The 72,089-nt window shown below is 39.0% G+C and overlaps 3 protein-coding genes across 4 annotated transcripts; all 3 read right to left on the bottom strand.

The window, feature by feature from the left end:
- Positions 1-738: 738 nt before the first annotated feature.
- LOC126195953 (uncharacterized protein K02A2.6-like) lies at positions 739-35,106 on the bottom strand. 2 transcript variants are annotated; one of them, XM_049934528.1, is made up of 2 exons: positions 33,210-35,106; positions 739-873 (listed from the first exon to the last, which is right to left on the bottom strand). In XM_049934528.1, exon 1 carries the CDS (start codon positions 35,094-35,096, stop codon positions 33,327-33,329), a length of 1,770 nt encoding a protein of 589 aa, XP_049790485.1. In that variant the 5' UTR covers positions 35,097-35,106; the 3' UTR covers positions 739-873; positions 33,210-33,326. The 2 variants fall into 2 exon arrangements, 1 of the variants encoding a protein (XP_049790485.1); XR_007538630.1 differs by lacking the exon at positions 33,210-35,106 and adding an exon at positions 31,532-31,656 and having other exon boundaries at positions 757-873.
- A 9,443-nt stretch (positions 35,107-44,549) lies between these two features.
- LOC126220932 (pyridoxal phosphate phosphatase PHOSPHO2-like) lies at positions 44,550-46,232 on the bottom strand. Its single transcript, XM_049942174.1, has 2 exons — positions 45,463-46,232; positions 44,550-44,689 (listed from the first exon to the last, which is right to left on the bottom strand). The coding sequence occupies exons 1-2, from the start codon at positions 45,920-45,922 to the stop codon at positions 44,550-44,552; spliced, it is 600 nt and encodes a 199-aa protein (XP_049798131.1). The 5' UTR covers positions 45,923-46,232.
- A 24,747-nt stretch (positions 46,233-70,979) lies between these two features.
- On the bottom strand, positions 70,980-71,573 carry LOC126221098 (stromelysin-1-like). Its single transcript, XM_049942175.1, has 2 exons — positions 71,288-71,573; positions 70,980-71,203 (listed from the first exon to the last, which is right to left on the bottom strand). Exons 1-2 carry the CDS (start codon positions 71,571-71,573, stop codon positions 70,980-70,982), a joined length of 510 nt encoding a protein of 169 aa, XP_049798132.1.
- Positions 71,574-72,089: the final 516 nt, after the last annotated feature.

Below are 72,089 nucleotides of genomic sequence, written 5' to 3' on the forward strand. Positions count from 1 at the left end.
AGAATTTAAAATGCTTGACTTCAGTATTTATTTGATCATCTTCTGACAATAAAATATTTCTTCTACAAGAGGTCTCTATCAGAACTGTGTATCCTAATTCTCTTGGAATATCAGATTGTAAAACTTCTGCATTGTTGTCAGTGCCAGTTATCTGCTAGATTGCACCAAATGTCCAAGGTAGGGTTGTTTCACATAGCCTCCTAAATGTTTTTCACTATAAGTTCTGTTCAGTGTTATTGCACATTGATTACATACCAATTTGGACAAAGTATATGTGTAAGTCATATAGTTCCATATTATAAATAAAATGCAGTCTGTTATATTTTTATTGTACAGCTTTCAAAGTTTTAATTGATACCAAGGGTATCAGAATACTGAATACATTTACATGTTCAAACATAATATGACATTGTTTACAATATCTCACATGAAGCAGCATTTAAAATTAAGTTTTAAACAGTGCAAGCTGCATTCAGAGGCATACACCTTTAAAACAAAGCTATGGATGGCATGCTTTTGTTTTCACAGGAAATAAATTATCCAAATAGAAGTGACATAATACCTATCTCAACTACTATAATCAGAATTGAGATAATTTGACAAGTGCTTCATAATTTCTTCTCCGTTTTTCCAGGTATGGACTGATGCATTTATTTCTTGGCCACCACCACACAAGACTTCTGCAAGAGCATACCCACATCGGGGGAAAGCGATGTCCGAGTGACCAAGTCTGAGACATGGACACAAATCATTCTTACCATCACCAACATAAACTACTCGATGAAATTTAACCCCTGATTTTTCTCTTTCCTTCAGGTATTCTTCCAAAATATGGCCCTTACAAAGATTTTTTGTGCTCAGTTCACACCAATCCTGAAAAATTAAATCAATACTGAGTTATTTTGTTTTGTTTACCTCTAAAATTAAGTAACTATATTGACAGAGTGAGAAAATGATAAATAACTAAACACAATATGAAGAAAGTACTGGAAAATAAACACACAGACTGTGATCTAGTCCACCAATGAGATAATATGCAGGATGCAAGCATGAGGTGAACTAATCAATCACTTGTCTTTCAATATTATATGAATTCCTCAAGAAATAATAAAAAAAAAGTAAAACTGTTGTCACTTGATTGCGATAGATTCTTGACAAAAATTCATTGGCAGCCAGTTATCATGTGCTAAAGTGATACACCATACTGTCAATATTGCACTAAAATTATGCCATTTCTCTTTGGATGCGAGCTGGAAATTGCAGTAAAATTATGTTGTTGTTGTTGTTGTTGTTGTTGTGGTCTTCAGTCCTGAGACTGGTTTGATGCAGCTCTCCATGCTACTCTATCCTGTGCAAGCTTCTTCATCTCCCAGTACCTACTGCAACCTACATCCTTCTGAATCTGCTTAGTGTATTCATCTCTTGGTCTCCCTCTACGATTTTTACCCTCCACAATGCCCTCCAATACTAAATTGGTGATCCCTTGATGCCTCAGAACATGTCCTACCAACCGATCCCTTCTTCTGGTCAAGTTGTGCCACAAACTTCTCTTGTCCCCAATCCTATTCAATACTTCCTCATTAGTTATGTGATCTACCCATCTAATCTTCAGCATTCTTCTGTAGCACCACATTTCGAAAGCTTCTATTCTCTTCTTGTCCAAACTATTTACCGTACATGTTTCACTTCCATACATGGCTACACTCCATACAAATACTTTCAGAAATGACTTCCTGACACTTAAATCTATACTCGATGTTAACAAATTTCTCTTCTTCAGAAATGCTTTCCTTGCCATTGCCAATCTACATTTTATATCCTCTCTACTTCGACCATCATCAGTTATTTTGCTCCCCAAATAGCAAAACTCCTTTATGTTATGTTATCTCTCTTCAAATGCGGGCTGGTATGCACATAAAATGGATGACAGCTTGTTTTTTTATTGCTCTCCCCATAATAACTAAAAACCAGTGTCGAGTGCTGAATTGTTGTCAGCTGTGCTACTGACAACTCAGAGAAGGGACACAGCTGTCTGTTTTCGACTGTGCATGCTATGATGTGATGTCATCACTTCCGGCACTATGAATGCTATGTTAACCACAGCGCCAAGTCAGTATTTCTTTGAAAGGGTGTGTAATGTGTTGCACATATGTAGAGTATGAGACATACTTTAGGAGCACCCGACATAATTGTGCCATGGCTGAGTGGTCATGTGCATTGACTGGAAATTTGCTGGCTCGGTTTGATTCCAACAAGGCCCCCTTTTTTTTATTTTATTTTATGCCTCACAATATTAAATGATTGATTATATAATTTAAACAGTTCAGTTTATATACATAAAGTTAATATTTTCAATTTAGTTATGGTTACTACCCTTGTAAGTCAAAAAGCCACATTGTAGCACATTGATAAAATTTTGCACGAGCCACCACTGGTACAATTTTTAATCTGATGTTAGTGTCACAGTCACATTTGGTGAGCTGTATATGCTGATGGATGCAGAACTCACAAAATTTACAATGAGCCACAGAACTCACAAAATTTACAATGAGCCACATGCCATCAAGCAAATCAAGAATATACAACACACTCCCCCCCATGAACCATGGACCTTGCCGTTGGTGGGGAGGCTTGCGTGCCTCAGCGATACAGATAGCCGTACCGTAGGTGCAACCACAACTGAGGGGTATCTGTTGAGAGGCCAGACAAACGGGTGGTTCCTGAAGAGGGGCAGCAGCCTTTTCAGTAGTTGCAAGGGCAACAGTCTGGATAATTGACTGATCTGGCCTTGTAACAATAACCAAAACGGCCTTGCTGTGCTTGTACTGCGAACGGCTGAAAGCAAGGGGAAACTACAGCCGTAATTTTTCCCGAGGGCATGCAGCTTTACTGTATGATTAAATGATGATGGCGTCCTCTTGGGTAAAATATTCCGCAGGTAAAATAGTCCCCCATTCGGATCTCCGGGCGGGGACTACAAAAGAGGATGTCGTTATCAGGAGAAAGAAAACTGGCGTTCTACGGATCGGAGCGTGGAATGTCAGATCCCTTAATCGGGCAGGTAGGTTAGAAAATTTAAAAAGGGAAATGGATAGGTTAAAGTTAGATATAGTGGGAATTAGTGAAGTTCGGTGGCAGGAGGAACAAGACTTCTGGTCAGGTGACTACAGGGTTATAAACACAAAATCAAATAGGGGTAATGCAGGAGTAGGTTTAATAATGAATAGGAAAATAGGAATGCGGGTAAGCTACTACAAGCAGCATAGTGAACGCATTATTGTGGCCAAGATAGATACGAAGCCCACACCTACTACAGTAGTACAAGTTTATATGCCAACTAGCACTGCAGATGACGAAGAAATTGAAGAAATGTATGATGAAATAAAAGAAATTATTCAGACAGTGAAGGGAGACGAAAATTTAATAGTCATGAGTGACTGGAATTCGAGTGTAGGAAAAGGGAGAGAAGGAAACGTAGTAGGTGAATATGGATTGGGGCTAAGAAATGAAAGAGAAAGCCGCCTGTTAGAATTTTGCACAGAGCACAACATAATCATAGCTAACACTTGGTTTAAGAACCATGAAAGAAGGCTGTATACATGGAAGAACCCTGGAGATACTAAAAGTTATCAGATAGATTATATAATGGTAAGACAGAGATTTAGGAACCAGGTTTTAAATTGTAAGACATTTCCAGGGGCAGATGTGGACTCTGACCACAATCTATTGGTTATGACCTGTAGATTAAAACTGAAGAAACTGCAAAAAGGTGGGAATTTAAGGAGATGGGACCTGGATAAACTGAAAGAACCTGAGGTTGTACAGAGTTTCAGGGAGAGCATAAAGGAACAATTGACAGGAATGGGAGAAAGAAATACAGTAGAAGAAGAATGGGTAGCTTTGAGGGATGAAGTAGTGAAGGCAGCAGAGGATCAAGTAGGTTAAAAGTCGAGGACTAGTAGAAATCCTTGGGTAACAAAAGAAATATTGAATTTAATTGATGAAAGGAGAAAATATAAAAATGCAGTAAATGAAGCAGGCAAAAAGGAATACAAACGTCTCAAAAATGAGATCGACAGGAAGTGCAAAATGGCTAAGCAGGGATGGCTAGCGGACAAATGTAAGGATGTAGAGGCTTATCTCACTAGGGGTAAGATAGATACTGCCTACAGGAAAATTAAAGAGACCTTTGGAGATAAGAGAACGACTTGTATGAATATCAAGAGCTCAGATGGAAACCCAGTTCTAAGCAAAGAAGGGAAAGCAGAAAGGTGGAAGGAATATATAGAGGGTCTATACAAGGGCAATGTACTTGAGGAAAATATTATGGAAATGGAAGAGGATGTAGATGAAGATGAAATGGGAGATACAATACTGCGTGAAGAGTTTGACAGAGCTCTGAAAGACATGAGTCGAAACAAGGCCCCGGGAGTAGACAACATTCCATTGGAACTACTGACGGCCTTGGGAGAGCCAGTCCTGACAAAACTCTACCATCTGGTGAGCAAGATGTATGAGACAGGCGAAATACCCACAGACTTCAAGAAGAATATAATAATTCCAATCCCAAAGAAAGCAGGTGTTGAGAGATGTGAAAATTACCGAACAATCAGTTTAATAAGCCACAGCTGCAAAATACTAACACGAATTCTTTACAGACGAATGGAAAAACTAGTAGAAGCCGACCTCGGGGAAGATCAGTTTGGATTCCGTAGAAACACTGGAACACGTGAGGCAATACTAACCTTACGACTTATCTTAGAAGAAAGAATAAGGAAAGGCAAACCTACATTTCTAGCATTTGTAGACTTAGAGAAAGCTTTTGACAATGTTGACTGGAATACTCTCTTTCAAGCTCTAAAGGTGGCAGGGGTAAAATACAGGGAGCGGCAGGCTATTTACAATTTGTACAGAAACCAGATGGCAGTTATAAGAGTCGAGGGACATGAAAGGGAAGCTGTGGTTGGGAAGGGAGTAAGACAGGGTTGTAGCCTCTCCCCGATGTTATTCAATCTGTATATTGAGCAAGCAGTAAAGGAAACAAAAGAAAAATTCGGAGTAGGTATTAAAATCCATGGAGAAGAAATAAAAACTTTGAGGTTCGCCGATGACATTGTAATTCTATCAGAGACAGCAAAGGACCTGGAAGAGCAGTTGAACGGAATGGATGGTGTCTTGAAGGGAGGATATAAGATGAACATCAACAAAAGCAAAACGAGGATAATGGAATGTAGTCGAATTAAGTCGGGTGATGCTGAGGGAATCAGATTAGGAAATGAGACACTTAAAGTAGTAAAGGAGTTTTGCTATTTGGGGAGCAAAATAACTGATGATGGGCGAAGTAGAGAGGATATAAAATGTAGACTGGCAATGAAAGCATTTCTGAAGATGAGAAATTTGTTAACATCGAGTATAGATTTAAGTGTCAGGGAGTCGTTTCTGAAAGTATTTGTATGGAGTGTAGCCATGTATGGAAGTGAAACATGGACGATAACTAGTTTGGACAAGAAGAGAATAGAAGCTTTTGAAATGTGGTGCTACAGAAGAATGCTGAAGATTAGATGGGTAGACCACATAACTAATGAGGAAGTATTGAATAGGATTGGGGAGAAGAGAAGTTTGTGGCAAAACTTGACCAGAAGAAGGGATCGGTTGGTAGGACATGTTCTGAGGCATCTAGGGATGACCAATTTGGTATTGGAGGGCAGCATGGAGGGTAAAAATCGTAGAGGGAGACCAAGAGATGAATACACTAAGCATATTCAGAAGGATGTAGGTTGCAGTAGGTACTGGGAGATGAAGAGGCTTGCACAGGATAGAGTAGCATGGAGAGAGCTGCATCAAACCAGTCTCAGGACTGAAGACCACAACAACAACAACAACAACAACAACAACAGGGGGGGGGGGGGGGTAGAAAACGTTCTGAGGGTAGAGTCTCCTCTCATGGCAAAACAGGAAAGAAAGTAATCCCCCATACCTATTTGAAATGGTGCCCTGATAAATGTTGCACTGTATTCCAGCAACCAAATGTTTTAATGTCCATTGTATGTGGCAATGAAGTAAACATTCTTCTTCTTTTTCTTCTTGGCTTCTAAAGGTCTAGAAGCTCCTGTGCTGATCTCACATGTTGCCTCCAAATGCTTCTACCTTGTGCTGCTTCTTACCAATTATTTACACCCATTCTATTGCATATTGTTTTAATTTCATTTGCCCATGTACCCTGGGTGTCTTACCGAATGACTTCTCCATGAATATTCTTCACATCACTTGATCCTCTTTCATTCTTATGAGGAGAAATGCACATTAAGTTTTCTGGAATTTATTATGCTCATTTTTGTTGCTTTTTGCTTGGATTTGTGTGTTGTGTCTTCTCTTTCAGCTTTGTGATTCTTCATCATAGGATGGACTAAAGATTTTTCCAATAACCTTGTTTTCAAATACTTATAATCGGTGTTCTTCCATTTTAGTTAAACTACATGTTTCTGCTCCATAGTTTAGGACTGGTCTGATGATTTTGTTAGGTAGACTAATTTTAGTTTTCCTTGTCAGTAGCTTGGAAGTTTTTGTATGGAGCAGTAGTTTCACTAGCAATTTACAGTCACATTTTCACTTAATAGTTGTGTCTGATTGTAATTCTTTATCTTTGAACTGTTCACTGAATTCAGATTTACGTTTGCTTATTATTAGATACAAAATTGGTTGCTTGTTCATCTCGACATTTCTGAAATAACATGTATTTCATTTTCTGATCATTAAGTTGGTTAGGGCATGTTTGGATGAGTTGTGACCAGACTAAACTACTTTTATCTGGTGATTGCTCTGGGAGAAGTATCATCAAGACTGGAACACATGAAATATTAGTTTATAATATAAACGAATAAATGATTTACTTAACTTTGACACAGTTATTTGCACCAGTGTTGACAATTTACCACTGCCATTGACTACGAAAGCATCACTTGATGCACTAAGTAACAAACTGTTTTGTTGAGATACAAAGTTCGAAATTTACAACAGTACAAGTTCATCTGAAACTTTAACAATGATCACTGTGCTACATGATGATGTTGACTGCTGTAGCTGAGGTCTCAAACTCAGATGATCTCTTGGATGTGTGACACTATATTGACCTCAGCATAAGGGCACTGCTATGCTGAAGGGGTGGCATGTTTTCTAGAGTTGCAGCAAGCCCTCGCTAATGTCTCTGGTATCGATTCGCATTGCCGACTTTGATATGGCACCACGATCTGAGGACAATACCACAGGACATTTCTTCTAAAAGCTCCACATATATCAGTCTAACTTCTGTTTTACTTTTTCCAATGAGCGCTATATCATCTGCATATGCTAAAACCTAACTTTATTTCTTTTGAGGACCTGAGTAGGTACTAGTTTGAGTTTCATCCCAAATACATTGACGAGAAGAAGGGACAGAACATCTTCCATTCTTAGCCCATTTTTATATTTGGAATGGTCAATTTTATTCCATTTAGCAAAACCCTGCCTACATTATAATCCTTGTGCATTTTACAAAGATTTATAGGTTTAATTGGAAACAACAAGTCCATCACTACAGTGCATAGGTTTTGCCTGTCTACAGCTTTCATAAAAACTGATAAACAAGAATTTTTTTTTGGTTCCCATACTTTTTCATTTATTATTCTGATTGCAAGTACATTGTCAGTAGTGGATCTATTTCTACAAAAGCCAGTTTCATAATCCCAATTATACTTTCTGCATATGGTTTCAAGCGATTTAGCAATAAACAAGATAAAATCTTATGGGCTATAGTAATTAACAGTAATATCCTGCTAAAGCTTCCAAAGTCTTAGAACATTCAAAATTTTTACCAAGCTAGGACACCTTGTATGTGAGTGAATGATAGCTTCACTTCAGAGAGCATCTTGCCTGCAATGATATACACAAAACTTACAGTATCAGACACAATAATGATGATGATGATGATGATGATGATGATGATGATTATGGAAGTATCGCACAGAAATGAGCCTGAAGAAGCTTGTTAAAATAGCTCTGCACTAGCAAGAAATGTAGTAGTTCAATGGAGCCACAGCTTTCCCCACCCAGAAAAATTGACACTTTCATACTCAACGAATTGCAACACCCAGTGTCTGCAATTTTTGGCATTCCTGCAGTGAAGTCGTACTGAAGCACAATCTGTCAAAGACCACAATATGTTACTATTCCTGTATCCCATATGGACATTCTATGAATTAGTTGCAATTTTTCACACAATGTCAAGATTGATATTTATAAATACAATAGCTAAAACAAACCATTTTATCATTTATTGAGGAGGTTGGAAAATGCATTGTAGGTCACACGACACTGCAGTTCTTTCCTGAATGTGGTTCCACCGCCTGTGTAGTATGTCAACAGATACAGATGTCTTTCTAATCTACCAACCAAATGAGGCAGTGCAGTTGTTAAGACACTGACCTCAAATTTGGGTAAACGAAGTTCGCTCTCTGCAATCACTTTGATTTGGGTTTTCTGTGGTTTTCCTAAATCATTTCAGGCAAGTGCCAGGATGATTCCTTCATAAATGCCATTGGCCAACCACCTGTCCCATCCTCATAAACATACTTATTCATTCTGTGTATTATATAATTTGAGCTATTTATTTTCATTTCATTGTGATGGCAAATACTGTAGGTATGTCGTTGTGAAATGATCCCTGGTTGAATAAATAAATAAAATTAAATCAATGAGTGGAAACGGAGGTGTGGCAGCACTGTAAGTGCCAGCTTACACTCATTTCCAAATCTCCAATTCTCTCTTGCAATTGATACTGCTCATGGTTTAGGAGACCAGTCCACACCTAAAACCTATATGCACATATGCTGCTTATAATTATAGTCAGAGAATGTGATTGGGTTTGCCAAAGTGACTATTTCTCAAATTTGTTTCCTATATTCTGGAGTCTCATCTGTACAGATCAACTCCAGCTGAACTGACTAAGTCCTGTAGAATGGAATCGTCTACTAGAGCTTCTCATGCACCTATATTTATGTTTGTACTCCTACAGGAATTTTTGAATTGGTTCAGAAGTGTGTCGATATACTCACTCTGGTTGCTGACAATCCGTGTGAACCTGATTACAATTACAGCTGATGTTCTGAATCACATATGTAATGCATCACTAACTCAAGGTATTTTCCCAGACGGGTTAAAATATGCCACTGTCAGGCCTCTCTACACAAATGGGAAAACCACAGATGTCAATAATTATTTGCCAGTATCCTTGCTTACAGCATTTTCAAAAATCTCCGAGAAAGTAATGTACTCAAGAGTGGTTACCCACCTCAACAGTAATGGGATACTTACAACGAAACCTCCCCATCGCACCCCCCTCAGATTTAGTTATAAGTTGGCACAGTGGATAGTCCTTGAAAAACTGAACACAGATCAATCGAGAAAACAGGAAGAAGTTGTGTGGAACTATGAAAAAAAATAAGCAAAATATACAAACTGAGTAGTCCATGTGCAAGATAAGCAACATCAAGGATAGCGGAGCTCAGGAGCGCCGTGGTCCCGTGGTTAGCGTGAGCAGCTGTGGAGCGAGAGGTCCTTGGTTCAAGTCTTCCCTCAAGTGAACAGTTTACTTTATTTATTTTCGCAAAGTTATGATCTGTCCGTTCGTTCATTGGCATCTCTGTTCATTGTAATAAGTTTAGTGTCTGTGTTTTGCGACCGCACTGCAAAACCGTGCGATTAGTAGACGAAAGGACGTGGTTATCCAATGGGAACCGAAAACATTTGATCGCAAAGTCATAGGTCAACCGATTCCTCCACAGGAAAACATGTCAGATATATTCTATATGACACTGGTGACGGCATGTGCGTCACATGACAGGAATATGTTGTCGACCCACCTAACTTGTACACTTGGCGAATGGGTAAAAAGATTCTTCCACCTTGCCTGATTTAGGTTTTCTTGTAGATGTGATAATCACTCCCAAAAAAGTGATGAAAACATAAGAGTTTGTCTTATAAACTGCAACAAATGAATGCAACAGTTTCAGAGTCGCACAGTTTTCCCTGTGCTCTGTCAAAACATGTTTTTAACGTTTTCAAATTTTTCCATGTGTAGACTGTCAAATCCTGCGTATGTCCAAGCAAATCTGAACATGTCCTGGAATTTTGGAGAGCGAAGTTGATTATGTGTGATTGCCTGAACTTTGATAATTGTCTGAAAATAAAAAATTAAACTTTTCACCTGAGGGAACACTTGAACCAATGACCTCTCATTCCACAGCCGCTCACGCTAACCACGTGACCACGGCGCTCCAGAGCTCACAATCTCTTTGATGTTGCATATCTTCCACACGGACACTCAGTTTGTGTATTTTACTTATTTTTTTCATAGTTCCACACAACTTCTTCCTGTTTTCTCGATTGATCTGTGTTCAGTTTTTCAAGGCCTATCCACTGTGCCAACGTGTAACTAAATCTGAGGGGGGTGCGATGGGGAGGTTTCCTTGTTAGTAAATCACAGTTCGGATTTCAAAAATGCTGTTCCACTGAGACGGCAATATACAATTTCACTGTCCACATAATAGAGTCTTTAAATAGTAAAATGTCACCAATAGGAATTTTCTGTGACTTGTCCAAAGCATTTGATTGTGTGAACCATGACATTATGTTACAGAAATTACAATTCTATGGTATAAAGGGAATAGCATATGAGTGGTTTAAATCATCCCTACAGAACAGGAAGCAAAAAGTTTCCTTATATGGGTCAAGTGATTTAAATAAGTTTGCCATTTCATCTACCTGGGGTGAAATTATATTAGGTGTCCCACAGGGTTCAATCATGGGTCCCCTTCTGTTCTCGACATATGTGAACGACCCCTCCCTTCCTATCTGAAACAGGAAGCTGAACTGACACTGTTTGCTGATGATACAAGCATCATTATTAATTCAGTGAAAGAAAGTCCAATTGAAAATGATACAAATAAGGTCTTTGGAAAAGTCATTAATTGGTTTTCTGCAAATGGGCTTGCTCTAAACTTTGAAAAAACACAGTACATCCAATTTTCTGCTGCAAAAAGTACATTTCGTTCAATAAATATAACACATCAACAGAAGTCAGTAGACAGGGTACAGCATACTAAGTTTTTGGGTGTACATATAGATGAGCATCTTAATTGGAAAATTCATGTTTTGGATCTTCTAAAGCGACTAGGTTCAGCAACTTTTGCAATCAGAATAATTGCCAATTTTGAGGATATAGAAATTAGTAAGCTAACATACTTTGCATACTTTCACTCTCTGATGTCATGCGGAATAATATTTTGGGGGTAACTCAACATTTAGACAAAAAGTATTCACTGCTCAAAAGAAAGTGGTTAGAATAATGTGTGGGGTTCATAGTTGCACATCTTGTAGGTCTTGTAGGCATATTTTTAAAAGATAGGGAATTCTTACAACAGCCTCACAGTACATTTACTCACTAATGAAATTTGTTCTCAGCAACATGGATCAGTTTAAAAACAAAAGTGACATTCATGATTATAAGACTTTGACACAGAAAGGGGTAAAATATGCTGCTATAAAAATTTTCGGCAAATTACCAGATGAAGTAAGGTGTCTGACAGACAGCAGTAATAGCTTCAAAAATAAATTGAAATCATATCTCCTTGACAACTCCTATACCATAGATGAATTCTTGAATAGGAATAAATAAATCTATAAATATAGTATATGCATTTTGTGCCATTTAAGGGAATGGGGTAAATAATATATACATAAAAAATCTTGTTTCATATGTGCATTTCTTGTGCACTTGACACATTCCACATCATAACGGCTACTATATCGTGTGATTGATCAATGGAACACGCAACAACTAACTAACTACCCTGTGACTATTGATGGTGACTTCTGTATGGCTTCCCAGCACCCTCACACAAATGGCAATATTCATTAAATAATCCTACTGTTTTATTTTTATAGATGACCTCAGTTTCTGGTGATGCAATTGCTCCAGCTTTTATGTCATGGCGAGAGAATGTCATATTACAAGAAAGATCTGTCTCTCTGAAATAAGTATAAAAGCTGACAACATCACAGATTGGGAGATTGCTTGCAGGAGTAGGTTGTGTGAGTACTTCATTTTCTGAGCATTCATACTCAAATCAAATCACTCATATGCATTCTTGAAGAAGTTGATGGACTGTTGCAAACTTTAGATGTACAAACTGTTGAAACATTGTCATCTGAAAGTAACATGTCTGCAGCCCAGGTTAACTGAGTTGATCATTTATAAGTCATGTATGGATTGATTAAAAAGTTCTCCATTGAACTGGTATCTAATTCCAAATTGTTGAAGAGGAAGCACACACCCTTGCTTAAGCCCAGTTGTGCTTTGAATATTTCTTGAGCAGCTGGTTTGATGCAGAACTTCGCTAATGTCAGTAACCAAGTTATACAATAGCTTAGAGAAATAATTACTAGACTTGTACACAGATGCGAATTCTTCAGCCATTCAGATAGTTCGTGTTCAATAGCTTGAAGAAATAATTAAAGTCACCAAGGAATGGAATTTTCCCAAAATTTTATAATTGTACACTATATTGATTTGGGAGACAAAGTTGTGCACTAGACAGGGACTGGAATGACCCTGTGACAGGATGAAGCTTTAAGTCGATCTGAAAGGTGTGTTCCAGTAGCATAATTGGGAGCACACTACTCATGGTAGCCAAGTATCTGGGATTGACTCCTGCAAAAAGTTTAAGCATTTTCTTTAAGTTTTATAAATTGATTTTATTCATGTAAAGCTCAGTAACTACACCAAATGATAGCTTAACTGATTCTGATTAGGCTAGTGAAAAACTGAATGTTACCATTTTGCACATAAAAATAACAACACAGTTTCCTATAAATTCTTCTTTGGCATGTTACCTCTATACAAAAGAAATACAGTGTTCACATTACTAAAGAACCTTTTATCATGACATATTAGTACACGACTGTTCTTCAACACTGAACCATGTCCTTATGCTGAAAGGATGCAGAAATTTGGAGACTTAACCCTAGAAATGTACACCAGGGTCACGCTGGCCCCAAAGTGTTTTTTTTTTGTTACTGTGCACACACCAGTGCCACCAATGTAAATTCAGCACTGAGTGATACGTAGAAGAGGATGGATGTTCGAAGTTGTGAGTCATTGTTGTTTAATTAATTTGACAGAAATATTTTTTGAAGGGTCACTATGTCCCTGGAGTACACATTGTGTATCTGTTCTGTCACTGTGTGTAAAGTTCATGTATGTGAAAATGTTTTACTTACGGAAGATGCTGTACAAAATGCATAGTCAGAAGATCACAACCGTGAAAGTGACAAAAGAGACTTTCGTGATGAAACTGATTCTGAAGCTTATGCTCCGGCAGCAGTTTTGGACAATAATGAAACTGATTAGTCTGATGAATCATCAGACACCAATGAAGAACAGTAATTGTTGGAACACATCTGTCCCTAATAGAACGGGCCTGTCAGTTGCCGATAAGAATCAAGTCCATATTCCAAGAGGGTGGAAATAATGAATGAAATGATTTATGAATAACTGATAACATTTAAAAATATTCATGTAATATGTGCATTTCATTCAATGAATACTGTCTTCATCTAATTAAATAGCAAACAAAAGTCCTAAGATCCAGATGACTTCCAAGTTTCCCCACTGAAATGCTTCCTTGACAATTTTTACTTAGTCTCTAATTTTGGATGAATTAATACTGCTAGCGATTGAAAAAGTTCAAGGGGGTGGTGAAATAAAATGAATTTAGTACATGAGAGTCCAATTTCATTTACAAAATTCTATATTCAGACAATTTCTTCAGCAAATAATTGAAGCTCACTGTGACCCTGTTGTACACTTCATGTGACAGTTTCAGGGGTGTACCCTACTAGGGTTAAAGTCCTGAAACATGTGCAAATTTATCATGTTAAAATTTCTGCTCCCTTGATGATGTCTATGAATGAGTAAACAATATTATGGAAAGGGTAGTTTCTACTCACTATATGGTGGAGATGCTGAGTCGCAGATAGGCACAACAAAAATACTGTCAGAAAGTGAGCTTTTGGCCAACAAGGCCTTAAAAAAATAAAATAAAATAAAATAAAATAAAAACACACACACACACACAGTGCGCAACCACAGTCTCTGGCTGCTGAAGCCAGACTTCGAGCAGCAGCGCATGGTGGGAGAGGCAACTGGTTGGGCGAGGGGGGGGGGGGGGGGGGGCTAGGAAGAGTCTGGTGTGGTGAGGACGGAGGGATAGCAGAGTAGGGATGAAGGATGATAAAGTGCTGCTTGTGAGAGCATACAGCAATGAGGAGGAGAGAGGGTAGGGTAGCTGGGTGCAGTCTAGAAGTTGCAGGTAGGGGGGAGCAATAGCGGAAAAGGAGAGAAGTAAAAAGACTGAATGTGGAATAGAGGGCTGTGTAGTGCTGGAATGGGAACGGGCTAGATGGATAAGTACAATGACTAATGAAGTTTGAGGCCAGGAGGGTTACAGGAACATAGGATATTCTGAAGGGCATTAAACTAGTCATGTGATTTACAAGCTATGCTGCAACCACTGTGTTACATTGTATGTGCACATGACAAGTGACAAGCAATCTGTCTGTGTGAATGGGCACTGACAAAGTGTAGCCAAAAAACAGGTGATCCACCCCATTGCTGAGCACACCACCCAACATGATGTTCTTTATTTCAATGACTGCTTCATGACCTATGCCATCTGGATTCTTCCCATGAACACCAGTTTTTCTGAATTGCACAGGTGGGAACTCTCCATCAATATATCCTACGTTCCTGTAATCCTCCTGACCTCAACCTTCATTAGTCATTGTCCATAGCCATCTAGCCCCTTCCAATTCCAGTACTACAAAGCCCTCTATTCCACCAACATTAAATCATTTTACTTCTTTTCTGCTAACCCCCCCTACCCTCTGTCTAATATCCTGGCTGCACCTAGCTGCCTTATCTTCTCTCCACGTCATTGCTGTATGCTCCCACAGGTAGCACTTTACCATCCCCCATTCCTACCCTCCCCTTCCCTTCCCCTCACTCTCCCTGCCCCAGCCTCCTCCTTGCCCCCACCACCCGGTTGCCTCTCCCATCATGTGCTGTTGCTTGCAGTTTGGCTTCAGCAGCCAGAGACTGTCGTCATACGTATTTGAGTTGCATTTGCGTAAGTGTGTGTTTATATATTGTCTATTTTCGACAAAGGCATCATTGGCCGAAAGCTCGTTTTCTGAAAATCTTTTTGTTGTGCCTTTCTGTGACTCAGCATCTCCGCTACATGGCGAGTAGCAACTATCCTTTTTATAGTATTGTTACATTCCATCCTGAATTTTGCATTGTTTGAAAGAGTAGACATGTAGAGTTGTACTGTTATTCTGGTATTCATTAGTGTTAGATTATGTTATTCTGTGAACTCAGGTTTCATTATGTATTCCAGATATTTTCCTTTGATCGATTTGTGTACATTCTGTCTGAGGTATATGCTGGTCTATGTGCAGCGCTGGGTCACAGCACACCTCATCACCAACTGCAGTTCCAAGGAATACACCAGACAAGATTCCTTGAACCCAGATGAACAATGCTGTAGAAAAGGACATTGAACTTTGACATAAATTTTAGGGAGTCTCTTGCTGAATTCTTGGGATAGAGTTCTCTTATGAGAATAACAGAAAAGGCCTCATATGTCATGCAACTGTGTCTGTAAATAATTTAATTTTTAATGACAACTTCTGTCTACTGATTTAAGTAGAATTGGTAGATAATTGTGTTGTGTGGTGTACTATGGTTTTAGAACTGTACAGGAATACTGCACAAGCATTGCAGTCACAGTTTAATGCAATATCACCAATGAATCTGAGTGACTTCCTCCACAACACTTTGACATGATCTATCAATTTATCAACTTGCTGACAATGAACTAGCTGTTTACTACAGACAGGTTGTGGCCAATGTGACTTATTTGTCGAGTTTCTTTTTTTTTTTTTTTTTTTTTTTTTTTTTTTTTTTTTTTTTTTTTTTTTTTTTTATTTCAGTCTTCCCTTACATTGTTATTTGGAATGTGATCTAAGAGCTTCTTCACTTTTATTCTGTGTCCCTCAGTTTTGTCAGTTGTCCACATTTCATAACCATATGGCAAAATTGGAACTGTCATAGTTTCATAATAATTTGTGTTTGCCTTCTTGTGGTACAATTGCTGTTACAAAAATCACTTACAACTTGCTTGCAGCAACAAAAAAAATTGAATTAAATCTTGAATGAATAGCAATTCCTTTAAATGACAGATCGATAATTCACTGGTACTAACGTATATTGTCTTAAGTAAGAAAATTAACATAAGAAATAAAATTAACTGAAATATGTCACTTTTATCAGCCAAGCTACAAATTTCTCACATCTCAACCAGACTATTTCTAAGTCTCCTGAAATAGCTACCCACTGTACTTCATGCAAAACCAGGGACAGAACACAAAAAAGATTCGTGATCAGCTTATCAGGAAAACAAAGAGCAGAAAGCACAAAACAGCAAATTGTTATCATATGTTTCCTGTGTGTTGAAAATTTATGTAAGAAAGGAACTTAACAATGCTATATGCTCTTCCTGTCAACCCTTCAAGTTTCATTGAAGATATGATAAGTTGAAATACTAGAACACACAACAGATTTGCTCTATGTGTTCTCAATATTTTAATTTGTTGAGGGGCAGTAACTTATTATTTCTTAAAATCCTGCAAAGCAACTTTGCAAAAAGAGAGACATTAGTATTTCATAAAGAATAAAGGTAGCCTGTAGCTGACATCATTTTGTACATGCTCACACACTGCTCATGAGAGTAAAGATGGATGTATGCCATGGAATGCCTCCTTAATAGTTGGGTCGCTGGTTGCCTACATGTGACAAACAGTCAGCAGAATTGCTGTTTAATTAGCTGAGGATTGAACGAAAGGTCAAGTCTTCTTCAACTTGCACTGATGAGTCGCAAAAAGGCCACAACTATTCAGACCAAGGTCAGAAATGATGGGTTGGTGTAACATGCATGCTAATGTAATGTGTATTTGGAAATAAACTTGTAGAAAATTCCTCCTCACTGTTTGTGTATTTCTGCTCTATATACAACCAATGCCTATGTCTGGCTAGTAGCTAACATATGGTGTCGTCAGCAAAGAATACCTCATAACACATGGTGTCAGCATGGGGTAAATTTGGGAAATCCTAGTCCTGAACAGGTGCAACAAAGTGTGAACTGTCAAAAATGCCAGAGTACCCGCTGGAGAGAGAACAAAGTAGCAGATTGCTACGCACCACAGCAGCGGCAGCATGAACATCCAACAATGCTGTAATTCAGGTTAGTGTGCTCAAATTTGGCCTTTAATGCAAAAAACAATGATGGATTTATAGGCTTTTCTTTTTTTTTACTTTAGTGATTAATCTTCCCAGGCTAGTCAGAATGAAAGAACTCAGCATACTGCAGTCAAAATGTTGTTAATGAATTGTACAGAGATGTTCTGTGGTTAAAAGAAGATAAAAGTGACCATTACTTCTTAATTACAGGTTGTGTAGCATTATATAACAAAAATTTATTAATTGTTGCTATCTGTACCAGTGTTAAGTGGAAACCCCAGCGAGGATGTGAAAGCATTCTTTCAAAACCTTGAAGATGGTGTTCCCTGATGGGATAACGAGCTGATTCTGATAGGTTAGCAATTGTGAAATTAAGAGTATAGGGCTCTGCACAGGACTTCCTTAAACTCTTAACCCACTTAACACTTATGACCTCAAAAGAGCAGCTGCCAAAAGATTGAAGCATAAGAATTCACCTAGATTCTACAGAGAGCAACTTTATAAAGTCTGCATATTCAGTAGACTGAATCAATTGAGCAGTGCGCAGACAGAAGTGAAGTGTTACTGTTCAGATTTATGAACTGTGTGAAGATGAATCTGAGAATCATGTTCCACTGTTTGACTGATCAGCAAGATGGTTTGTAGAGAGAAGTAAGGCAGTCTGACTGGGAAAGTGTAAGACCTTACAGAAAGCACTGAAGGCAGCTATTGTCATATGGGAGGTCTGTAAAGAAAAATAGATCTTCAGCAGTTGCAGGATACAGGAGCAGGTATCGAGAGAAAGTGAAAGACCAATGTTACTAATAAACAATTTCACAAATTGTTAAACAAGCATAGGTGCATATGGAGCACCACAGTGTTTGCCCTTTGCCTGAGTCAATGATTCCTGTTAGCTCCACCGAAAATTTATTTATTTAAACATCAAGTTCTGTAGGACCACACTGAGGATCAAATCTCCAAGGTCATGGAACATGTCAGTACATGAAATTACAACATAAAAGTAATAACAGATAAAAATAAATGTTCATGAACCCGAAAAAAGTCAGTCCATAAGTTTAAGTGAACACAATCAACAATTGTTGTGTACATAGTTCCGCGTAGTCAGCGCGTACACAACTTTCCCACTAGAGCGCGCCCCCCTAAGCACAACAGCTCAGGCACAGCGCTCATCCGTCTCCGCACTACGAGATGGCGCTGTCTTAGAGGCGGACCAAATTCTGCTTCCACCGATCCACGTATTAATATGTAACGCAGCCAATGAGATCACTGCTAACGTAGAACCTTTTCGCCTCGCAGATCACACTCACGCAGTGATACATGAACGCGCGAGGTATTATAACGAGTGTACAGACCTCTGACTAGTCATTCTGCATTAGTCTGTAGTCAAGTTTCAGTCTGCGCCTAATAAGATTATCATATTCCTGTACATAGCCATGAAGATAAATGTATAGACACTTTGTCAAGTATCGGAGAGATGTGAGAATAAGATTAACGTACCAAGACCAAAGGAACTTCAGATTATCAATTGTAAATAGCATCCAGAATCAACTTAAGTAATTTTATGTTGTTATTATTTTAATAAATGTGTGTGAAAATTAATCAAGTTCTGTTTAAAGTTGGTCACCGTCAATCTGCTACTCTAAGTGTGCAAGTGGCATTTCTATCGTCTGACCTAACGGCAGAAGATAAACATGCCACGATAAGACCACGAGACATATTGCTGACACTCGCCTACTTCGTTAGAGCAACAAGTCAAATAATCTGATCGTGTGTGTACTGAAGGTCTTACAGTACGCACACCACAACAATACGATAAGAATCAAAGATTTTTGAATTCAAGTGGTAGCTTATTGACAATGGATGCAGCAGTATACTGCATACCCTTCTGCACAAGAGTTAAGGAAGTCTGATCCAAATGCAGACTGCTTATTGACATGAAGGGGCAATTGATGGTTAGCTATGGAATCAGGGTGCAAGTAGTCTCAAATAAGGGAACACATTACTACCATGTACTTGGATTTGATTTGTTGTCCACTAATACAGATAATTTAAGCAGATAGGAGTCCAAAGAACAGTCATGATCATTAGACACTGTAAACAGCAAGCATAACAGTGATATTTGTTTGCCGTATGTTGTAAGTGCCAAAACAAAAATGCATGCATTTGTTGGCCTGAATCCAAACAAAATCATGCACTGAAAGAGGATTCATTCACACCCTGGGACTTGTCTGATTGACCATTGGAATCTGCAATGAATGCTTCGACCATAAATATAATAGACTGGCCCTGACATCATTTTTGTGGCTCCAACATCTCTGGGCTGAAGTCACGTGAATGTTGGCAAAACATGGTTGTTTCATGTTGTGCTTATGGCCATACTCAGTGTTTTGTCGGGGGAAATGGCATTACATTTCATGTGTGTTTCTATCATAGTGCAGATGCGTTTATTGAAATCTGCTGAAGTGACTTATGTTTTTTTACACTTGAAATAGAGTATCATGTAAATTAAAGTGCTGAAAGTGATGCCTGTAAAGTCAGACTCATATTACATTTTGGAAAGTATCTGTGATAATTTGGTTACAGAAGTAAGTATAACTGTTTCTCGTTCCTACTCATAGATTCCCTAAGGATGAAAACCGAAGACAGTTTTGGATACAGGCCCTGAAACGGAACAACTTTAAGCCATCTGCACATTGAAGCACTTCGAGGAGAAGTGTTTTGATAGGTTAGTTATTATTTACAATATATATTTATAATTTATGTTTACAGTGTCGGTCAATTTTAATCCTGATGTTTTTATAGGGCTAAGACTGGAGGGAATTGGCTAAGTAGTGATGCTATCCCGACACTTTTTGATTTTCCGGAGCATATGAAATTGAAGAGGTCAAAGCTCCGTAAATCACACACTAGAAGGCGTTCATTAGATGATGCCTCGTCTTCTGAAATCTGTGCTTCCAATGCCTGTAAGTCTGAATGTTGTTAGAATTTGTATGATAACTGCGAGTTAGTAAAATATTGTATTAGAATAGAACTGTAGCTCGTTACGTTTTTTTTTAAACTGATAGTTTAAACTTTTGTAAAAATAGTGGGAACTGAACCTTTGAAGTGCACCTAAAATTCATACTCTAAAATGGACCTGCTCGTAAACTTGACAATTTTGGCACCTATAGTTGACATTAATTCCCATATCCCATTTTCTTTTATAAGTGACTAGAGCTCAAAACACGGTGAATCCAATGTTTAAAGTTTTGACACGAGCCCACTCTTACTGTTTAAAAGAATTTTAACGACATTTTACATTAATTGATAGTTTATAGTAACTTTGTCCCGCTGCCCACCAGAGGGGCGTTCGATGTATTTGTTAGATTTTATAAATGGTACTGTGAACAAATCCAGGTCAAATTTAGTTCTGGCATAATTTTTCACAAATAAAAAAGTAATTTTTGTTGGAAGCGTTTGACAGTCAATTGAGAAATGTGGGGAAAATACAATATAAACATAGGATGGCAGACCGCTGATTTGAAATCCCGCCACGTTTTGCCAACAGTCACGTGGTTTGTGTTGGAGCCACACCAGCCCTATAGCTTCTGCAGAGCAAGGCCAGTCTACTAGTATCTATGGTCAAAGAATGAATGCTTAAATAAATCAACACAAAGTTAATGAGTTGTGGAGGAGAATACAACAGCTAAATTGTCAGTCCTTCCTTCAGCATGAAAATAAAATGATATCCCAGCAGCAGCAGCATCAGGTTGCAGACCTGGACTACATGAGCTACGTAATGTTAAAGAAGGGTCAAGTTATGGAGTCAAAGAAGATCTGGAAAGGGCCACATCCTACCGTAAAAGGTTTGTCACCATTAACTGTGAAGCTTCAGCTGCCTTTTCTTTCAATTGTAGTTCCCACAAGTAAACATTATGAAGTCACAGTCCACACTTGAAGGCCAAGATGTCACCAACCATCAAGCGAACCAGCTCAAGACACCCCTACGATCTTCGCAGATTTGTGTAGTGTTAGTGCAAGGAGAGTGTTTATTTTCAGCTATGTGCCTGGGTGACTTATGTAAATATAGAACTTAAGACTGCAGCCATTACACAGCAAGCACGCAAATGTAAATAAGTTTTATTTCTACAAGTTACCACCAGAGATGCATTTTGTTTAACCTTATTGTTTACAACTAATTACCCACATTTATTGTAACACTAATTGTTGCTACAGCAGGTGCCATTTCAGTAAAGCTGTAGAAATTGTACAAAAGAAAACAGGTGTGTGTGTGTTGTTTGAACTAAGAGCAGGCATGGTAGTTTTATTAAGCTAAACTTATGCTCAGGTACAATTCAAGCAGAATTCAACCGCAAATAATTTCTTTTAGAGAGAAACCTGATCTATTTCTTTTAAGGATAATCTCACAGTTTTGGGAATAGGAACATCTCTTCATAACAACAGGATCACTGTCAAAATGCAGCTAGAGTCTAAATTTGCTAATTGGTCTAAAAGGTTAATTGGTTCTTCAACCTTTTTCCATGCAAAATCTCAGCACAAACATGCCCAGACTGATTTTTCAGATAGTATCCTCTGAACAGTATTTGGTGCCAGCTGGATACCTATCAGATGTCGAGGATAAAATATTAGATCTTGTACAACAGTTTAGTATGAATTCAATTAACCTTTCTAATGAAATACCTATCTTAAGAAATGTGCAAAGAATAATTACACAGTTTTTATTCAGCAGATTGTAAAGCAACCCAAATCACATTTCGACATAATTTGTTGTGAGATGAATGGAGTGTTGTTCCAGGGATTGCATGTTCTGAGAGCTCACAAAGATTTACAGGCTCTGCTGTTGAGGATTACTGATAGTCTGTTAAATTCTAGAACTGACACTCTTGATTTAAGAATTGCTCTAGAAAATAGTTTAAATAACTGATTAAGCACAATGTGCTATTACAAGCAAAACAGTTCTAGCAGATCCTCCTATTACTTGAAGATAACGTAGATGCAACATAAATATCGTGAGATGACATCACTGAACCTTCAGAGTGTGTCCATCCACTCCTGTGGTCTTTGTGATGAGAAATGATGCTAAATGGTATTTCTGCAGCCTTTACTGAAAACTGAACAAACAGTGCTGTGTGTTAATGGTACCCTATACTGCTTGAAAGGAGTACAGTGTTTCTCAACTGTGGATGTGCAGACAAATAAAGGTTGATGTGGCTCACAGGGAAATGAGTGCCTTCATAACACCTAACAGCCTCTATAAGTTCAATGTTATGCTGTTTGGACTGTTTAATGTTCCAGCCACCTTTGAAAGTATGATTCACAAACTGCTTTGACATTGTAAATGGATGATCTTTCTTTGCTATCTGGATGATGATGCTTTTCCAAAGACATCTGGAGAAGATATAATTGGTCGCTGCCCAAAAAAGCAACACCCCTTTGGGTACCTAGTGAATGCTTAGAGTTCATTCTGATCCACAGGAAATAAGAGCAGTCACTGATTTTCTGACTCCTCGATGAATTTTCTATGTCAGAAATTTTCTTGGAATGTGCTTATACTACTGATTATTCACAAAGGACTTCTGTACCAAAGCTCGTCCCTTGCCAGAACTACTGCAGGAAGGCACCAAATTTTCCTGAAATGAGGTGTGGGAAAGATCTTTCCTTGGCCTTATTGAGGTACTTCATCATGTTCAGTCCTAGCATTGTATGATGAGGATGCTGTGTCATAACTTCACTCTGACACCAGCAGAAACAGGATAGCTGCTGGTCTAATTCAAATCCAGAAAGGTGCTATGAAGGTGAAAGCTTGTGCTTCCAGAGTGCTCTTCAAGTCTGACAAGAATTGCTCTACAACTGAAAAAGTGTGCCTTACAGTTGTTTGGATCACAAACAAGTTCCAGCCATTTTTGTTTGGCAAGCCATTCGTCACTGATGGACCACCATTCTCTATGCTGACTGCCTAACCTGAAGGTTCTGTCAGGTCAACTGGAGAGAAAGGCCCTGAACCTTCAGGAATACATCACAGTGGTGCACAAAATTGGAGACAAACACAAGGACGCTGACTGTCTGTCAAGAAAATCTGTGGCGGAATACAGCAGCATGAATAAAATCTCAGTCTTTGCTGCATTAAAGGACATTGCTGTTGAACAGAGAAAAGTTTCAGCATTGCTGAAAACAGTAGAAACCTTGAAGAATTAGGAAGTGACAGAAGGATAATTCCAGTTAACACACAGAACATTGCATAAGAGATACTACAATTCAATGGGGCAAAACTGTTACTCGTCATCCCAGCTCATCTATAACAAGCTATCCAGAAGTATTTCCACAATGCTCTTACATCTGGGATTCGTGAAGACTAGACAGAATCAGATCCAGTTATTACTGGACAGGTCTCTCCATATCTGTCAGACTATGTGATCCACTGTAAGGAAAACCAGCAACAGAAGCACGATTTACCTCCGGGGCATCTGGTACCATTCCGCCTGCTGCAGTGCCATTCCACTGATATAGAATCGACCTACTGTGGAGGTTGTTGAAGTTGTCAAACAGTAATTGATGGGTTATAGTCTGTAATGACTACCTCAGTTGACACTCTCGCCAAAGCTGTGCTGACTGCTGAACCTCCAGAAATTGCTAAGGACAAGCATTGAGCACCCTATGTAGTACACTCTGACTGTAGAAAATTTTTTTTAGTCAGCACTACAATCAGATATAATTTCACGTTGCAACATCACCTGCAGAACAAAAACTGCCTACTACCCACAGACAAATGCCCCCACAAAATTGTTTCAGCAAAGCAAGACACTACAGGCTTCACGCCGCCCTTTCTGTTCCACGGACGCAAGGTTGAAATGACAAAGGATACACTGTTACTGTTCTGTTTCAACTGGATGATACTCAGGACAACTACATGTAATACTTCATCCTAGGAGCAAAGAAGTAAGATAGTTGGCTTGCATACAGTCCCTGTATGCCCAGGAGAAGGTCCAAGAGCACTGTAATGCCAAGCATTGACCAGCGACATACAGCCTGGTGGACTTAGTGTGGATTTTTACACCTGTGCAGAAAATGGGACTATCAGAAAAGTCACTAAATGGATACTCTGGGCAGTATTATATCCGTTTTTACTCACCAGACATCACATACGAAGTAAAGTATTATGACTCTTCCTCTCAAGATGACAAAAGTGCAGAGATGCTGTCCATATCCTCCATATGATTACCTACAACTGTCCTGAGGTGATTGATGATGGCAATTCTTGTTCAAGGAAAGAGAAAGCCCATTTGATGATTGCAAATCTTCAATGGAGGGGCTACATCCAATGCTCATCATAGTGAAGAGGATACGACATAATGAACAGAATGCGAGGATCCACCAGTGCTGCCATGCAGACCATTGACAAGATCTATATCCAGGGTGCTTTAGTAGACTCCAGTGATAACTTCTGAAACAAGGAGTCATTGTTTCTCCAGGAGAGGGAGCAATGCCACAAGCTGTTATGCATGCAGAGGTTAGTGACACTGGCTGGCAGGCTGAGGGTCATCAGTTCAAACTCGACACCACCAACTATTTGTTATTTACTACTTAAGTAGTGTTTGTGTATTCTGGAATATTTGATATCTTTATAAGTAGCAGCACACACTGTCCCAGAGTTCACATCTCTTCTGGCTGTATATTGGTGTTTGTAATAAATGTGCTTTCTGTGCTTAAGAATTGTACTACACTGATGACTGCTTTTGGATTAGAACTTGAGTGTGATTAAGATGTGGCAATAAATATGTTTTAGTCCACAGTAATATCATTATCGCAAAGCAACACTTATTGACATTGTACAACAATACAATTTATCTGCTTGGAAGCAATTACAGTAATGCAAGATTCAAAAATAAAGAAAGGAGGGAACAGGATAGGAAGAAGTAAGGGGGAGATCAGAGGGACAACAGTGATCGTAATTTAATATATAGATGAATCAAATTTAGTGATGGAAGTCATTGAGTGGGGTAAACTTGGGAACAGGGAGTGCGGGACAAGAGGCAGCAAAAATTGAGGCCCTTGGAAATGGGGTATTGAGGAATGAGTTGCAGGGTTCATTTTCTGCTATGTAATTCAGGAAAGATGGAGCTTTCTGGGGTGGAATGCAGCTGTGCTGGTTCTGAATTAGCTATTGAAGTCAAAAACATCAACAGCAAGATGATAATATGCCAGAGGATGACACAAACAATCACTGTGCCTGCAGAACAAGCTTCAATTCTCTATTGCTGATGTGCCACACACCCAGCCAGATGATCTCTCATTCAGCTGATTTATACATGCTGTGTCACATTTTAAGCTTTTTTGATCAGTTGTGGTACTATACTTGCAGGGCACTGGACAAGTCAGAATGGACAGGGCTTTTCTGCTGTGATAAGTTCTCACTCACTATTGCCACTGTACAACTCCTTTAAGTTTTAATGTGTAACAACATTGAATACCAGTCATTATTTCAATGCATGTACTGATATCATTAAGTTGCCAACTCAAAATTGATATCCAAAAGGAATCTACTGGAGAATTGTATCCTTTGGCAGATTGTGTCTAGAATATTGAAATAAGTGTCACTAGTTGAGCCATAAATAACAATTCCACCCTCCATTGCGACAATGTTGAGTTTCATTACGTTGTGAATGCTTTACAAAAATGCAGTATACAAGATTCATCACTTCCCCACATACATCTGATGAGGTCCTTCAATTTTGTCAATATGCACATGAGGGCTTGCATACCTAATATGTTCCAAAAAACCATACATAAAAATGGGATTTTCTGGTGCTCATACCTCAGGTTCCATTGGTGATAAAAAGGTAGGGTCAAGTGTCTTGGATAGCCCTTGGGCTGGGGACCATTTGTATACCCAAAGAAGAATTATCTTACTGTCATTATCCTACAATACAGGGTCAAAATATATTACATATTTCCTCCTGCTTATGCAAATTCAGCAAACTGATTGGTTCTTTTTGCATTTGATATTGTCTAAAGTGGGCTTGATGGGTGGTTCCTTGAAAAAGTTTTTCCCTGGCACTAGCAGACCAAAACTCAGCTGAGGATTTGAAGACAGCTATGCAGCACAGCAAATGGCTGAAACTTTTATAGTACATTCCTAAGATCCAGATCTTCAAACAACCTTGAAAATTTTCTTGATATCTTTATCCGTTTCCAAGATACAGAGGTTCCGGTTCATCCCACTTCTACATGTAAAATCATGTATGAGGTGAAAGCAAAATAATAAATAACCACAGCAAATTTTTCACATTTTGACAGTATGTTTAATCTCGCATTTATCTAGAAGAGATATCTCCACATTTTCAAAAATCTTTCTTTATCCATTATCAAGAAATACCCAAAAAAATCTGTTTTGGGTATCAAAACCCAGCCATGGATTCCGAGGTGGCTACATGCAGTAAATGGCTGTAATTTTTATGATGTACTCCTAAGATGCTGATCTCAAACAACGCTGAAAATTTTCTTCATATCTTTACCCAATTTCCGATATACTGTTTTATGTCCAACACAAGACACACAAGCTCACCTGAATTGACTAATTGTCTATTCGCACAGTTCTGATTATTTGAACAAACAACTTAAGTGTATTTGAAAGGTCTTCCAGATTAAACACCAAACAAACACACAAACACATCTTCCATAATTCTTAGATGGCATAAAAGGCTATTCTTGCTATTGCCTAGAATCATGTCACCTGCTAAACTGTATAATGGAAACAAAAATTAAGCTCTGAAATGCTACTAATCCACTCCTCTTGAATGCTAAGCTCCTTTATGAATACAAGTGATGTCAAGTGAAATTTCCTCACTACAATCCCCGAAATGATGTCCTAGTTCAGACCCGCCTAGCTAGTATGGTCCAGTGGCAGCGGACCTGATGATGATTAGATCCAGGCAGGCGACATCACTCTTTTTGATGCTTCAGCGAGAGAAAAATCCTTGCTTCATGGAGGATTACTTTGTTTTGATTGGTTGCAGAGCGGAGCCACAGAAGCAGAACACAGTGCCGAACTGCGCACACTGACTCCAGCTGCGTGTGACAACTGCAGTTCAGTGTGACTGCTAGAGTCACCCTCTGCTGGCCTCCCCCACCCTGCTGCGGTGTCAGCGTGACTGCTGGAGTCACCCTCTGCTGGCCTCCCTTACCCTGCTGCGGTATGAGTGGAGCTGTGGGCATTTGAATAATGCAGCTACCAGATATCTGGCTGATGGCACTCCACAGTAGGCATGCCATAGCACAGAAGTTCTAAGTTACTGTACTTGTATCTGTAAAATCCGGTGTGAGGCAAAAACATAGTTTATAAAGTGACGTAGCACAGAGACACATGCTGTAAAGTGTCTCCATTATCACCTGGGAACCTTATGTTGTAATACTTAAGCATATGCAAAATATTTTTGCACATAAAATCCGGTATGCAGCGCAAAATTAGTTTTGTGTTATTTCAATTTCCCATAAGTAAAGTGTCTAAATTTTACAGATGAATATATTCCTTTTCATATGAGTTACGTGCCCTGCTGCAGCAGGGGAAAGAAGGTAACCAGCAGAAAAATGCTTCTACAGGAGCACAAAAAAAAGGCGAAAATATACCTGTTTATTTAAAAGACTGTTGACTGAAATGTGGAGTACCGCCTGTCTCATTCCTACCTTCAACACCTTTAAAATTTTTCTGAAAAATTTTTGCTTGCAAACATTCACTTTTTTTTATGCTAAGAGAAAAGAAGACAGAGAGAGTAGCACAGAGACAAAAATGTAATAAATATTGGAAGATAGTAGACAGTCACTGTGTTATAGAAAGAGTGAAGGAGCCAGTGGCAGTGTGAGAGAAAGAGAAGGACACTGTGATATTTGAACATAGTTCACAGTAACGGAACTGTGCTGAGTACGAGGAATAAAGAAAAAGAGAAAGTGGACGTGGTTGAGGGCCAGTGGTAATGAGTCAGAGTATATCACAATGAAGAAGAGAGAGGTAGCGACAGTGAGAAGCGGCAGCAGTAGTAGGAAGGTATGAGATAATTAGCAGTAAAAGGGAGCAAGAGGGAGACACTAACAGTGGGCGGAGACCCTTGTATTATAGAAAATTGAAGGGGACTGTGGCTGTGACACAGAAGACACTAACAGTGATTATGACAATGAGTTGGGCTGAATGAGTAGGTGAGAAAGGGTGACTGGGAGTGGATGGGTATGAATGGCTTACAGCAGTGGACTAGTGGGTGTGAGGGAGTTACAGTTAGGGGAGTTTGTGGGAGTTTGAGATGAGCTGCATTTTAACAAAAAATGTGAATATGTTCGAATGCCAAAATTTTTAGGAAAATTTTTAAAGGTCCTAAGGAAGATAGAATGAGGTATCTGATACCCAACTTTTCCCTCAGCCTTTTAAACAAACAGAAACATATTCACATTTTTTGTGCTCCGATAGGAGCAATTTTCTGCCGGTATATGTATGCTGTTTGGTGCTGAACAATTAAAATCGACACATAACTTTCCTCAGAGAGTAATAAAAAATCAGACTATTTTTACCATCGTTCCAGTCTTTTATGATCAACCACACCAATATGCTGCTGAAGACAATATGAAAAGCAGAAAGAGCAAAATTATCCAACAACGGCAATAATTTGTCTGAGCATCCTGAAGTTTGTGACACTGACTTTGAGGACAGCATTTTCATAAATTAAGCAGCATATCCAATGTTGGGACAGAAACAGAGGTTATATTCCTCAATATAAATTAATGGAAATATTTGTTAGCTTCATCTGTTAAGTTTGTGGATGATGCTGTATATTCAAGTACAGTAGTTGTATATTGTTGTAGGTCAAATTGTGACTATTAAATTAATTATTTTCTCACAGAAAATAGGCCTACACATGCACAGTCTCCTTTAGCTAGATCTAGCTTATCAAAGATGTAGTAAAACTGTTAACTACCACTGGAAGCAACTCTTAAATTCTGGGATTTGAAAACTTATATGAGAGGGCAGTTTGTGTATGTTCTTTAAATGGCTTACACATATAAATAAATATTCGCGCTGTCTCCTCTGTACAGCAGAGATATCGTACGGATGTATGATTATATCTATGCTGACAGAAAATTGAAGAACAAAAATAACAATTATTTTAGGTGCCTCATTTATGTTTTTTCACTGATCCCGATGTCTGTTGGTCTTCTGAGCTGGTGCAAGGAAGATGCATGTAATTAAGTTGTCTCAGTATTTTGTAAAGTAAAAGTTCCAATATGCAGAAGTTGCAAGTTTTCATTCTACTGCCAAGCTACATTCTAATTTCCTTCTCCCAATTTTATGAGGACTTGCATTTTAAAATTCAGCTCTTGGGCAAAGAAGTCAACAGGAAGAGAGAATAGCCGCTGCAGCCATGATGGCATTGCTGTACATCACTGGGGACAAAAGGTAAATTATTAAGACACACACTAAACTAAAAAACAATGAATATGAATTCCGTGTTTTAGAATTGCATCAATGTTCTTAACACATGCATCTATGCCTGCATGTGTTGCTGGCCAGACTATTTTTGGTGTGGCTCAACAATAATTGCTACATATATCTCTCTGCCCTACCAATATAAATTCAACATGCTTTCAGGAGTACTTCCCAAGGTCTATTATTTTTTTCCATTCTCTGTCCAATTGGGCAGAGGATGCTGTTTTAAATCTTGGTCCACTGCACAATTACGATTTTTAGCTGGAACTCCAGAACCAGGGATGGTGGCACTGAGCAAAGAGAGGAGGGAGAGGGATTGGTGAGAGCTGGGATATTGGATATATTTTCTTTTGTTACCTGTTTTAAAAAAACTATGTAAGACGTGTGTGTGTGTGTGTGTGTGTGTGTGTGTGTGTGTGTGTGTGTGTGTGTGTGAGTGTGAGTGAGAGAGAGAGAGAGAGAGAGTGAGAGAGAGAGAGAGAGAGAGAGAGCGGGGATGGGGTAGGCACGGCACACACACGCGCACTGTATGTTAACTCAATATCTTGCTTTTTATGCTATGTACCTCTTGGGGAAACCTACCCTTGTATGTGTGAGAGCAACATTATGACAGACTGGCACAGTCCTTGCTGGATTGCAATATGAGCAATCATTAGTGTGAGGCATACAGACCAGAATTTATTAAAATAATAAGGAATCATTGAGCAACAGTGAATTTTGTCTGGTCTTGGAACTGTCTTTCAAGTCAGACTAGATGGATTCCATCCCTCAGCTCTTGGTACTTTCCCTTCTTGTTGAGGAAGTAGTTTTAACTTTCCAGCTTCCCTGGTTCTACGGATGGCCATTGCTAGAGTTTTAGGACACCATTTCTCAGCTTGACTGCAAGTGCAACCTACTGTGATTCTCACTACTATGAACAGGAACACATGTTTGGAAATTTACCATTTCTGTCCTACAATGGTTTCATTTCAGATGTGTAATATGTCCACATCCGCTGAGGGAAAGAGAAAAGTCTCAGAAGTGCTTGTTTCAGTATGCAGTAGGGTAGACAGGATGACATGTACTATGTCATACGATCACCTGCTGTCAATGTCTGCCTTGCTGCAAGACCCCTGGAGAGGCAGGGGAAGATCTGCTCACAAAAGTTCTGCACTAGAAAATGAAGAGACAATAGATGGTATGGAGACTGTGCGCCAGAACATGCTTCGTAGCTACAACATCTGTAACAATGTTGGTGGTTGCCACATCAAGCCACTGTTGTGATGCATTAGTACTTTTCTGTACGTGCTGTATGCTGGGTTCTTGTTTGTTTTGGAATAAAGTAAATACATAACGTTTAGGTGTAAATACAAAAGAAAGTGGCTAAGTGATAAATGGATGTTTCGTTATATTTTCTTTTGAATTGTTACCTAACCAACCAGAAGTGGATGAGTTAAAACATCTTAATTGAAACCATCATAGAACAGAAATTGTACATTTCCCAACATGGGTTCCTATTCAAAATAATATGAACTCACTCCACCTTACAAGTCCTAGAAGTTTGGAATGGGAATTTCAGCACCCTGTGTACATAATTGAATTTGTATAGAACCCTCAGTGCTTGAGTACTACTCACACCTGACCAACTTCTTTCAACTGTGTCCACTCCGTTACATGGTCATTGCACTACAAACCTCAAAATTCTGTAACTTGCACTGGGTTAAAGACAAATGGTCTGTAACAGAATTTGCAGATTGCTGAGCCAATCATCCAACTGGTGGTGGAAGTAGAAGTACGATCCTGTAACACTTCCAGCCGGCTGAAATGGACAGAGAAGCTTATGATGTCCTGATTGTAACTAGGAGTCTTATGTTGGTTGGTAATCAGAAATGAATTATGATTGTGTTAATGAAATGCACAGTTTGAAAATGCTTTTATTAATATAACTTAGAGTAACAATCACAGTCAATTAACTTAGAATGAAAACACTGCAGCAAAATACACACAGACCAGAATATAAATTTTATTGTATTGCACTGTCCAATAATTCCCAAACTGTTTATATTAACTTCCATACAGTCTCTTGCAAGCTTCAGTGTTTTTAAAAGGAAGCTGCCATGCTATTCAGTATTGCCACAGGTAGGTGGGACCTTCAACTGGCTTCTACCAGCTTCTACGCTGTACTCCGAAAAATCATCTCCCAGTGCTTTTTGGCCTAGAGGAATGAGATAACTGTTTTAAGGAACGTGGTGTGTGGTCTTGGAGATAAACCAACTACATACAGGTGTGGGGCATAAAAAAAATTATATTTTTACATATAACAGTCTCCAAATTTTTCTATCAACTTTTGGAAAATAAAGTAATTTGAAAACTATTACTCTCAGAAAAGGCAACGAATTCTAGGAAATTACAAGCTACATGTAACAGGACAGTTTTCAGCTGGTCACCCATGTGGATGGGCTTACAGACAGACTGCTTGTGGAGAACATTCCAAGCAGGAACAATTGCCCACTCCCAAACTGACAGTGCCTGCTGCCAACAAAAAATCTGACACTGTTTGAGAATCCACAACAGCAAACCACAAGGGGGAAAAAGCAATGTTAAAACTAAAAGAAACACCATTTCCTCATTTATATGCTTGTGTAGCCGTTGTCAACACGCTTTTATTCGCAATAGCTGGTCACACAGAAGCAGAGATCAGCAACAGGCCAGAAATGCTGGCCCATCTCAGGCAAATATGTAGGCCCCACCAATGGACCTTGTCTCCCAGAGTTGCGTAGAGGCAGAGTCCCAAGATGCGTGCTGAAAATCAGCACATTTCTGTGATTTATCCACAGAACAAAGGCTGCGACCTATGTTCTACAGGCCAAAGGTGATGGATTTCAATAACAGCAACTGTGTCTCATTTAAAGTGTGTTGTGAGTTTGGCTTTAATTTTATTATCTTTAATTATTTTAATTGGAAGTTTTAACATGTTTGATTTTATAAATTATCAGCTTTATTGTTGATTTATTATTATTTCTTTCCCTTTAGCTTTAGCTTGTTTTGCTTCTTGTTTACAGTGCAGCATTTTATTGCAGTACATTTTTGGAATTTAAACCTCGTTTGTATCATTGAGAAGAAGTTAGTATAGACAATAATAGGGGGAATATTATGGCAATTTGTACACTACACACTCACATACTTTGCGAAAGAAAAATGGAACAAACTGGGTGAAAAATTGATTAATAAAAGGAAACATTCCAGCCACAAGGGCCTGATTCAGAATCATGGGCACTCCTCTGATAATTGGAAAGTTCAATATGCTAGGAAGCAGATCTTCATTATCCTTTGTAAAGTACAAAACTAGTAATACCTGTATAGTGTACTAACACTGTTCACGTTACGTCGCACTTCACTTAGCGTAGACCGGGACTGCCCTAGGCATGCCCGATGTTCACTGACCGGGCACGGCCCGTGCTGCCGGAGTAGTAGTTGTTGTTTTTGTTGTTACGCCGGCAGAGGTTGCGTCCGAATTCTCGTGTGCCCTCTAGTGGACGGGACTCTACTTGCGGCAACTACCGCCCGTGACGCGCTGTGCCAATGTGCGCCTCCTGCGATCTTTCTAGTGGCTACTACACTCTTCCTCCTTCGGGGGTGAAGCCACTGTGATCCACTGCGTCGGAAGGTGGAGCGTCGGGCAGGAGCGATGACCTCCACATCCATTGGATGGCCGGAGTCGAGGGGATCTGCCAACCCTCGAGCCGGAACCTTCGAATACGGCTGGAAGTGACCCACACGAAGAGGCCCCCGTCGTCCCACAACCGGAGCTCGGGACAGAACGGGTGACAAGCTGTCGAACTCCGGATCCTGTTCCACCTTGGGAGGGGCAAGACCCAGCGGCGGGGACGAAGGGGAAGGGACGACCACAGGTGAACTAGCCCCCTGAGAAACCGGGCCTGCTAGGGGGGCCGGCTCTCGCTGGGGCATCTCGAATGATGGCGATGCCGATGCTGGAGCTACTGGAGGCTGCCAAGGCTGAGAACCATCGCAGTGCGGCAGAGTCACAGCGGGGAGAGGAGGTAACGTCCCCTGTGAAACCAATACAGGTGCCGGCAATGGGGAAGCCGGTGTCCGAGAGGTCGGAGGGTGGGTGCCCGAACGTGGACGTAGCTGATTTTGGTGACAACTTATCACCCGATTCCCCGCCTGCAAGGTATAGAGCCGGCGGCCATTTCGGCGCAAGACCACCGCCGGTATCCAACGAGGATTGCGACCAAACCCACGGGCCCAGACCGACATACCCAGTGGAAAGCCAGGTACTCCGTTTTGTGAAGACTGGCGAGGACCAGGCCGGAGGAGGTGCAGCAGAGTCCTAGGTTGACGCCCATGGAGGAGCTCTGCGGGGCTGCGTTCGCCCATTGGTGTGGTCCGGTATGCCGTCAAGAAAAACGTCAAGGCTTCCTCTGCAGGAAATTCGTGCACATACTTTTTCATCTGCGTCTTAAATGTGCGCACCATGCGCTCAGCTTCCCCATTCGATTGTGGATGGAAGGGGGAAGAGCAAACGTGCCGAATACCGAAGCGCCTACAAAAATCCTGGAAGGTCTGCAAAATAAACTGCAGTCCATTGTCTGAGACCAGGGTGATTGGCAGACCTTCCACAGAAAAGATTTTTGCTAGTGCCTGGATTGCAACTTCTGAAGTGGTTGAGGAGCAGCGAACCACATATGGGAATCGGGAATAAGCATCAATGACAATGAGCCAAAAGCCATTGAGAAACGGGCCCGCAAAATCGATGTGAACACGTTCCCATGCTTGGGTTGCCGGCGGCCAGGAAGAGAACGCTGCCCTGGGAGATGCTTGTTGGCTCGCGCACTGGGAACAGGCGGCCACTAAGTGCTCAATTTCTCTGTCAATACCGGGCCAGTACACATGTCTGCGAGCCAAGGTTTTAATACGGGAAACACCCCAGTGCCCCGCATGTAATAACGTGAGGACCTCCCTGCGTAAACCTGAAAGAACAACCACGCGAGGAGCTGTATCATCGGTAGCCAGAAGGAGAACTTCGTCCAAGACCGAGAGGCGGTCTCGTAGAAGAAAATAATTACGAAGAGGGTCCGAGGCCCAGCCCGGAGGGCGGGAGGACCACCCCTGCTGAATGAGGCGAACTACTTGCTGGAGAACCGGGTCAGCCGCCGTTTCCCTGGCGACTCGAGAACTAGTGATCGGGAAGCCATCAACGGCTTGGCGGGATGCCTCATCCAAATGAAAACACATAATCTCCTCTCAATCGAACGTAGGATCCATGCCCACCGGAAGACGGGAAAGAGCGTCGGCGTTGGCATGCTGTCCTGTAGGGCGAAAATGAATGTCATAATGGTACTTAGAGAGGAACAAGGCCCAGCGCTGTAGTCTGTGGGCCGCCCTATCCGGAATCTGAGAGGCGGGGCCAAATAACGATGTTAACGGCTTATGGTCAGTGATTAACTGAAACTTCGTGCCATACAAGAAAGGGTGAAACTCGGTAACAGCGTAGACAATGGCCAAAGCCTCTTTTTCCACCTGGGAGTAATGGGCCTGCGCGGGACTAAGCGTTTTAGACGCAAACGCCAGTGGTTGCTCGGAACCATCTGCGTTGCGATGGGCCAGGACCGCCCCCACCCCATACTGCGAAGCATCTGTAGCCAGGACCAACGGCTTATGGGGATCAAAAGTAGCCAAACAAGGGGCTGAAGTGAGGAGGCCCTTCAACGAGGTGAACGCTCGCTCGCATGCAGGTGACCAATCAAAAGGAACACCCTTGTGCAGAAGGCAGTACAGGGGGTGGGCTATAGTGGAAGCCCTGGGAATGAACCGGTGGTAATAGGCTATCTTGCCTAAAAAAGCTTGTAACTCTTTCAGCGAAGCGGGCCGAGGAAGGTTGACGATACCTTGGACCAAACTTCCTAGTGGCTGGATGCCATGCCGAGATATGGTGTAGCCCACATACTCAATGGACGGTTGGAGGAAGGTTGACTTATGCAGGTTGCAACGCAAGCCCACAGACCTGAATTTGAGAAAGAGGGTGCGAAGGTTGTGCAAGTGTTCCTTCGTGCTGCGGCCTGTGACAATTATGTCATCCAGGTAATTAATACAATGAGGGATTGTCGACGTGACATGCTCAAGATAACGCTGGAATATCGCCGGGGCACTGGATATTCCAAAAGCCAACCGCTGGTATTGGTAAAGGCCAAACGGGGTGTTGACGACCGCCAGCCGTTTGGAGTCCTCATCAAGTGGTATCTGATGATAAGCCTCCGACAGATCGATTTTCGAAAAATATTGGCCTCCCGCCACGGCGGAGAACAATTCATCAGCACGAGGGAAAGGATAGGTGTCCACCACCAATTGGGAATTAATGGTGGCCTTGAAATCGCCACAAAGACGTAAGTTTCCCGAGGGCTTCTTGACAATAACGAGGGGGCGAAGCCCACTCACTGGAAGAACAACCCCTAGGGCGGTCAGCCGGTCTAGCTCTTCCTTTACCTGAGGGCGGAGAGCCAAGGGGATCTGTCTCGCGCGTAGAAAACGCGGGCGAGCCGACGCCTTCAACGTTAAGTGAGCTTCAAAATCGGAAACACGCCCCAGGCCCTCCTCAAAAATATCTGGAAAGTCTGAGATCAAAGATTCCAATGAGTTATAGGGAACGTCTTCGGAGACCAACTGTATGGTGTCAGCAATAGAAAAACCGAAAGCTTGAAAGGCATCCAGGCCAAAAAGGTTAGCGGAGCTCGCATCACTGACAACAATAAAAGTAATAGGCCGAGTGACTGATTTGTAAGTCACGTCGGTAGTGAATTGACCCAGTAGGGGAATGAACTGTTTACCATAACCGCGTAGACGCCGGTAAACTGGCGCCAACGGGGGCGATCCAAGGTCGGAATAAGTTTGTGCATTCAACAACGAAACTGCCGCGCCCGTATCTACTTGCAGTTGTAGCCGGCGCGACCGAACCGACACCTCGATAAAGAGTTTGTGGGCCGATGCGGCGGGAGCCTGGCCCGATGAAACTTCCTGAATGTCAACGTCCATGTCCTCTGTACTTGCTTCCTTCGATTCTTTCGAGGCTGAGCGGCAAACTTTAGCAATGTGACTTTTTTTATTACATTTGCGACAAACGGCCCAACGCCGGGGGCACTCTGACCGATCTTGATGTATATAGCACGACGCACAGGACGGCAACAGGGGCCGGCGGCCGGAATTCTGTTTACGCGCCGTGCGGGAGCGGCCGTAACGGCCGGATTGTACCGCTCGCACGGCGTCCACCCCGGACACAGTGGACGCGGCCGCGCCGCCCTGAACCTCCGCGACGTCGCACCACGCTTCCAGCTGTTGACCTGCTGCGTGAGAGACTTCATACGATTGAGCAATGGACAGGACTTCCTCGAGGGAAGGGTCTTCTAACTGCAGGGCCCGTTGCCGGACCTCCCTATCAGGGGCCGAACGAACAATGACGTCGCGTACCATAACGTGGGCATACGACTCTCGCGACTGCTCCGTGACAAAATGACACTTGCGACTAAGACCGTGCAGGGTAGCGGCCCACGCCCGGTAAGACTGATGGGGCTGTTTCTTGCATTGATAGAACTCGACCCTAGCCGCCACAACATGCGTGCGGCGGCGATAATATGAAGACAGCAATGAACACAATGCGTCAAAAGACAAGGACGAGGGTTCCTGCAACGGCGCTAGCTGCCGCAAAACTTGATACAGCGAGGGAGATATCCAAGACAAGAAGAGAGCACGACATACCTCCGCATCGGCAACATGAAACGCCTGGAAATGCTGCCGAAGGCGATGTTCATACGCGTCCCAATCCTCCGCCGTCTCGTCATACGGGGGAAAGGGAGGAGGGAACTGCGCCGGAGCAGACGGCGTGGAGAGCAACGCCGGAAGCACTTGTTTCATGGTGGCCATGAGCTCCGTCTGCTGCGCCACCAAAACCCGTACCAAATCCTCCATGCCGTGGAGAAGCTGCGAAACCGGAATAACGACGCAACACGCGAAAGAACGACCCTACTCGTCGCCAATTGTGTAGTAACACTGTTCACGTTACGTCGCACTTCACTTAGCGTAGACCGGGACTGTCCTAGGCATGCCCGATGTTCACTGACCGGGCACGGCCCGTGCTGCCGGAGTTGTTTTTGTTGTTACGCCGGCAGAGGTCGCGTCCGAATTCTCGCGTGCCCTCTGGTGGACGGGACTCTACTTGCGGCAACTACCGCCCGTGACGCGCCGTGCCAATGTGCGCCTCCTGCGATCTTTCTGGTACATATAGCAACTGACATAACAGTTATGGGTAATATTACAATAAACAAAGTACAAACAACTTGTTACTGGCACTTGCCAATGCTGATTTATACAATTCATCACCCCCTTTTTTTTACTTATTTCAGCGGCCTGCACCAGTGCCAGTTCAAGAACACTTTCCACACAAGAAAATAATGTCTCCCATCTCCATCTGTCTCTCATACAATAACTTCTTTCTTGTGCTTTTAGTCATTTTACTAACGTATCTGTGGTGTCACCGCCAGACACCACACTTGCTAGGTGGTAGCCTTTAAATCGGCCGCGGTCCGTTAGTATACGTCGGACCCGCGTGTCGCCACTATCAGTGATTGCAGACCGAGCACCGCCACACGGCAGGTCTAGACAGACTTCCTAGCACTCGCCCCAGTTGTACAGCCGACTTTGCTAGCGATGGTTCACTGACAAATTACGCTCTCATTTGCCGAGACGATAGTTAGCATAGCCTTCAGCTACGTCATTTGCTACGACCTAGCAAGGCGCCATTACCAGTTACTATTGATGCTGTAAAACATGTTAGCATAGCTTTCAGCTACGTCATTTGCTACGACCTAGCAAGGCGCCATTACCAGTTACTATTGATGCTGTAAAACATGTACCGTCAAGGGCGATGTTCACCAATTATGGATTAAAGTTAAGTATTCCAGCAGCTACGTACGTTTTTGGCTATTCTCATTTCCGTGTCCTGTTCCAGACTTCACGCCAGCCTGCGTGAGCTTAAACGCGTGCCTTTCGGCTTCCTCCTAGTGGGTTGGCTGTCTTGCCAATCCACAACAGTATCCCCCTCTTAGCATCAGTTAGGCCACAGCAGTCGTGTGTATGAGAGTTGTGCTTCCATGAATGTGTGTGTTTTCTATTTCCTGAGGAGGACTCTTTTCTGTCCAAAGGCTTAAAGGTTTAGAAGTCTTTTCATCAAGTCCATCTGTGTCTCAGTGCCTCCTCTATTTTATATCCTTTTCATAAAATTATCCCCCCGCAGTAGCTGAAAGGCAGCATAGACACTTTTCGTATTGCGCAACTGGTTACAATTACAGGTGGCATTACCAATTTAAACTGACACTCCCTTCAGTGAAATGGCAGCAGATGAAAACATTTGCACCAAGCTATGAGTCACACAAGATTTACTATTTATTTCTTAATAAGCATTATATTTAGAAATTATTATTATTATTATTATTATTTATACTGCATGGATCCCAAATTTTATTAGTGAAAAGTGATACTTATGAATGTACCGAATAAGAGAAGCAAAAGCATTCCAGTATACATGGGGGTATGCAAATGAGTCATTTGTGATAAACTGCAAATGTTTGGCCACAAACTGTCACTGACTTCAGTATGAAATATTGTCCTGGTTTGTTGGGGATATGTGAACGAACATTTTCCAACAAGATATGATGTGCAGAGTGCATTAGACTCTCTGGAATATACATGTTCCATGTTTGTTGATGGGCAATGTAATATACTTGCATAGCAAAATGTATTAATACATGTTGTACGAATAAAGCAAACATTTATTTCGTCCCTTAAATAGTTGTTACTTGTCATTTAGCTGTGTTAATCTGCATATAAATGTATATGAGGTGTACCAACAGACCTGCAACCAATAGATGTTTCTCTAGCAGCAAGATTATTCTTCTTATGAAAATTGTAGTCCTTGTTATACATGTCAGAAATTTCGAAGTGGATGTCATTTAAGCACTCTGTATACCAAATGTCAACTATCACACAAGGTTTAATTTCTTGAGGTAAGCTATGAAGATATTAATGTTCCACTGTTGGTTGAAAACAATGTCATTTAGCTGGCTTTTCCTTATTCCATATCATTTGTTTCTACCAGGGAGGAACAGATCCCACAATAATTCATGGAGATGATGTGGGACTGCTCGACTCCCTAAGATTAATTCTGACTTCCATAGTGATCTCATCATTGTCACATCTCAAAAGCTGTGAAATTTGAATACTACTTCCTTGCCTTGCTTTTGGTATTAACCACACATCTGAATTCTTTGCACAAGAATATGGCAAATTTTAAGGAACGATAATAACCTGTAGATCACACAAGTTGTAGAATTACCTTTTTCAACATATTATCAAGTTGTCATCAGGTTATCAGTTTACAAAGAAAGAAAAGGACACAAGGTGAACTACTAGGGTACTAAATTACAAATACAACTAACTTTTACACACAACCACATGTAGCTGAATAGGCGCTCACAATGTAAAGGTAACTATGCACTGATGGTTGGACATGGGCACTGGGTCATTCCATGCCAAACTGAGCCTGAGGCTTATTTTTTTGAAAAAATGACAAATTTAACAAAGTTAGTTTTTCGAATCTACAAAAGTTGAATTTTACTGTCCTGAAAAAATTACATAATTAGCTGAGGAAATATAGTTAAACAAAGTTGGCGATTCTACAGATGAGGATGGAAAACAAAAGGTTTGCTTTTTGTGTTGGCAGCGGTTTAAATTTGGGTTGCAGCGATTGTTGATGTTTTAATTGTTAAATTTCAAGAGCAAAATCTTATCTTTCTGATAAACTTCAGTTTTTAAAGAAAGGTAAGTTATTAAGTATGCAGCTAATTCACAAAAGTTACTATGTATTTAGTGTCCCACCCATGACAAAAAACATGAAAATGTTTACCTTCTAACTCAGCAATTGTAGTAATTCTATATATTTTAGGTTAGAAGTAAGAAAACCAAATAAAAACATCCAATGAACCATAAGGCACCTTCTAAGTTGTAAATGATCATTTATAAATGTTAAAAGAAATTGTGTCCCACCCGTGACAGTTTTTTGGATGTTACTCAAATCTAAACCATTTAACACTTCTTGTTATTGTTAAGTTAAACTGGTTGATATAACAAGTGCTTTGATGGTTTACACTAAATAAAAACTTACTGTTTATTCAGAAAATGGGGAAAACAACATCAGCAGAGCGTATGAGAAAACTTCGAGAAAAACTGAAGAAAGATACCAGCAAGTACAATGTCCATAAAGAAAAAGAAAGAGAGCGGGATAAAAGAAGGGAAAATATGAAGATGAAGGTATCCTCCAGTGAAAAATCTTTATTGGAATATCGAAAGAAGGAAGCTGAAAGAAAAAGGAAGTACAGACTTAAACTAAAATCCGTATTAATTGAAGATCAGTCTGAGACCTGTATTTCCCAGTTAGGATCATATAAATGTCCTCAGTCCCTTGGCAAAGCTGTTTCTCGGGTAAAGGAGGTGCTTCCTTCAAGCCCCTCAAAAAAATCAGCAGTAATAAAAAAGCTTGTAATTAAAAGCTTACCTAAAAAGGTAGTAAAGCATATTTTCCCAGTAGTGAAGAAAACATCTCGTAAACTTACAGGTGATAATCTGCTCAAAATACAAATTTTTTTCACAAATGATGAAATCAGCAGGGGACACCTGGTATAAAGGATGTAAAGTCTATTGTAGACCATGAAACTGGGAAAAGAGTTAGCTTGCAGAAACGTCACATGAATATGACAGTTAAGGAAGCATTTTTTTCTTTTTAAACAAGACAATCCAGATTTTAAAATTCTACGAGGTGCGGCCTAAAAATGTTGTTCTAACGTCTCAAATGCCTCACAATGTATGTGTGTGTGCAGATATCAAGCTAACTTCAACTTCATCATTGAAGCCATCCACAAAGAAATAGTTAGTTTCCCTGCTACTCACACTCACCTTATGAATCTTGTTTGCTGTGATGTAGAAAGTGAAATATGCATGACAAGTCAATGCAAGAAATGCATCATGAATTTACACACATTAATAGATGGAAAGTTTGATTTGTGTGACATAATATCTTGGAGAAAATGGACCGAACATGAGTGTCACCCTAAACAGACTAGTACCAGTGGAACACTTTGTGAAGCTCTCTCTGAACTTCAGTCTCAACTAAAAACATTCAAGGAGCACTTCTTTGTCAAAAGGATGCAACCTGGAGCTTTCAAGACTGTGAAAGCATCAGTTAGTGATGATGAAGTGATATTGCAAATAGATTTTGCAGAAAACTATGTAGCACTGGCACAAGATGAGATACAAAGTGCCCACTGGAGTCATACACAGATTACAGTGGTCACTATTTGTGTTTGGATGAAAACAGGGCTACACTCATTTGCAATTGTGAGTGATGAACTGTGCCACAACAAGTACTCAGTTTATGCATGCTTGAAGAGTATAATAAGTAAGCTGAAACAAGAGCTTCCCAATTTGACCTCGATACGAATTTGTTCTGATGGTTGCGCAGGTCAGTTTAAGAACAAATTCACCATTTCTAACCTCTGCTACATGATGCAACACTTTGGAGTGTCTGGAGAATGGCTTTTCTTTGCAACATCACATGGGAAAGGTGCAATGGATGGCATTGGAGCTGTAACAAAAAGGGCTATTTGGAATAAAGTTAAGCAAAGAAAAGTCATCATCAGCAATGCACATGAATTTTTAGACTGTGCCAAATCATCTGTTTCTGGAATAAACTTTCTTCTTCTGACAAAAGATCATATTGATGAAAACAGAAACCTTCTGGATAGCCGCTGGAAAGCTGTTAAAAAAATATAAGATATTCGCAGCAAGCATTACTTCAACGGTTACAATATCTGTAACCTAGTATGTGGTAGAACTTTCCTAAAATCAGATTTAGAGAAAGTGGAGGTTTTCCCACTTTCACCCAACATATATTCACTAATCTACACAGATTCTGAGATGAGTGATGAGGAATCATATCCTGATGTCCTGTTGACACCCAATTCCCAAGAAGTTACAGGTTCGGAACCAGCTGTGGAACAAATCATGCCAGGAACATTTATTTTAGTTGAGTTCCAAATCCACTACATACAGATATGCTGCAATTGCACAGAGAAGTGAAGAAGACAATGGGGAAATACAGATTATGTGTATGTGATCTGTTGGGGACTCAGCAAAGGTATTTAAAGCTGACGAGCAGGATGTATCCTACATAGAGTTTAAAGAAGTTCTTGCTATTCTCCCGAATCCAAATGTCAAACATGTTAGGGACACCTTATATTATGAGTTTCCCGGCAATTTAGACATTTTCAAAAGTGGGTGAGAGGTCAAGTGTATTTTTTTCAAAGTGGTACATTCTTCAAGTGAAATAAGCACTCAGAACTGTAAACTAATACTATACCAAAATTTATATTATTTATAAGCAACAAAAATGTTCTACAAAGTTATTAAAACTTAAAGTGCCTCCTAAGTATATGTTACCTACTGATTCATAGCTAACTTACATAATAAAATCAGTTTAAATAAAAAAAAGATTGTACTTCACATGAGTCCCACCCGTGACAATTCCTTGTCCCACCCATGACAGTCTTTGATTGCAATTATTGTACGTAAGTATTACTAATCTAATATTTATTGACATTATGTCATGTAGAGAATTGTTTTATTAATGTGAATTCAATATTTTCAAAAGAAAATAAGTGCATAAATCACAGAATTCTTCTAAAATGTTCGTGGTTATTCAATGCTATGTCTATTTGCTGTCCCACCCGTGACAAAGTTTTAAAGATGAATAACAGCTCAATTTGTAAACTTCTGACATTCAGATTTAAAGCGAAGGTAAAACAATTATTTGTAAGGCAACCAGTCAATTTTTACTTTATTTCTATTTATACTTAATGTTATATCAGCATCTGACTGTTGAAAAACGTAGTGCAACTGTCCCACCCGTGACAATGGAATCCCCCCACTACAATTGACTATGCACTAAGCAAATAAATGATTAAGAACATTCAAAATGTAAATTTGTGAGAGAAGGCCTTCACAAAGTGAAAACCAGTGACAAATGACTTGACTTGTATAGGCCTATTTACGTATTATGTCGAGTAGCTCGACAACTGCACTATTGAGCATTACCACTCTTTTTGAAAACATATTATGAGTCCCAATTTACTAATGGCAATTACTACACTTATGCTGGGGCATGAACAAACAGCTTACATTTTGATACAAATGGGGTTCTAAGGTCTTAAACCATTCTTTGCTACTTTGCATTCACTTCATTATTTTTTGTATCTTATTCACTTCACGGTATGGTGGACAGTCTAATCCATGTGGTGCGACTGATGTAGCATGGAGGAGACTAACGATGTTCCTGGTTTGCAAGAACCCTTGCTGAATCATCAACATGCAGCTTGACCCTTCCATTCCAAACTGGCATGACTTTATTGCTGGCAGTTATAGCACTCCACAGGGTAATGGTGCACCTTCTAGTGGGTACATCCTGTGTTAATGTGCTCTTCAGGATCTTGTGAATAATGTTTTAAAATGAAAGCTGTTGTTCTTTTACTGCTTAAGTTGCAAGAATTATATCATGCAACTGCAACTGGGTACACTCTCAGAATATTGCTATTAAGAAGCTTGGCTACTTAGTGTGCCGTAGCTGACACTACCAAGAAAATATATTTTAAGGACTATTAACTGTAGGCATGCTTGGCAACAAAACAGAATTTTATATTTATTTGTATGTTCAATCAAGGTCACACAAAACCCTAAAGAACAAAACATTCACTCATGCAGATCCCTGGGTGTCCCAGGAGTCTTTTAATACAACTAGTAATCTATGTAGTTAAGCTGAGAAAACTCCTCAGAATCACATTGTCCCCGGCTTCTGCAAAAAGCTGGTTGCTATAGTATTTCCACAGGGCAGAATTTTAGATTTGTGACACTGATCAGATCATGAATTGGACCTAAACTGCATTACTCAGTAGTACTAACGTAATTTTAAGTTTACATTTTGCTTTTTTGCAAGTATTCAGGTACATTTTTCATAAAATCTGCAGAAACATAAGACAAAACTTGCATTGGCAGTTCTTCCCCATTAGATGAATAAAATTATTTATTATTTTGAAATTGTGATTTTCTTACGGATAAAGTATATTTTATCACAGGAATAAAATTCCCTCTAAATTTGTAAATGGACTTGGATTCAAGCCTCAGAAGTTGGATATGGTGAGTTAACAAAACGCCCACTGCACCTGCTTGTCAAATGGACATAGTCATTAGGAACTAGCGGACTCAAAAAACATATCTAAAAAAAAAAAAAAATTCTACACAGAACGGGGCTACAATGTCGTAAGTGCAGTTTTGGCGACAAATCGTGGAATTTCCACATTAAAATGCAAGTTACAGACATTTCATTCTAGTGGACTGAAGAGATGCGTCTCATTACCACACCTTAAGGATGGCAGAAACTATTTTCTCGTACGGTATTTCTAATTCTGAGTATTAACAAAAGGAAATACTAACTCCGTAAAACACTCACTTACTTGAGTATGGTACATTTGTATCCTCAAACACCCATTATCATCGTAGTGTGCTGGATTCGTGAACACCTTCTGCACTGTATAGTTCAAGCATGTCGCTTCTAACCATTTTCGAATGAAAACAGAATTTGAGTCTGAAATTATAATAACTTCGTTATTAGTTTGGTGCAAAAACTTTAGGAGTTTATCAACACCGGCCGTTACGGGTATCTTTTTAACCGCTTCTTCAATAGTTTCCGGTGTAATTCCGTTCTCATGCAACAAAAAGAAGATTTTTTGCATGTAAGCTGTCCAACCATCTGATCTATAGAGCTTTGTAACATCATCTGTTATTTTCTCTCTTGGAAGCAAATCTCGCACGACTATATCGGTGTTTTGATCAGCTATAGTGTGATCGAAATCAAAAGCAACTAGTATTGGTTTTGACATCTGGAATATTGATTTGCGAAGTCGTAACATGTATTCTTCCGGCGTTTTCTGGTGGTTACTCGCATTGACAGCGAGGTTTCTCGTCCACCCGCGTCAAACTTTCTCGAGCTCAATACTTTTATGAAATGTTGACTAGGAAAGTATATCGGGCGCTACAGTTAGGTCATGGAAACGAAGACTTCAAGTTCTTGTCTTGTTGCACGCAAGACATTGGCTTAAACATCACAACAGTAAAACAACACAAAAGTTGTTTCTCTATCTGTAAGAGGCAAGTGTATACTCTCGCACAGCACATTAGTGTTATGGTGTACATCTGTACAGTGTACACCGTTTGCCCATAGACGATTGCAGAAGCAGTCACAGATAGACTTGGCCACTGTTTCTATGTTTCGATACAGTGTATCGATACGTGGAACTGTTTCAGTGTTCCGGAACGGCTGTGGTTCACTGTTTCGAAACAGTGGTGTTTCATTCCGCCCCTGTCTCGGATAACCGGACCAGATTCGATCTCGAGCCAGACACAGAAACTGTATCGTTGTTTCAAAATAAGGCTGTTTCAGTCCACCTGTACTTGGAACGGACTGATTGTATCGAAACAGTGATGTTTCATTCCGCTCTGTGTCGGACGAGATTCGGGCTCGGCACAGGTACTGAAACACAACATACCACTTCATGAACCACTTTCAAGAGTGTCTAAATCTTTTTGACAAGCAATAGCATGAAGCTTAAGATATCCGAAAATAATGCTTCGTTTCTAGCTGACTGTCCTGTTTCGAAATGGCGTAACTTGTCCTTTATAAACATTAACCAAACAATAAAACAACGAATACTATTCACATTCAAAATAATGAATATGTGAAAATCATTAAGTTAAATTACACTTTTTTTACAACAAACGCTTCTCTGTTCATGTGCAGTAATCATATTAAGAAACGCAAGTAAGCCTACAACATTTTGAATAAAAAAAGGCGTAGAGTGACAGTTATTAGACATATACATAAATTTTATGTAGGTGTCATTGCAAGCAATCTGTTTGACATATCACTGATAGTGTAATGGTGAACGGGAAGGGCTGGGAAGCATGGTGAATTTATAGTAACGGTTTGAAACACCTTGAAAGGCAAAATTTTTTCTATTATATTTTGTTATTTATTCGAATTATTTGGCGTTATTTGTGAGTCTATAGTCACTGTGCCTATTACCCACAATGATTCCCTTGCGTGCATGGAAATTAGCAGGATGGGTATATTACCCATACTAACGGAATGTGGGAATCCCAGTAGCATATCTGTTGTTTCTGCAGTTTGCTCCCACCTCCAGTTCCGTTTGTGGTGGTTCTTCTGTCTTCAGCTATGCCTGTCCTCAGCCAATTGAAAAGTATGAAAGTCACACGACACGAAAGCAGCGCATTTGCTTCAGGAAATACGAAACTGCTAAGACACCTAAAGGATAGTTTCATACTTTCTGCGATATGATTATCGCTCTCGCACCTCATTTGTGCTTATATGGACATTCTTACACAGTAGACATTCAAGATGATAAAATGTGTACGTTTATTAGATTACGAAACACAAACTGTTTCACTGTTCCGAAACAGCGTACCGAAACATTACATTGTACTGTTTCATTTGTTTCGAAACAGTTACGTATTTCAGTTTGCCCATCTCTAGTCACAGACCATAAACACACCCACCGCTCGCAGACGACAGGGTGTCGGATCTTCTGGTTCTTCATGTAGTTGTAGTAGCAGTTTATTCATCCAGTGACAATGTACATTGTATGGATTTCGTCAAAGAACATAGTACAACAAAATTAAGATAAGGGTGTACTGTTTCCTGCATAATGCAATGGTTCATTGTACCCATCACAAAATTTTTGGGCAATACAACTTTGATTACTGTAATAACATAAAAGTATGAGAAGGATCTTATGCATGAAATACATAACAAGTAAGTAATTTATTTAACACTTTTGTTCGGGGCCTTTTACATGAAATACGTTACAAGTAAATAGTTGATTTAACACTTTTGTTCAGAAAAATTAACATTGAGGCTGTGGCAAGCATTTGATTTACGCTACTGTTAACATATAGCAAATTAATGTAGTTACTTGCTACAAAGTTACTGCAGATATTCATTTATACTGTAATAGCAGTCGGTCATTAACAATTTAAATATTGCTTCCTTGAATGTAGAGAATGTTTTTATTTATTTTAGCTGAATTGGAACTTTGTTGAACAAAATAGTACCATGAATGTTGGTTTGTTTTTGTGTTAAAGCCTTGTTTACTCTTTTTATGTGGATGTCATTGCACATTCTTGTATCGTAGGAATGAAGATCTGAGTTGGTTTTATAATTATCAATGTGCATTGTTATATTAACAACACTTTTCTATATAGAGACATGGCAAGGACAGAATATTTATGCGCTGAAATAACTGTTTGGAAGGTGTTAGCCTTGTGTTGTTTGAAATTATTCTAACAGCTCGCTTTCATAAGATGAAGATAATTTTCATGTTTGCCTTTATACGACCCCAGAAGGTTAAACCATAGGTGATAGCAGAATCGATGTAAGCAGAGTAGACAGTTCTGCTACACTCTCTACTACACACAATGCTAATTATGCGTAATGAAAAGCAAGTAAAGCTTAACTTGTTAGTGAGGTAGAAAGTGTAGGCTTTCCAGTCTAAATTTTCATCAGTTTGCAAATGTCATAAACAATGCAGCTAGATGGCTTAGTACGAGCCGATAGCTGCTTCCGAAAACTTCCCAATTTGCTCATAATACTGCAGTGTAGACTGTGAAGGTAATGTGTTCCTTTGTAGCGGTAATGTTCGAAATGGATTTAGCGAGGTGTTGGACGGTTTCGCAAATTTTCAAATACGTGCATCGCATAAATTAAATGGATTTACGAAACTTCTTGTAGGTACAAAAGCATCGTTTGTCGTATATCGATATTAGATTTGATTTGAAGCGTCATGTTTTTGTGCTGTATGATAAACAGAGCGCGTGTGAAATGCTCAGTTTGTGGTTGCAAATTTGGTTTGAAAAAACCTCCACAAAAGTGCCAGGAGCATCGGATTACGATAGAGACTGAGATTTTGAGATCAGAAAGGGCAACCTTCGGAAAAATGAATAATTCAATTGGAAAGCTTTGTAAAGCAGCATTCTCCAATGAGTAGAGAGACCATTTGAAGAGAGGGCTTACCGACAATTTACAGAGGCCGTCCCGTCACGTCAAAGCATTCCCCAAAGCATTTCAAATGGTGGCATTCACGAACGCCGGCTACGGATCGTCATGTCACGTCATATCACGTCAAGGTCTTCCGGAAAGAAAGTTTTGACGATGTCGTCTTCTGCTGACATCGGAAGTTAATCTATTTTCACCGCGCTCACAGAAGTTACAATTGGGGTATTGTATTTTCTTAATCTCTATTTTATTATCATGCATCTGAAACCGAAAAATTATTTTGGTTTTACACCTACAGAACCGAGCTGATGCCTACACTGCACATTAACAAGAACATAAGTTGGTGGAGCAATTTTCATTAAATAACATTTAAAGTGAAAAAGTTTGCTCAAATTAAGGAGAAAAATATCGTTATTTATAACATTAATATTTATGTAAGAAAAAAGATGACGGATAACATTAACAGGCTCCATTTATTCCCTTACAAATATTGTTTAATGTGATTCTTTAGTTTTTCCTCTCATATTTACTGATCGAACAGTTCATGTGTGAACAGCAGGTCCATAGTGTACAATGGATCTATGCCTGTTGGACACTATTGACAGGCAGTGCACCGTGGATTGTTTGATCATTGTTTAATGTATTTGTATACATATGTTTCCGCTAGCAAATAAATGACGAAACTCTGAAATTTTGTTTCACCGTCAGCACTGTAATACACAAAATTGATTAAGAAAATACGTTATGAAGTTTGCTTTGGCCATTAATAAACTTCATCGTTGTTGGTGTCTCAATTTCGAAACTATGCTCCAACTTTTTGTATCATGGAAGGTAACTCAGAACCTCACTTTCACGCTTCACTACTGGACTAGCGAAACTGATATGACTTGACATAACGGACAGTGTGAATATATTCTGACGTGACAGTACCGTGATGTGGCGTGGTGTGAGAGCCAGAGTGAGTTTGCCTTCACAAAATACTCGTGCATCTAATTTTTTTATTATTCCTTGAGTATGTAGGATCTATAGCGAATAGTACTAACAGGGGTTACTAACCTAGAACTTCAGAACTGCTTCTTACAGTGTACTCTGTGCACCAATGCAACTTGATATTTTTCACTTCAGTAAGTCATTCTCAGAGGCGAAAGAAACGTTAAATGAAATATGTTGTGGACTGGCAAGACAGCCAATCCACAATGGACAGGAGACCAAAAGGCACGCGTTTAAGCTCACGCAGGCTGGCGTGAGGTCTGGAACAGGTCAAGTAATGGATACTAGCAAATAAAGTACGTAGCTTCTGGAATACTTAACCTTAATCCATAATTGGCGAACATCAGTCTGACGGTACATGCATCACAAGATAAATAGCAAATGATAATGGCGCCTTGCTAGGTCGTAGCAAATGACGTAGCTGAAGGCTATGCTAACTATCGTCTCGGCTAATGAGAGCGTAATTTGTCAGTGAAACATCGCTAGCAAAGTCGGCTGTACAACTGGGGCGAATGCTAGGACGTCTCTCTAGACCTGCCGTGTGGCGGCGCTCGGTCTGCAATCACTGACAGTGGCGACACGCGTGTCCGACGTATACTAACGGACCGCGGCCGATTTAAAGGCTACCACCTAGCAAGTTTGGTGTCTGGCGGTGACACCACAAAATATGTGTCACCAGAATGGAACTGGCCCCCATTTCTTCTGAACGGTAATGGAGTATTTTCTTTGTTTTCCTTCTTTCTATCTGTTTCTTTGTCGTTGTTCCTCAGCAGTCTCGTGATAAATTTACTCGTCACGGATTCCACTTGAACAGACAGGGGAAGGAGCAAGTATGCAACAGACTGTCTTCGTTAATTAAAATTAACAATCATACAAACCAGATGCATGTATCTCTGAATCGACCAGTCTGCCTCAAGAAATCAGTGTTTCGCCAAAATAAATACAATGTGAAAACCAGTGCAATACAAGTGCCTAAAATGAAACAAACGTTACTTGACAAGTGGATTACTATTAGAAGCACCACAGCACACGAAAGGCAGGGCCCAGAATCCAGGGAACCAGCTAGCAAGAAGACACCACCCACACCTCAAATCAAGGAGGATTTTTTACAGCTAACAATACTAGATGTAAAAAATAGGTAAGTGGTCAAGCAAGACACAATATAGTCCCTACTTCATACTTTAAATTGTTCCATCAGAATGTTTAGTCTCTTTCCAACAAACTGAATGAAATACAAATCTTGTTAAATGATATGTGTGAAATTTCTGTTTTATGCTTTACTGAGCACTGGCTAAATGAAGACATGATAGAACTAGCATACCAACCTCAGTTTAAATTAGCTGCCACATTTTGTAGAGAACTGCTCAGGCATGGTGGTAGCTTCATATATGTTCAAGAAGATATAGACTTCACTAACATAACCAAATTTGACAGCCTATCTAAAGAAAGAGACATGGAACTCTCAATAGTAGAACTGCCAACTAGCAATACCGTAATCATCTGTGTATATAGGTCACCAGATGGCGATAAAAAGTTTTTTATAATCATATGGAAGAGCTGTTAGAGGACTTCAACGCCCTTAAAAAATATATTATGATATGTGGAGATTTCAATGTTGATTTCTCCAAACCCAGTAAATTTAAAGATGAAATCAAAGACTTACTGAAGCCCTTTAACGTAAAACCAACTATAAACAACCCAACTCATATAACCACTACTTCTGCAACAACCATAGATCAGGTTTTTTATAAACACAGATAAATATATCTGCAACACACAGACTGCAAACACTGATTTTAGTGACCACAATGCCCAAATACTAACAATCACTATTCCAGGAAACACGAAAGCCCAGAAAACTAGAGCTAATGTGAGGAAGTTTAGTAATGAAAACATAGATTGCTTTTGTTCTCTCTTGAGAAGAGAAATCTGGACTGATGTTTACAGTTCAAACAGTACAGATGACAAGTTTGATAATTTATGGCCACATATAAACATTTTTTTGAAATAGCCTTTCCTAAACAAATGTCACTTATGAATTCTGTGCACATACCAAATAAATGATTCGCAACAGGAATAAAAATAGCATGCCAGAATAAAAGGAACTTATATGAATACTCAAAGCAAACCAAAAATCCTGTATTTATCAACTACTTTAAACAATATAAACAAATACTTAGACAAGTTATAACAAAAGCAAAGAAAATGGAAAAAGGCAAAAAAATAAAAAAATTCCAGGAATAAGACCAAAGCAACCTGGAGTATCATAAAAATAGAAACAGGTACTACATCATTAGCCCACAAAAATATAGAACTTCATCAAAACAACAATAAAATAATCAACCCCACAGTAGTGGCTAATAAATTTAACAACTACTTTTCTAATGTTGCACACCACCTGATTACCAAACATTACAACTGACAACCAGACAGCAATACACTCCAGTCAGATACAAAAATTCTTACAAGAACCCTATTCATGTCTCCAACAACACCTGAGGAATTATCTGTCATTATAAAAAGGTTACCCAATAAGTATTCAGCAGGTACTGATGAAATACCAGATATTATCATCAAATCAAGTGTAACATCTATCATAGAACCACTAACAGGTATTTTCAATTCATCATTCGTGAGTGGTATATTCCCGAAAAATCTGAAAATGGCAAAAGTGACACAACTGTACAAGAAAGGGGACAAACATGAAGCTGCAAACTATAGACCTGTATCAGTATTGTCAGGCTTTGGTAAAATTCTTGAAAAACTATTTCTTAGAAGGCTGACAGCCTTTCTAAATAAAGAAAACATAGTAAGTGATGCACAACATGGATTCAGAACTGGCAGATCAACACAGTCAGCTATTTATACCTTCTTAAATGAAATTCTAACTGCAGTAGATAATAAGCAACATGTGTCTGGCATATTTCTTGACCTTAGTAAAGCCTTCGATGTAACTGATCATAATACTCTGTTGCAGAAGCTAGGTAATTATGGAATACAAGGCCTGCCAAATAAGTGGATACATTCCTACCTTCATGAGCATCAACAGATCACTCAAATAAAATACAAAGACATAAAAACACAAAAAATTTGTAACTTTTACAGTAATGCACAAAACATTACATATGGAGTTCCTCAAGGGTCAGTCCTTGGGCCAATTCTTTTCATTCTTTATGTTAATGATTTGTCAGAAAAAATAACTAAAGGGACAACAGTACTTTTTGCAGATGACACAAATATCCTAATCAAATCATGTGATGATGAAAGCCTACAAATAACAGCTACAGGTATAATACAAAGTTTGACACAATGGTTCAGAACAAACAAGCTAATAATAAATAATGAAAAAACAGAGACAGTCAATTTCCACAATTCACAGAAACTACATCCTGCAAGACCAATTTTTAAAATTGATAGAAAAACTCTCATCTGTGAGCGACACAAAAATTTTAGGTATACATATACAGCAAAACCTAAAATGGGAGACCATCTTAACCATGTAAATAAAAAGCTAAACACACTTACGTACGCAGTAAGAATCCTCGCACAAAATGCAAGCCGTGCGTCTGTGATCACAATGTACCATGGCAGTATTCAGTCACTGCTGATTTCCGGCATTATCTTTTGGGGGAACTCCGTAGATACAAACAAAACATTTAGGCTACAGAAAAAGATTGTTAGAATAATAAACCATGCGAAGTACAGAGACTCCTGTAGACCAATATTTAAAAATCTCAGTATACTGCCTCTTCCTTGCTTATATATGTATGAAATATTAAATTTTACAAAAGGAAGTATTTTAAAAGATGGAAATATCTTCAAGTATAACTGTGATTACCACCCTCATGATACTAGGCAGAAACATTACTTGCATGTCAATACAGTAAGTACAAACATTTGTAAGAGAGGAGTGTATCATACTGGCATAATGCTGTACAATCACATGCCATCCTATTTGAAACATATGCAAAATTTACAAAAATTTAAAGTGAAACTGAGAGAGTACTTGCTTGACCACTGCTTCTATTCTGTTTCCGAGTTTTTAGCGTACCAGAAAAGTGTAGTGTAATTGCTCAAATATTCTTAATATGTCTATCATTTTATTTTATTATATTAAATTTGTCATCAATATTCAACATGTATTGAATAATTTTTAATTATTTATCCTTTCAAAATAACAATGTGTATGATGATGTATATACTGTACCAACCTGACTTGTCCTACATCGTTTGTGCAAAATATGTACCTAAACACGATTTACAGAACCAATAAAGAAACACAAATACAAATGCAGTTTTCCAAGGATGCTGCATGGCACCTCTCAAACACCACTGATGAAAACTTCACGCCTTTGTTTAAATTGTAAATAGTGCACAGCCTCCTGACCAAACATGCAGTCGCACGGCATATTCGAAATTCCAACTATGAGAGATTCACTCAGGGCTTATTTATTTTCTTTTATTTTTTTACATATTGTGGCCAGTCCCTTGACGGAAACCACTGAGCTACCATTCTGGTTATGAGCTAACAAACCGGCTTTGGACTAAAAGGTACACATACTCTGGGGAGTGTGTTTGAGTGACCAATGAAAATGAAGTTAGCAGGTTCTGATAAACGAGGTAAGTACAGCGATAGCTTCGAAAATTGTAATGAAACTGCTACCTAGAGATATAGCCAGCTATGGCAGCAGCACAATAACATGACCACGAAGACATTTAGTGGTTCATGCACAACGAAGCTGCCTTTCTTTAGATGTTAAGCTGGCTGCTTCGAGCGTCATCTACAAATAATGGTCTATGGAAATGATTCGGTATTAAACATGACCTTATTTATAAGGGGCGATCAAAAAGTTTCTTTTCGAAGGCCCTACAGTCCGGAATTCACGGCGTGCAATTGCAGCTGTAGCGGTTCTTAAAACTAAGTACTGTCAAAGTTGTTTGTGCACTGTATTAGAATATTAAATTCAGTAGTTTTCAATCATTCATCCAAATATTAGCGGTCTATGGTTGCAGCTGTAGCAGCTCTGAAGCTACCTTATGACAAAGTTGTTTGTGCATCGTTATACAGTTATTAAATTTTAGTAGTTTTCAACGGTTTCTCCTGATGCTTGTGGCGGAAAAACCATATAATGAAGTTTTGGAAATGTTCGCCCACTGTGTTTTTTAGAGTTGTCTGTGCGTAACAAGTCGTTTAGTAAATGCCGTGTGGTAGTTTTCAGCTGATGGTTCTTATGGTTTCTAGTGAAATATTTCAGTAAAATTTTCATTTACTGTTTTAGTTTTGTTGAGTGTTCCAGTGGCGGTTTGTATTTTTGGTTTTAGCTAGGAAATTATGTGAAGTTTTGGTGGTATTGGTATTAGTTGTAATTTTATTAGTGTCAATAAAAGTTGCTGCTTTCACAGTAGAGAGAGAATTTCGAGGCCACTATTGTTAGTTCTTTAAATATCTCCACTGTTGTAACTGAACTTATGTAACGTAGACATTTAGTTTTTTCAGTAACTGTTAAAATTTTACCATGAGTGAGAAGTGTGGGCTTTGACAGAGGTTTTCCGACCAGTGTGGCTGTGTGGTTCTAGGCGCTACAGTCTGGAATCGCATGACTGCTACGGTTGCAGGTTCGAATCCTGCCTCGGGCATGGATGTGTATGATGTCCTTAGGTTAGTTAGGTTTAAGTAGTTCTACGTTCTAGGGGACTGATGACCTCAGATGTTAAGTCCCATAGTACTCAGAGCCAGTTGAACCATTTTTTTGACAGAGGTTTGTGAGTAGTGGGTTATGGTGTGGGATTTTTTCACAGTATTTTCATTTGGGGGAATGCAGTGGGGAAGCCATTGGGCATTCTAGCGAGATCTTCTGGGAATGCAGAATGTCTAGTAGAAATAAGGTGACAGAGGAGCAGGGGTGTAAGATCTGAGCCCTTCATGTGCAGTTACAAGACACAAGGGAGAAAAGATAGGTTGATGAGGGTGAAGGGTACTAGGGAGTGGGAACTGTCAGTTGGTAAGAAGGAAGCTAAGAGGAGATATTCAGACAGATGTACTTTCCGTATATGCAATAGATATGACCACCTGTCAGAGCTGAGTGGAAAGGAGCCTCTTGTGATGTAGGTGAAGGAAATATGCAGCAGTTCTCGGCAGTTAGGAAGCCTAAGTCAGTTGCAAATTCTAACAGAAAGAAGAAGGTTCTGCTGCTAGGTAGTTTGCACGGTAGAGGTGTGGGCCAGCAGTTGGGGATTGAGTACCAGATCACCAGCATTGTGAAGTCTAGTGCAGGTTTGACTCATGTGACTGACAGCATAGGGAAGTTATGTAGGAATTTTACAAAAGAGCATCAGGTAGTGATCGTGGGTGGAGCAGGGAGTAGTCTTGATAGGGATGGGGAAATATGATGTAGGTGGTGACCTAGTAAAGATAGCTACTCAATCTGGTGGCACTAATGAGCACTTTATGCAGTTGTTTCAGCTACATGATAGGCCTCATCTTAATGCTGCTGTTAGGTCTGTTAACATGGGGCTGGAGAAGGCACTGATGGCTGAGGGAATGGTTCACATTGCAGCTGTGTCAGCTGAGTCTGTCAACAGATCATGTTACACTAGATGTGGCCTGCACCTCAATAGGTATGGTTAGGGGAAAGTGGCAAAGCTTACAGGTGACAATGAAGTGGGTGGTGGTGGGATTAGTCATGGGAAAATTCCTGTAGTAGTGGGTGTTAGAGCTGCACCTTTTTTAGATAGAAGTCAGCTGAAAGGTATACCTGCTTAAAGGAAGTCCCTCTAACAAAGGAGGTGAGGTATCCAAGTAGAGGAGCAATTAGCATATTTCATCACAATATAAGAGGTGTTAGAGATAAAATTAGTGAACTGCTTATAGATGTTGACTCTGACATTACTGGCAATTCAGAGGCTTTCTTCACGAGGAAATAGATTAGCTGGCTGTTTATCAAGGAGTTCTTTGCGGAGTGGGGTTGTGGCCATGTATGTAAAAAACAGTATTCCATTTGATTCCATAGACATATCACTGCACTGCACTGAAAAGTATTTGAATGTTGTGCAGGGGCAGTTGAATTTAGTGAAACTAAATTCGAATTGTTGTTGTTTATAGATCCCCTAACTCTAGCATCAGGGTATTTCTGCTCAAGCTAGGGAGGGTTCCTGCTTCACTTTATAGGAAGTAACAAAAATTAGTTGTACATGGTGACTTCAGTATAAATTTTGTATGTGATTGTGCAAGAAAAAGGATGTTGGAAGATCTAAACTCATATGATATGATGCAGACTGAGATAACATTTTAATTCATTCTTCATTACTAGATGAGCATTCTGTTAGTGAGAGGGTGGATGGCCTTTCAGAACATGATTCACAAATTGTAACACTAGAGGGCTTTTGTACTCAAACAAATGTTATATATAATTACTAACTATGTTGGAAAGCTAATCCAATGACAACAGACAGTTTTTTAAACCTCGTTAAGGAACAAAACTGGCAGGATGTTTACAGTGCTGATAACATGGATGGCAAATATAATGCTTTCCATAACACATTTCTCGTGCTCTTTGAGAGTTACTTTCCATTAGAACTTTCTAAACCGTTTAAATGTTACAAAGCGTTGTGAAAAGGAGTGAGCTTATGAGGATTGTGGCAGGGAAGGCGAATGATTGACGTCGGTTTATTGGGAGAATTTTGGGGAAGTGTGGTTCATCTGTAAAGGAGACTGATACAGGACTCTAGTGTGACTTATTCTTGAGAACTACTCGAGTGTTTGGGATACGCACCTGGTCGGATTACAGGAAGAGATGTAAGCAATTCAGAGGCGAGCTGCTAGTTCTGTTACCAGTAGGTTGGAACAGCACACAAGTATTATGGAAATTCTCTGGGAACTCAAATGGGAATCCCTGGAGGGAGGGTAATGTACTTTTCGAAGAACACTACAGAGAAAATTTAGAGAACTGGCATTTAAAGCTGACTGCAGAATGGTACTGCTGCCGCAACACACATTTCACGAAAGGACCACGAAGATAAGATACAAGAAATTAGGACTCATATGGAGGCATAGAGACAGTCGTTTCTCCCTCGTTCTATTGTGAGTGCAACAGGGAAGGAAATGACTAGTACCTGTACAGTGTACCCTCTGTCATGCGCCATTCAGTGGCTTGGACAGTGTGTATGTAGGTGTAAATGTGTGCGGTCACTTACATGGCACACAATATACAGTACACGCACACGTAGTGTGCAATCAGGCATTCATACTCACACAGACACAGTCAACTATGAAAAGCAAATCATCCATCTATTCTGCCCACACATGCACATACACATCAACTACTTACAAATAAATACACTGCCATATCATCAATCACTCCAGTGAATAGTGTTCGTTCAGGAGGGCGATGATTCATCCCTACAGATTAACCGTTTGTCATCATGATGGGACAGCCCTACTTTCAGGTGCATTGCAGTATGTACCTCATGGCCTGTCGAGCCATAAGTGGAGCTGCATCAATGCCCACGAAGAGGCACCTCTTCAAATCATCGATGATGAGACACTTGTAGGCCACATGATGTACACCCTTAGCTTGCCTCACGGTGGCACCAGCATCTGCACGGTATGTGTACATCTTTGTTCTGAGCCCCACAAACTCCACAATCTGCGACCCATTCGCCTCGTCTTTCATCAAGCCGATAACCTTCTTGTTTTGAGACATTACTCCGAAAGGATTATAGGGCGATGTCCAGACATGTCGAATGTTTCAAGAGTTGACCTAATTACTTCATACTTCTTTCACCCAGTAGACGAAACTGTCTGTTTCCATATAAAACAAGTTGAGGACAGTGTAGTTTGGCTTCGTAAAGTCTTAGTGAAAGTGGAACGTGTGGAATATGGTGAGGTCCAGTACACACATAGCGATATAGACAGCGTTCTTGAACTGCACTGGAACCTTGGCCATCTTTACAGCGACCAGTCCATCATTGAAGATGGTGACCCATTTCAAATTTGGTCCAGCGATGTAATCTCTTGCACCATAACGCGCATCCCACTGGTAAGCCAAATGAATTTCGCGATATTCTCTATCATTGTCCATTGTTTTTCAGAAAGTTGAATTGTTCCTTAACTTGTAAATACCTTTTCAAACCTTTTGCCACAAGAGCCAGCAGCGCTGCTTGAAGGAAATTTCGCAGCTGATACTAAAAAGTTCCATCTGCAATCTGAGACATTATTGGAGGTTTCTGTAATGCAGAATATAACGCTGTTCGTTCTCCAGCACGGTCAACAACTTTGAGATGGAGCCATTTCGTGGAACTAGGAGCTCTGGACATATTGGCAAGTTGCTGAACTCGTCATGCAATTGGGTGGGACATGCCAGTTCTACTTCCAGAACACCCCACCTCACCAGAACCTTCAGCCACATCATGGATCTTTTCCTTCGAACTGACCATAAGAACTGGTAGACTTTGTTGTATGACAAACCCATAGAGGCTTTTTTACATCCAGGTAAATGGTGTAGCTTAAATCATCTGATGGCTTATACTCCTTTTACTCATTCACATGTTAATCCCCTTGGCATATCTTTGCATATACTGGCAAAGTCCTCAGAGTATCCCGCGTTCAAAGAGGAGCAGCGTGTCAACATCAGTCAACAATTTGATGCTGACATGTGTCTTTCTTAATATTGAGTCCCATGGAAAAACTAGCACAGTTATATAGAAGGCAGGATCTAGAGAGTATGTGGCCAGGCATACACTCCAGAATTTCTCGAAAATGTCTGTGAGCAGGTGTACATTGGTATTCATGTATAATGTAGCATATTCTCCCATGTAAGAAATGTCGAACTTGTAACCTCCCCCTCACTTATCGACCTTAATGACAGTGAAAAATTAAACCGCATGTACCTAATGGAAATTTGGGAAAAGCAATCGTCACCGAAGTTAATCTGTCGGTAAAGAGGGAGGAAAGGGTTACATCTAAATGAAAGGAAAAATGCAAATGAAACTGGTGGAAATTAATTTTGAAAAGGGGTAAAGTTAATAAAGAAAGTAAATGTGCGGCCGTTACGTCAACAATTAACTAGCGGTAATTAGATATTTGAGATTTGGGGGATATCACGGTCGCCAGTCCTAAGGACAATTACTATAGTAACTGAAAAAGAAAGGTTATTACACATATAATTAGCACTAGAAGCGTGGCAACTGAAGGTTGACATGTGTAGTGTGAAAACTGAAAGTTTGTCAGAAGTAATAAATTTCGCTGCACTCTGACTTAATTTAGCAAAAGTATTAATAAAACCGGAAAAGTGAAAGTTAATTTAGTGACTGAAATTAATAGTGAATTTGTTTCTGAAGCATATCGAAATTCAGTAAAATACAGTTAGTCTTGGGCTACCTCAACAATCATTTCAAAAGCTACTTGAATCTACGCAATTTAGAAACAAGAGATTTAACTTCGAACTTGAATTAAATGATTCTGAACAATTAACAATAGTAAAATTTAGTATGTACCAAGCTGAGCTGCAGTCACAGGTAAGCTAAAATATGCTAACAAAACTCGCACTCTTAATTTGTGCTCGTGTAATCTAAATATTGTAGCCAGCTATGAATACTTTAACTGAACTTTGAAATTAAAGCAGTGAAATCTGATTATATTATTTTAATGCTGGCGTTTGAATTTCAATGACACTCGGGTTCATTTCGGAAAAGGAAGGGACCCTTCTTGGCAATGCAATTGGGACAATGAGCAACCAAGGTTCATGCTACGTTGCTGTAATTTTGTGATTTGAACAGTTTGAAAAGCTGAGGTCTGCCATACAGTTCTGAAACTTTACGTGCTTTTAGTCTTCCTTGTTGGCTGATTGAAGGTTTGAAGTCGTCGATCGAGGAGGTGGCGACAGTCACTCATTGTCGTCCGTCGCTGTTGCAGAAGCTGGATGCTGGCGCGCCTTCTTCTCGACACGGTCACCAGGCGAAACGGGCTCTTGATGTGTGCCAGCTAATGCTTCCCGTCCGCGACACCGTGCTAGAAACTACCATAGCCAGTCGATCGCAATTACATGCTGCCAAACCCCGAAAGCCCGGCAACTTGCAGGAGCGTCACACAACACACCAGCTCAATCGCACTACTCCAACCAGACTCCCCCTGCTCAGCCCGCGCTCCACGCGGCAGAGTTAACACTATACCAAAGATCTTAAACACTTTCGTTCTCCACACGACCTATCGATGTATTCGTTCGATAGTACAGTTTTCCCTAGGCCAGACCCAGCGTATAAATACAAATAATATTCACAAAACAAACCAATTATACATCGACATAAATGCATATATATACAAATAGTAAAACAATTACAATATACAAAGACACAGAAATGTCATATCTTGAGGTAACAAAATAAGGAAAGAAATTTGCAGTGCAATAGATGGAAATAGGAGGATATGCATTTCCGGCGTTACAAACTCCTGTGAAACATTCACCGTGTGCTCATACTCTTCAGCCATTATGTCAGCACCTATTAGTTTACTGGAGAATTCGGTTATATTGGGTATCATGGTTTCGTGGAGTCTCTGCAGCGAATGGAGGTATTGGTATGGAAACACAAGCCTCTTCGTCATAAGCTGAAATTTTGGTTGGTTGGTTGGTTGATTTGCGGGAGGGGACCAGATAGAGAGGTCATGAGGCCCATCGGATTAGGAAAGAATGGAGAAGGAAGTCGGCCATGCCCTTTCAAACAACCGTCCCGACATTTGCCTGAAGCGATTTACGGAAATCATGGAAAACCTAAATCAGGATAGCCAGACGTGGGTTTGAACCGCCGTCCTCCCGAATGCAAGTATAGTGTGCTAACTACTGCGCCACTTCGCTCGGTCTGAAACTCTGCGTCATCAGGATATGCTCCTCTGTGTATACTTGTCCTCCTTACTCATTATCTCAACAAGTTTCTGATGTGACACTTGTATGAAATGAAGCAAATCCAGGAATCAGAATGATTTTTGGCTTGATTCTCTTGGAGAAATAAATGTACTTTCCAACGGTATCAAGAATGACACTGACTTCGTCATGATTCGAATCTGAATCACCCAAGTGCCGAACGCCAAAGCAGGCGTCATACCTGCTTAAATTGTGAAAGAAGAAGTGTACGTGCTGTGGCAGTTGGTACTTCAAGTTGCATGCATTGTGAGCTGCACAGCGAAACTTCCTCCTTGGATGACAATGGCCTCAACGTCGAGTTTCCGCTTTTCTATCCAATGGCACTTCACTCGGCGACCTGCTCTTACTCAGCATCATTCTCCTGCAAGTCGGTATGGGAACATTGTTGCAATGAATCCCATCAACTTCCCGCATAGGTGTTTTGAGCTCAGCAGGCAGCCAAATCTCAGGGTTATCCCTGACATAAGATTTGAATCTGTCGTCTTCGCAACGCGCCACAGGAGCTAGGACAACTCAAAGTCAGTATACGTGACGAAGGGGTATCGCTCCTAGTCGTAGGCGTTCTTCAATTTGAGAACCTTCCCTCCTCTATAGCCGTGAGAGGTGAGGCACTGGCCAGCCAGTGTGGTCGTGCGATTCTAGGCACTTCAGTCTGGAACCGCGTGACCGCTACGGTCGCAGGTTCGAATTCTGCCTCGGGCATGGATGTGTGTAATGTCCTTAGGTTAGTTAGGTTTAAGTAGTTCTAAGTCCTAGGGGACTTATGACCACAGATGTTAAGTCCCATAGTGCTCAGAGCCATTTGAACCATTTTTGAGGCACTGGCAGAAATAAAGTTGTGAGGAAGTGTTGTGATTCTTGCTCAGGTAGCTCTGGTGATAGAGCACTTGCCCACAAAAGAGGAAGCTCGACACCCAATCTGACACACAGTTTTAATCTGGCAGGAAGTTCCAGTGGATTTTCCCCTCTCCCACCTCCCAAAGCTGTTTCTATGACAGGCAAAGGATATCCCTCACGCCTATGATCTCATATCCCAGTAGTGCTAGGCTAGCTGGGGGCAGACATTGTATGGGGTAAAAACCCACACTGAGTTTTTGAATTGACCGCCATTGACTCAGATGTTGACCACCAGGTGGCAGGTTTGTTTTATTGTAACGTATTGTTCCTTATAGTTTTGTTCTGGCAGCTGTCTCCAGATATGAGAAAAAGAGATAAGTCTCTGTTTTAATGATTATATGTAACTTTTCTGATGTTTTACTTCAACATTGTATAATGAAGGATTTGGAAAGATGAAATATCGAATTACTTGTTGACACTAATGGATATAAGCTTCATTTTCGCGTGGAAATAATTGCTCCAGTCGGCCCCCAAAATCATCATGGCGTAAATCCTACAGGTCTAAAAGTACAGAGATTTGGCCCACTCAACTCAAAATTGTCATTTTTCGCTATTTTATTAACAATTATGTTTAAAATGTGTTTGGTGCAATTTATCCTGTATTAAGAAGTATTTGGTAGTGGGTACCTGCTCATGAAGTTTTAATTTGTTTGGAAATTTTATGGTTCTTATTTGAATTTAGTAATTATTTTAATTAAAAATTTTAATATCTTAATTATTTTAATTTTAATTTATTAATTTTTAATTTTATGGACTAAATTCAACAAAGGAAAAAGCGGAATTTAGAGCTATGATGGAGGCTGTGAGGTGGACTTGGCTGGTGTCAGGTAAACATGATCCAGTGACTCTGGATTCGTTGTGGTGTAGTTGTGTAACCTGACAGTGATGTATGCAGCCAAAAGTGTCCTGAAGCATAAAGGACCGTTTAAAGCACCCAGGGTTCTGCCTGTACACAAATAATCAGGTGGAATTATCCCCTACCTCATTCCTGCTCTCTCGCATGTCTCTCAGTGAAGGGTTAACTAGCTGGTGGTGGTGTGGCTATTGTCAGAACAGTGAAGCATGCACAGATCTCCCAGGAGCAGCTGGAGGAAGCAAAAAGACATAAGCGCATGATGGAAGCAGCAGACATCAGAAAAGATCTACATCTGAAGCCATGCAAGAAAGGACTAGGTTTCTTCATAATAAAAAAGAAGAAGCCCGTTAGCTATACAGACAGGCTGCTTACAAATACAGATCTGTTCAAGTTTGTCTGGAAAAAATTCAGCATTACGAGATTCCATTGTGTGTTTACGTGGGATACACTACTGAAGACTAGTTGGAAATACAGAGAATGTGGAATTGTGAAATTAAATGTTGCTTGGGAGGGTGGGAGGGAGGGAGGGAGGGAGGGGAGGGAAACCAACGGTTGGCGTATGTTAAGAAAAATACAAATAACATCGACTATTTCAACTCATTTGGAGACTTGCAGCAGCCAGCAAATTTATAACGATACTTCACCAACGGGAGACTTGTGTTCTACAGTTTTCTTTGCTACCAAGAGTTTAATACCTACTTATGTGGGCATCTCTGCATCATGTTTCTCCTAACGTTTATGAAGAAGCATATGTATAAAGAGATTCTTTAAGCATCCATCCGTCAGTTGAGGTTCAATGCAATGTCGTATACTCTGACTTTAAAAGATGGATCGTCAGTATTACGTGTGAATTACTTCCCTTCGATTGATTTAAGCAACAGGGAGTGGATTATTGCGCTGTTTGGACTGGAGACATACAACAGAATTCCGAATATATGGTGGAAAAGAAATTGTAGAAATAGAGTTTGGTGAATTCCATATTGATGATTTGAACGAAGTTTTGAAACAATCTGGAAAATGGATTGTGCAGCCTGCAAATATCAATACACTTAAATCTGAAATAAAGGAAAGGAGTGACATGATTGATTTCCACAAAGGTCCAGAAGGATGTCTACTGGGTTTCACAAAAGAACAGGGTTTGACAACGAAGGATCCTAATAAATTCTACAGATCTGATCAGTCAGTCAATATACACACATCAGAAAAGTTTTGCATAACCTCAGTTCCGAGAGTTCCGGAACTGTACAGAAAACTGGACTAGAGATCAACATAAACACCATTTCTGCTCTTTTTATTGCTCATGAAAACCAAACATTGGATGTTGTACCACCATACAGCGAGACCTTCATAGGTGGTGATCCAGATTTCAGTACACACCAATACCTCTAATACCCAGTAGCACATCCAAATGCATTGATGCAAGCCTGTATTCGTAGTGGCATACTATCGACAAGTAGATCAAGACACTGTTGGTCCAGATTGTCCTACTCGTCAATGGCGATTCGGGGTAGATCCCTCAGAGTGGTTGGTGGGTCATGTCGTCCATAAACAGCCCTTTTTAATCCATCCCAGGCAGTTTCAGTAGGGTTCATTATAGTATATGGGTACTTTGAATCCAGTAGCTCTTATTTTACAAACAAACATAAGAATATTTTTATTAGTTATAAATAGTTTAAATACATCATATTTACAAATGATAATAAGTCACATTCAACTTATAAATCTTAGTTTATAGAACTTGCTCATGACTAGAATTCTCAGTCAATGCAGTATTTACAACTCTTTCAAGGCAAAAATTATCTTTACGAATGAGACACTCCTTTATTGACAAAGGTGGTCCAAGTTTTTCTAAGATTGAATAAAAATAGTTAAGTCACTTACTACTTCTTGAAAATTTCTTTACCTTTATACATTCTTAACATATTTTACAATGCTTATTTCTTGTTTATTTATGTTTCCAAAAGCAATTAATATCTTTTATCTGATTACAATTAGGACATTTTTAGTTGAGAAATCTTCATAAATTTTATTGTGTGTTGATGATTGTAAATGTTTTTTTGAAGTATACTGCACATACACTTTTACCACATACACAAGGTACTTTTTCTAGTAATTTCTCTTTGACAATTACATAGCGCTAAGGTTGATATACTTTATCATATTCTTTATAGCATTGTTTACACATGTGTACATGTTTATCTCTTGTATATGGTTGTAGATGATAAGTGTCAATGGTTTTTCCAATTTTACATTTCTCACATTTCATTTTGTTTTCCATTTATTATTTATCAAAACTCTTATCTGATTTATTGTCCTATATATTACGAGTTTCATGTAAATTATTTTATTACACATAATTTTTTATAATTTATAAACTTTGTGAGCACTAGATTATAAAAAATAACGCTATAAATGACAATAGTTGATGATTGAATAACAACATTAGTGTATTAAAATACACATTTTCAAAAGCATCTTAATAATGAATATTTGCATATTTACGGTATTTTAATTAATATCTATATGGAATTGTATCATAATTTTCTAGTACAATCCTTTTATCATACTTAAATGAGAATCCTTTTGTAACATCTATGTTTACTAAATTTTTGGTATTTACACCTCAAGATATCTGATTGTATTCTAATTTTACTTTTTGTTTCACTTAATTTTCAGTTAATCTTATCATAGTTTCACTATTCAAATTGTGAAGGTTTTTATATTTTAAAGTAAATCCTTTTTTTCTTTTTTACAGAGATGTTATCATTTGTCCCATGATAATAACTTTTAGGTCCTGCTGAAGCCCAATTTGTTATCCATTTATTATTTCCTAATTCTTCAGTCCACTCGCCTAACATACAACCTGTTTGTATTGTATTTTTATCGTTATCAATTCATATTACAGAATCGGTATCAAAATAAACCACATCTTTTCCTACTTTATGAATCAGTTCATATAATATAAGTCTTGCATTTCACATAGTAAATGTAGCTATGAAAATATTTGTTGCTCTGTTATTTTCCACATAATAATCCTTGAAATTGTACTTATTCTGCCCCATATTGTTACTAATTAAATTTATATCTATATTATCTAATCGATCATCTCATAATATTTCATAGAATTTTTGTAAATCTGTAACATATTCAGTTTCACTCATATTTTGATGTAGTCCAAATTTTCACCACAACGAAACTAGACATATTTTAGAAGCAACTCGTTTTCCTGGATTTACTTCAATTTCATTGAGATCTAATTCAATATAATTACTTTCTTCCACTCTTTTATATAAACTTCATTGGTTTCAGAATCAAGTTCATTGGTTTCTAATTTTAATTTCATGAAGCCTTTCACACAATTTTTAAACAACATGTTGCTTTTATTTTTAAAATTCCATGCTTCATATATTTCTATAATTTTATATCCTTTTTCTATCGCTTTATTTAATTCATCAATTGTCTAAGTTCCAATAAAGCTTCATTCATTATTGTTTCATAGTGTCAGCATTATAATATCTGATATCAGGAATTGGTCCAATGTAACTATCATTTTCTTGTGTATTGAAAAATGGGGAAAGTAACATTTCTTTAAATCTTTTAAACCAAATGGTTTTGGGAATTTACCAAGTTTTTGTTGTACGAAATTACTGCTATCTGTAATTTTTAAACGTAACTGTTTTATTTCTAACAACATTAATTTAGTACCTGTGTAGACGGAATATGATTTTCTAGGATTTACAACACAATACTTCAAAATGAATTGTGAAATGTATCTTTTAGCATAATGAGCTATAAAAGTAAAATCTCTATGTTTGTTAGAGATCATCCACTTACAGAAATCATCATTTGTCTTAAAAATATAAACAGTATCACCATTAAAATTATGAACAGTTATTAGACTGCGATTATGTATCCCTGTTTCTCGTTGAGCTTAATAATCAAAACACATATATTATTCTGTATAAGAACAATCAATTTTTATTGGAATAGCATTTTCACATCATTCAAATGCATCACTTCTGACTGCATTAGAGTATTTGGAATAACGAAGTACGTAATAAATTTGATTTTTACACTTAAAATTACATACATTTTTACTACAATTTTGACATCCTTGGACTTTATATTCATTACCTTCATTATCAATACTCTTTCTTAGACATTGGCGAATTTTTGTTTCTTCTATTGCATGTAACATTAATGAGTTTTAATTTCTACCTCTAGTTTGAATTTTCTACATTTTTCATTTATGTTTTTCAGTTCTTAAACAAATCTTTCTACATTTTTATGTTTATATACAGTATCAAAAATAGCTTGATGATTGTTTAAACATGGTTTATTATGACTATAACTATTACAATCTCTGCAATATATATCATTTTCTATTGCATCATGTTCTTTACTGTTGCATAATATACACATTTTTCCTTGCTTTTTACTTTTTCCCATTTTTGTTTTTATATGTTTTGTTACATATACCACAATAAAATGACAGTCCTTAGAACGCTGACATACTGTTAATTACATTTAAATTGTTTTGATTTTGACACAAATATTCATTTATTTATTTATCAGCCTCACCATAGATAACTTAGTTGAGATCTTCAGCACATACAATACATATTTGGATATGTAATAATTATTTGACATGTCTAATATCCCCTAGTGTAAATTCATCTTCGTTATCACCTAATTGGTTACACAGTATGGTAGTTAACTATTTTGTGTTATTTGTATTTACCTCCTTCTCTAATATTCCTGTAGTTAGTTCTTTGCCTAAGATAATACTTTTGTGTTATGTTGATCATACTACTATTGCTTTAGGACAACATAAATTATCATCATTATTAATTCTTGTAATAGAAAATTTGGTCTTTAGCTAAATTTACTATTTTACTACCTTTACTACCTTTAGGAATTGCTAACATTTCAATATTAAATGCAATATCTGCTATATCAATAGACTCATCAGATGTCAATATATCTCTGATTTTATTGCACAAAACTTGAATAGCTTGTTTAGTATTACTTGATGCTATATATCCTGTTGATGTATAATACAGTTTTGGGTTTTTACTGTTATATTCAGTTTAACAACATTTCTGAAATTAGTTCCTTTTTAGGAAGCTTTAAATGCTTTTGTTATAGAATCAGTTTTTTCATTAATTTTATTAAGTATACATGATCATAATTAAGAACAGTCTTGTAATCATCAAATCATGCATTAAATTTCTTAATAAATCTTGATCTCATCTCTTAATTTAAAATACTTCCTTTTTAATTTGAATCATCTGTTTTTTTGCTAAAATAGTTTATTAGTTAATGGAAAAATTTGATCGCATTTTACTATTTTCTCTTTTCGTGGAGGTTGATGTTTTTCAAAGATTTGATCATCAAATTTGTAGTCATTTAGATCGTGATACAGCTTCTTGAAACAATTGATTTTGAATAGGAAATTCATCTAACATAATTAAAGTAATTAATTCTGATATCTTTTAATTGCTGTAGTGTTTAATAACAAGCATTTTAGCTAAAGATCTGAGGTTAACTAAACTCATGTTGTAAGATGTATTTCATCTTTCATTTTCAATCAACTGTATCAATTAATTTTTGTTTCATCTGGAAGAGCCTTTAATCTTCAATGTAAATAATTCAATTTATAATGATGAAATATACTAACAATAATTATTTCAAAACTAGATACAAGTAGATGAAACTTTATATATATATATATAATTACTCAGAATTTTTAGTAGTTGTAAGATATATTATTTTTCCAAATTAGATACAAATGTACCTTTTTATTAAAATAATAAATATTCAGAATTTTTTAAGGCCATAAGTTTATTATGAATTAACTATTTTTTGTATCATTTCAATTTACACCTAGCTACACATCCACCACATTCACAAGCAACTTTCTCAAAAATTTTATCCTTTTTTAAAATGATAATATCTTCTAGTATAATAAAAAGCACATTGATTACATATATTACAGTGGCCATCTTTTCGAATTTTATCAAAATTTAGTTTATCAATATTTTGTTCATATTTACATCAACTACAATTTTTGGAAGTATCCATTTATTATGCATAAAATTCTGAAACATTTGAATTCATCTATAATACCATTGTATACAATATTCCAACCAAATTACAGTTTTAGAATCATTCCCTCCTATCATTTTTTAATATCTATTGGTAATACAATTTTAAAATCATAGTGAGGTCCACAAATGTTTTATAACCCACTTTGGTAACATTTGTAGTAGAGTATATATTACCTACTCCAATATCACTTAGTTGTCTGCAAAAAAATATTTTTATTGACACTATTGAGTTTAGCAGCTAACTCCATTCGTAAAGCATAAAAATTTTTAAGGGTTCGTAATGTATATTAGTACAGTTATTAGGTCTGATATTAGTTCACAATTTATACCAAGTAATTATAAATCAGTTGTAGCAGTTCCTATTACCTATTTTGTGAATTCATTATACTCAGAAAAGGTTTCACCCTTAAAAAAATACATCCCATTAATATATCTAAACGCACAAGTTATACCATGTGGTAACCCTGAAAATTTTCTACTTAAAATCCACGTGGTTTTAACTTAAATTTACACTCATCTAACTCAGCATAGAAAAACTCATTACAGATTAAAAACAACCTACCTAAATACATGTTGATTATACACTTTAATTTAAAATTTTGTCATAAAACAGTAATTGATATTGCTTATGGTTATCCTGAAAATAATCACACTGTGCAAATACATTATATAGATCATGTTGTCCACAAATATTATAATTTCAACACTAGGTCTCTGATATAATGCACTTATAGTTTGCAGATTTTGCTATAAATATATCAACCATTAGTTATTAACTGGGGTTTATTATCGTGCCATACCCAATCTTATAAAAAGAAATAAATTTCCATTCACAAATAATAAGTGATTGATCTGGTTATTTTTACATAATGGTTCAACTGGTTCAAGTGGTATAGATCGTTGTATTGTTGTTGATGTTCTGAAAGTTGTTGGTTTTGTCAGTGTTAGTGGTGCTATTCCTTACAACTTCGAATAGCATCAATATCGTCTTTTGATAACTGCAAATGTGAACCATTGTAGTATGGATGCATTATTGATCTGTACACATCTGTGTGTCGTAAACCTAATGAATGACCAATTTCATGCACTAATATTTCAAATAGATTCATATGATCTTTTGGTGTATTCGCATTAATTATCAAGTACCACATCTCTTGATCTGTACAAATCTGTGTGTCGTAAACCTAATGAATGACCAATTTCATGCACTAATATTTCAAATAGATTCATATGAATTTTTGGTGTATCCGCATTAATTATCAAGTACCACATCTCTTTATCATCCATATGTATTTCTACTGGATCATTATTAATATTTGGGGAAAAAGCATGACCCAAGACATCATCTTGTCCATCTAGATCTTTTCAAATCTTTACACTATAAATTTCACATCTTTGTGACTGTCTTTTATTTGCAATTAAAATATCTGCATTATTACTGTCATTGTTAAACAAAATATTAATGTATTTTTGCCATAAACGAAATGCTGCATCTGTTTCTTGTACTTCCTTTTTATTAGCACCTTTATAATGCCAATTCAAATTTTTCTTATTCCATTTATACATACTGATACTATAACTACCAAATGCAGCTACTACATCACATCTAGGTATATTCATAAAATTTAAAATATCTTCACTTAATTCGCCATTTATTTCAATTTTATCTGTTAACTGGAATATCAACAAAGCCTCATTAAAACATTGTAGCTTTGGTCTTATCATTTATATTTTCACTAATCACAGTAGTAGAAATACACTCCTGGAAATGGAAAAAAGGACACATTGACACCGGTGTGTCAGACCCACCATACTTGCTCCGGACACTGCGAGACGGCTGTACAAGCAATGATCACACGCACGGCACAGCGGACACACCAGGAACCGCGGTGTTGGCCGTCGAATGGCGCTAGCTGCGCAGCATTTGTGCACCGCCGCCGTCAGTGTCAGCCAGTTTGCCGTGGCATACGGAGCTCCATCGCAGTCTTTAACACTGGTAGCATGCCGCGACAGCGTGGACGTGAACCGTATGTGCAGTTGACGGACTTTGAGCGAGGGCGTATAGTGGGCATGCGGGAGGCCGGCTGGACGTACCGCCGAATTGCTCAACACGTGGGGCGTGAGGTCTCCACAGTACATCGATGTTGTCGCCAGTGGTCGGCGGAAGGTGCACGTGCCCGTCGACCTGGGACCGGACCGCAGCGACGCACGGATGCACGCCAAGACCGTAGGATCCTACGC

The sequence above is a fragment of the Schistocerca nitens genome, chromosome 1, assembly GCF_023898315.1.
Source record: "Schistocerca nitens isolate TAMUIC-IGC-003100 chromosome 1, iqSchNite1.1, whole genome shotgun sequence".
Taxonomy (NCBI): Eukaryota; Metazoa; Arthropoda; class Insecta; order Orthoptera; family Acrididae; genus Schistocerca; species Schistocerca nitens.

What these genes read in the sequence shown, in the direction of transcription:
- LOC126221098 (XM_049942175.1), bottom strand. Translation starts at nt 71,573, where the DNA reads ATGATAAGACCAAAGCTACAATGTTTTAATGAGGCTTTGTTGATATTC. An exon ending in TATTTTGTTTAACAATGACA is followed by an intron (nt 71,204 to 71,287) that starts GTAATAATGCAG and finishes GAAAAGATCTAG; the next exon opens with ATGGACAAGATGATGTCTTG.
- LOC126220932 (XM_049942174.1), bottom strand. Translation starts at nt 45,922, where the DNA reads ATGTTACGACTTCGCAAATCAATATTCCAGATGTCAAAACCAATACTA. An exon ending in AATGTACCATACTCAAGTAA is followed by an intron (nt 44,690 to 45,462) that starts GTGAGTGTTTTA and finishes TTTGTTCTTTAG; the next exon opens with GGTTTTGTGTGACCTTGATT.
- LOC126195953 (XM_049934528.1), bottom strand. Translation starts at nt 35,096, where the DNA reads ATGTGTTTTCATTTGGATGAGGCATCCCGCCAAGCCGTTGATGGCTTC.